The sequence below is a fragment of the Microtus pennsylvanicus genome, chromosome 1, assembly GCF_037038515.1.
Source record: "Microtus pennsylvanicus isolate mMicPen1 chromosome 1, mMicPen1.hap1, whole genome shotgun sequence".
Lineage (NCBI taxonomy): Eukaryota > Metazoa > Chordata > Mammalia > Rodentia > Cricetidae > Microtus > Microtus pennsylvanicus.
Genome location: NC_134579.1, coordinates 149,889,259 through 149,942,134, shown reverse-complemented (window position 1 = coordinate 149,942,134; position 52,876 = coordinate 149,889,259). Strand labels below are relative to the sequence as shown.

Genomic DNA, 52,876 nt, shown 5'->3' with positions numbered 1-52,876 from the left:
ACATGCATGAAGGTGTATGTGTGACACAGCAGTGTGGAAAGTGAGAGGACAACTCTCATGAGTTGGTTCTCTATGGCCACGTTTGAGATCTGGGGATCTACCTCAAGCTTGGTAGGCCTCTGTACAAACACCTTCATCTGTTGAGCCATCTCACCAGCCCAGATTGTCTAGGGTATGGGCAGGGTTACTTGGGACGTGGGAAGCTTTCAGATTTCCTGTGTTTAATGACAGATTTTACCATTGCGGTAGGGAAGAGATAGCCTGACCAAAGGTCACTGGGACATTTCCATCTCTAGAAAAACAGATTTGGGCTTTCACACTAAGGGAAGCCTAAGGGACTGAAGACTTAAATGTCAAAGTACAAGGTAAATTGACAGTACTGCAACCGTGGCTTGAGATGAACTTTAAACCTTACAGGTAACCCTGGAGATGACATTATGTATTTGGAATTGATGCAATCACACACACACACACACACACACACACACACACACACACACACACACTAGACAAAGATGAATCCGAAGAAAGCATGTAACAAAGGTTGTGGTTCTTGATATTCAAAGTAATATATCAGGACTGGGGACAAGGTACAAAGGCAAGAGCACTTGTCCAGGATGGGCAAGACAATGAGTTTAGCCTAGCAGCAACATTGAGAACTAAAGTGGGAAAAGACAGTATGAAATATAACTGATTAGTGGAAGATTTCAGGGTCATTTCCTGGAAATGATAATCCATTGGTAGTCAAAGAAATGTACAGTAAAGTGATGATGTATGTCCTCCTAAAAGAATTATATTTGAATTGTAGAGATATGACTTTCTCCAGTATTAGTAACTGCATGGAAAATAAAAATTTCAAAAGTGTTGGTTATATGTACTACTATGTTATAATCCATTTGAATCAAATTCCTTAGAAAGTGTACAAAGGTAGGTAGGATAATTTTCTTTTTCAACTTGATACAATCTTGAATCACCTGGGAAGCCAGTCTCAATGAGGATCTGTCTTACACAGTCTAACACAGTGTATGTCTGTGGGGATTGATTGCATTAATTGATGTGCACATATCTAGCTTGGGCCCTAGCCTGCTTAAGTTTGGAGAAAGTGAGCTGGATAGTAGGGATGCTTGCCACCATTCCTATCTGCTCTTGGCTGTGAATGTGATGTGTCAAGCTGTTTTACATTCTTGTCACCTTAAGATTCCTGCTGTTAATCTGTGGTTCCTGGTGGTGTGGCCTGGAGAATCTGTGGCCTAGAGTTAATATCCTGAGTAATATTTTATTAAGCAGTCCTAGCAATGTTAGTACTTTGAGAATGCTTCGATTGTTAAAAGCTTGTAGGAGAAAGACATACACCTCTATTCTTTTGCAGAACACAGTGCTACCAAGGTCAGCTGTGTGGCTGTATAGGGTACAAGAGGACTATAAACTCATCTGACCATCATGATCAGAGCGCCCATTATTATGCAGAAGGTGTATGACAAGCCATGCAAATTCAAAATTTGGTTGCAGAAGAAATGAGAAGGAGTAGATTCTGAACCCAGTTGAGTAGCTCTGTTTGACTTTTCTGTCTTTCTAGTTCCCCATTCTGGAAATGAGAAAATAGTGACACTCAACCATTTGATGGAAGAGTTAGTCAGGAGAAGAAAGTGCTTCACAGGATGGTGAAATGGCACAGCAGGTAAAGATACTTGCTGCCAGTCTCAATGACTTGAGTTCAACCCCTGGAGCCCACATAGTAGAAGAGAACTGATTCTCTCAAGCTGTCCTCTGACCTCCACAATAGAAGTTAAAATAATTTAAAAGTGTTAGTGCGGCATTACAAGTGGGTTCTCCTCTCTGGGGCATTGTAGGACACAGGCTCCTCATCTCTTTGCTGTTGGATCACTCCGCAAGGACATTCCTGGCGACCAAATCCTTGTTCTTTCAGGCACGGATTCATTCATTCTTCAGTTTTCAGTGTGTGGGTGGATTTTATTCCAGTGACTTGTCCTTAAAGAGCCTGCACAACTTAGAACCCACATAGTTCAAGACAGATTCTGACAATCTGTTCTTCATCAAAGACGGTACTAAAGATAAAGGCTCTTTACAAAATAGGGTGGGATATATGTTAAAATATAGCTACCTGAAGCATTTTTAAATTGCCAACCTTTATCATTGAAAAATACCACTCAAAGCTCATGTTTTCAAATATTCATAGTAACATATAGTCATGCTATACCTCTATAAATTCACCATTGCATCTCTGTCTCTTTTTTTGTATGTGTGTGTTATGTGTATGCTCATTTGACTGTGCATGTAAGTGTAAGGGTGCACGTATGTGGAAAACCAAAGTTGATGTCAGATGTCTCCCTCAAACACTCTCCACCCTTGTATATCAAGGCAGCACCTCTTGTTGAACCCAGAGTTTATCATTTTGCATAGTCTGGCTACCCTGCTTGCTTTGGGGGAATCCCTGTCTCCGTTTCCCATACTACTGGGAATTCAGGCAGGCTTCCAAGCTCACTTGGCACTCACATGGGTGTTGGGAATCTGAATAACAGTACTCACACTAACATGTCAAGTTCTTTACTTATGGAGCCACTCCCAGAAACCATACCTTTCTTGTGACCCCACTCCACAGTTTAAGAACCAAAAACTCACTAAGAACTCATGAGGGCACTTTCCACCTCCATTTCACTTAAGATAATCAACAGCCTCAACCCAGGTCAGGTCTTTACCTCTGTTTCCTTTTCTGCATGCTTCTAAGGATTATTTTGGAAAGTCTTACGGTGGGTATAGTAAGGCCTTACTGTCCTAAGAACTAAAGGTGGCTATTTAAAGTGACTGCAGTTTTTGTCTTAATTAGCTTTCGTCCTATGCTCTCCATAGTCCCCAGTGAGCTGTGTTTTCAGGCAACAGCAAGGGTTTTTCCTATATAGGAACTTAAGGTTTCTAAACGGGAGGTTAAGCCTCTCTGTTATACTGTATAAAATCAACACCAAAGTCAGGTCATGCAGTTGAGGATAGGGGCAATTTCTGGGGCCATGAGTCAGCACCGCGGACAGCGCAGGCGGCAACCGGGCCAGCTTCTTGCTCACAGCTCTATGGTTCAGAACCATGGACAGCGCACAAACCGCCTCAAGCAAACAGGTTCAGAACCACGGACAGCGCGCAAACCACCTTAAGCAGCCAGGTTCAGGACCACGGACAGCGCATAAAATCACCAGCAAGCAGCCATTCGGTCTTGTGCTATAAGGGGCATGTGCTTCAGGACCATGGACAGCGCCATTTATAAACGCGGCTGCTTGGTTTCAGAACCGCGGACAGCGTCCCCCCTCCCCTCCGCAAGGTTTTTCCTTTTGACAAACATCTTATGACTGTTGAGCCCTGCAGGACAGCATTTACCTCAGTGGTTGAATGGGAGGCTGGCTCTTCCCTCCCACCTCCCAAGTGGGTTAGAACCAGGTGCAGTTCACCAAATAGTTTAGCAGAGCAGACAACGAATATTCCACTGGATTGGCACTGCGGGCTGATCCAAAGGGACTTTCAGCATCCGAGGTCATTTTGCAGCATTTTTTTTTTTTGAGTACCATCCCGAGCCCACTCTCCTAACCACCCATCTGGTTAGGGATATTTGCATCCTCCAAGAATATCCTGGACCATACACACAGAAGCACAGGTAGCCAACATTTATGGCACAAAGAAAATTCTGGGTTTCCCTGCAAACAAAACAGAAACCCTGATGTCACTCAAAGCACTACCTACACTCAGTTTCTCAGGCTCACAGCCCGATCTTCCTAGATTAATTCCTTGTTTTTATGCCTCAAAACCTATCTGCCTTCTCAACTTCACTGGGAGTCTGTATCCTAAATATATCCACACCTGTCATCTCCACTACTACTGTCTGTCAGGCAACCATCTCCTGCCACCTTGGTTACTACAGGAGCCTCTCACACAGTCTTTCCATCATGGTCCTTCTGTTTCAGTCCCCACGCAAGAGACTCTGGGAACACTTTTATAATGTAAATTAGAGTGACTCTCAACGCTCCTCAGTACTCTGCCAATGCTTCCCAAGGAACCCACGATCAAACTGAGTGTCCTTCCTGTGCTTTTGAGACCCTGAATGCCTTTCTGAATTTATGTCTCACTTTTTTTTTTTGGAGCAAGGTCAGATTTATTTAGAGCCTCCGCAGATGGGGTCAGCGAGTGAGGACACAACGGGGGTGGGCCCGAGGCGGTGGATCAGGGCTTCCAGAATCTGCTCACACATGGCCAGACAGCGCGGCACATGGAAGCAGCCTTTAAAAGGACCTCCCTTGATGTTGAGGGCCACCTTTCCCTCTCGGTTCAGATAGCCAAACCATTCTCCAAACTCAGGATCATGAAAATGGCTGAAGGTGTACTCAGTGACCTGGTTGAAGATTTGAAGCAAGGCAGGGTCCCCAGTGTCACTGAAAGCCATGAGGAAGGCAATCATGGCTTCACTGTGTGGCCACCAAAGCTTCATGTCCCATTCTAGCTGGGTGGGGCAGAGCCCATCAACATCCTGGAAGTAGAAGAGTCCTCCGTGCTCAGGGTCTCATTTAGAGTGGAAAGGCAACAAGAGAAACTTGTCAATGATGTGCATTTGAAGTTTGGCATCACCTTTTCTGTGGGCATACTGGAGCAGGAACCAGCCAGCTTCTATTGCATGGCCTGGGTTCTGATGTCTTCCAAGGCAACCAGGGAGTTCTTTACCATCCTCTGATATATTCTCTAACACAGCTTTTCCATCCCTCTGGACGTGCTGCAGAATCCTGTGGGCACACCAGTGCCCTAGTTCTGCGTACTTGCTGGTCAGTGCCTCATCTTCCTCACCAAGCTGCTCCACCAGGCTGAGCAGCATCATAGGCACTGCCATGGGCTCTGTGGCTGGGGTCCCCGAGAGCTGAGGTCGGCCTAGCCCAGTGGGGTCCACCCGCACCTAGTGGTCAATCTGGTCCATCATCTCCACAGCTTCATTCTGATAACGTGTTTCCCCTGTTACTTTCCAAAGCTCATTCATGGCCATCGCTGAAAATGGTCTGCTGCACCTTCACTGGACTGCCATCCCGAGTCAACACAAAGACACATTTCTTGCCAGGCGGTGCCACCCGGGCATAATGCAGCAAAAACTCACCACCTGCTTTTGCTGCATCCAGAAGCTCAGCAAGGTGGAAACGCTCAAAAAGGCGGTACAAGCGACAATACATCCATACCGGCCTCCCCTGTAGCCAGACATATTTGAGGTGATCATAGACCTGTCCATTGTGGCCAAGACATGTGAAGAAGCCCCCGTGTTCCTCGTCATGGGAGTGCTGTAGCCAGAAAGTGACCACAGTGTCGAGCTCCTGTCCCACTCATTCCTTCCAGACCTGCAGTGCCTCCCGTTCCTTCTCCATGTCCTCTGACTCGTAACGCTCTGTCTGTATATTCACTTTCCTCCAGGAAACGGGAGTTGGTTGCAATCCCGTGACAATCACTCAGCTGACTGAGCAGGGCCCCTATGTCTCACTTCTGTCCCTTGTCTAGCTGCCACAGTGGCCTCTTTATTGCTCTCTTTGTGTCTTTATGATTCATTCCACCATGGATTCTTGTTTAACTGGCTTCTTCCTATCTTTTAGGTTTCAGTTCAAAGTGTCACTTCTTTAAAATGTCTTTTCTGGGCTGTGGTAGCTCAGTGGAAGAACAGTTGCTTAACATGCCTGAGGTCCCAGGTTCCATCTCCAGTAACCCTCATCCCCCACTACTAAGAGAAAGATGACAGATAGATAGATACATACATACATACACACATACATACATATGCACATACATACATACATACATGCATGAATGATCAATACAGATACTTCCTGGAGTCAGTATTACACTGACCCTTTTCATGGACTTTAGTATGAATTACATTTTACTACTTTATGTGTCTGTTGTGTACCTCCGTCATTAGAATGCACCCTCCTATCCCAGCAAGATGACTCAGTGGGTAGAGGTTATTGATGATAAGCCTGATGACCCGAGTTCAAACCTTGGGATTCATTTGGTGGAAGGAGAGAACCAACTCCAGCAAGTTGCCCTCTGACTTTCACAAGCTCACCATTTCATGCACTTGTGTGCACACACACAACTCAATAAAAATAAATGTAATATATATTATAAAGAACATACACTTCGAGGCTAGAGAAATGGCTCAGAGGTTAAGAGCACTGGCTGCTCTTCCTGAGGTCCTGAGTTCAATTCTAGCAACCACATGACAGCTCACAAACATCTGTAATGAGATCTGGTGCCCTCTTCTGGCATGAAGGTATACAGGCAGGAGGAACATTGTATATATAATGAATAAATCTTTAAAAAATTATAAAAGAACATGCACTTCATTGGGCCACAGACAATTATTTTTCTGATCACCAAGAACAAGATCTAGTATGTGCCAATTGTGTAAAAAATATTTTCTGAATGAATGGTTTAGGTGAGTAATTGAATAAAATCCTAGCCTTATACTGATCAGCCTTTTGTCAATTATGGAGCCCCGACAAGGTATCTAGAGGACTCACAACTTGGTTAAATCATGGCCCAAAGTTTGATGATTGTGTTGTGGGTCCCAAAATAAACCCATCCTCCTGACTTGCTAATCCCCTGGGAAGACTTAAGGAGTCATCATGTAGTCACCGTACTCACAGTGATGATTTGTTACCGTGGAAAAATACAACACGACCAGCAAGAGAAAGAGGCTCTTGGAGGCAAAATGTTTTCACTCTACCTCTTGACTTTCTGTGAAGCTATTCATGGTATGGTGTGTAACAGCAGGACAATGAAGAGCAGAGACCAGTGCTAGGCATGGTGGTGCACACTTTTAATCCCAGCAGTTGAGAGACAGAGGTAGACAGATCTGTGTTTGAGGCCAGCCTGGTCTACATGGTGAGTTCCAGGCTAGCTGGGGTAACGTGGTGAGACACTGTCTCAGATGGGGGGTGGAGGAAAAGGGAGAGAAGGGAAGAAGGGGGAGAGAAAGATTCTAGTGATGGAATCTGTCATATCAAGCAGTGGCATACAGCTATGGTTAATTCATTGTCTTTATATTTCCATTCAGGCCATGGCACATGAAACTGCCCTTCTACACTTCAGAATGCTGTGCAATTTTCTTTTAAAGGCAGTTCTGGATGGGCCTGGTGGGGAATGCTGGTAATGGAAGCTATTTGGGGAGCTGAGTCAGGAAAATCACAGGTTCAATAAATGCTGTTTGGACAGCAGAGTTAGTATAAAGCCAATCTGGGCAATTTAGCGGTACCATGTCTCAGAAGTTAAAAAGGGGGTTGAGGACACTCAGTAGTAGAATGCTTGCCTATGTTATTATACATGAGACTCTAGGTTCAGTTTCCAGAACCGCAAACAAACAACAAACTTACTTCTTATCTTGTTTTTATTGTTGCGAAGAGACACCATGACCACAGCAACTCTTATAAAGTAAGCATTTAATTGGAGCTGGCTTACAGGTTCGGAGGTTTCGTCCATTATAGTCATGGCAGGAGGCATGGTGATGCACAGGCAGACTTGGTGCTGGAGAAGGAGCCAAGAGTTTTACATCTGGATCAGCAGGCAGCAGGAAAGTTTGGGGGGGGGGGAGACAGAGAGAAGGGGGAGGGGCTGGGCCTGGCTTGAGCATTTGAAACCTCAAAGCCCATCTGCAATGGCACACTTCCTCCAACAAAGCCACACCTCCCAATGCCACTCCCTAAACATTCAAATATACAAGCCTATAGGAGCCAATCTTATTCAAGCCACTACACTTCTGAAAAGGCTTTAGGAAAATGAATTAATTTAAAATAAAAATGCTAAGTACATTAGAAATGATGGCCCATTGATGGGCTCTCAAGACTCCAGCTCTTGAGAGATGAAAGCAGGAAGATAGCTCAAGGTCACCTTTAGTTTAGAGCAAATTTGAGGCCAACTTGGGCTAAATGAGGCCTTGCCTTAAGAACAACCAAAATAAAAATAAGTGGAATAAATAGTATTATGATGTTCATGGAAGTGTAAGCAGCCAGGAAGGTGCTATCTATCACTAATGGAGGAACATGACCAAAGGTGAGGGAGGAAGTGTGAAAGACTGAAGTTTGAGTGAAATCAAAACAGTGCAGATTCTAGACAAGCTCTTCACTCTTCTTTTCCTCCCTTCCTTCCTTCTTTCCTCTCTTCTTTCCTCTCTCTCTCTCTCTCTCTCTCTCTCTCTCTCTCTCTCTCGACAGGGTTTCTCTGTGTAGTCCAGGCTGTAGCTATCCTGGAACTCACTCTGTAGACCAGGTAGGGCTGGAACTCAGAGATCCTTCTGCCTCTGCCTCCAGAGTCCTGGAATTAAAGGTGTGCACCACCACTGTCCAGGATATTTTACTTATTTTTTTTTGTTTTGTTGCCTGCATTCTTGTCTGTGTGAGGGTGTCAGATTCCCTGGAACTGGAGCTATATACAGTTGTGAGCCACCATGTGGGTGCTGGGAATTCAAGCCAGGTCCTCTGGAAGAGCAGCTAGTGCTTTTAACCACTAAGCCATCTCTCCAACCCTCTTATCTTTCCAAAAGAGATAATCTCCCCCCAAATTAGTTCAGTGACATTATTCCATACACACCCTTTTTCTACGAGCTCTCAAGATCAAAACTGAAGTTCTTCCTGTGCTAAGAACCCATGTTCAGTAGTTCTAATAGGGGCTGGGGAGATGACTCGGTGGGCAGAATGCTTGCTGTGCAAGCATGAGGACCCAAGTTCAGATCCCTGGCACCCATATAAAAGCCACGTATGTTAGCATATGCCTGTAATCCCCAGTGCTGGCAGTGACAGGTGAGGGAGACAGATGGATTCCAGGATTTACTCTGCACAAGCACATGTATGGATGAGGCACCTCCCTGCATACCTACACACGTATACATACACCACATACACAAGGAAAACATTAAAATAGTGATCATTTGATGGGAATTTGTTTGCTTGTTAATTAATTAATTGTGAGAGAAAGAAAGAGGAATATGTGTGTATGTGTGCTCACATGCTTGCATGTGTACTTGTGCCATATTGCATGTATGTGGGATCAGAGGGTCTTTTCTTTCATCATGTATGCCCTGGGGATTGAACTTGGGTCTTAGCAGCAAGCAGGCCTTTTCCCATTGGGCCATCTCACTGGTCCCTGGTGGGGTGCTTTGCTAAGTGATCACTGTACATGAGAAATGAGTGCTAACTCCTTTAACCCTCAGAGTAACCATCCGAGGCAGGAGCTATTCTCATCCCCGTTCGTGTTCAGGCACAGGAACTGGGTCCAGTTAATCAACTTCCTTATGTTTTACACTCGTCCATGCTTGGGAAACCCAGTTTGTAAGCTCCTCATGACATCTCCCCTCGTCGGCCCTTTCTCTAACGTCTTGATACTAAAGGAGATGCTGAGAACCGAACGGAGGGTTTTGTTTTGTAGTTCATTTCTCAGATCATATTCTGAGTTGCCAGTGGAATGGCTCGGGAGCTCATCTCCTAGTTTTCAAAATGCAGAGTGTCTCCCCACAATGATAGAACAATGCAATAGAAATAATACTGGTAAATTGTCATGTAGTTTAATAAATGCTAATTTTAATTTTTTACTATTTTGTCCATATATAATATGTTCTATTACTCTCTCCCCTTGCTCTCTCGTTTCTCCCTCCTGTGTCTATCAGGCTCTATCTACCCAACCGTTCCCAGGTTCCTGCCTTCTTTTAACAAGGGCAGTACCGCTGGAGCCCGGGAGGAGATCGTCAGGGAGCACACATCAGAAGATAATGACTTCCCTGGTTTTTGAATCAAAGAGGGTTGCGACCCACAGGTTGAAAAACCGCTTATCTAGCGCATCTTGATTTGAAGGCGTGTCTGTGGGGATTATCTTGATTGTTAACTGACTCAGGGGGCGCGATTCACTGCGGGGTAGCGTCATTCCTTGGGCAGGTGATCCTGGGCTGTACAGATAGGAAAGCTAGCATACTGGAGTGTGACAACTTTATTGCTCCTTAACTGGGCACCCCACTTTGACTAGACCCTCAGTGCCTATATATATTTATATACATCCGTTCTTCTGCAATCACACCACAGGCCAGCGGTCTCTGTCACCCCTCCGATCTGTCTTCAGTTCTTTCCCAACGCAGGCTCCCGGAGGAGGAGGAAGAGAGAGGCCGCCTCCTTCTCTCCCCCTCTCCACCTCCCACCTCCCACCCACAGCCTCCGCGTCTGCGCAGCTGCTGTCCTTGCAGCTCCAGCTCTGCAGTGCCTGGCAGGGTCTGGTTGGGAAGGGTGAGTCCTTAGAGGGACCCTCGTGGACGGGAAGGGGGCGGGAGATTGGGTTGGGGGCGTGGGCAGTAATCTGGGGAGGTGCATTCATGTGTGACTGTGCATGCGTGTCCATGCGTGGGTCTGGGGTGGGCGGGTTCGCAGTACAGCTGCTCTAGGTCTGGGGTCTGGGAAGGGAGGGTCCCCAAAGCCACGTGGGAAGGGACGGCTGGAAAGGAGGGGGCGTCTAACCAGGTTGGGTCCCTTTTTTTCCCTGCTAAACCTGATCTGTTTACCCGGTGCCTGTACATCGCGAACGAATTTTAACAACCAGGGAGAAGGGACTCTGCAGGAATCTTGCACTCAGGCGTCTGTGTTCCCTTGTGGGTGTGTGCACGTGCACACCATCTCCCCGGGGGATAGGTCCCCAGTCTCTGTTGGGCTTGCTGCACCTGGGAATCTGGCTGCGTGTGTACCTGCGCATGTCTTCATTGTGTTGTCCCGAGTTCGGTGTGGTGTGTCCTGCAACAGGCCAGGAGTATGGGCTGTGAGGTCCCACAGGTGCGGGGGTTTAAGGGGCAGCCCCAACTCTCCTGAGCTCTGAGGCTGTGATGGAAACCCTTGCCCATTTGTGCAATAGAGACTTAACAGTAACTGCTTAGCAGGACCTGAAAATCAGAACGTTCACTCCGGGAAACAGTGCCTCTATTACCGTTATTATTATTATTATTGTTGTTGTTATTTATTATTATTATTATTATTATTATTATTATTATTATATTGTGACGATTTTCTTTGCTCTCACTGCCTCTCATCCTTTTCCCTCAGCGGATGGTACCTTTCTAATTCACCAAGAACCCCAGGGACTGTGAGCTGTAAATCTCCTGGGTCCTGTTTCTTGCCCTCTCCCCTTCCATTCCCTGTATCTGCAGTGTCTTCTAATCCCCGCCCCTCTGCTCCCAGGTTTCCCCTGTGTCATTGACTCCTGCCTACCTTTCCATTCCTCCCTCCCTCCCTCCCTCCCTCCCTCCCTCCCTCCCTCCCTCTTTCTTTTCTTCCTTCCTTCCTTCCTTTTTAAAATTACATTTATTTGTGTGGGACACAGCATTCAGAGGACAAATTGTGGGAGCTTGTTCTCCTAGGAACTGAACTCATGTTCTCAGGCGCGGTAGCAAGTGCCTTTTATCCACTGAGCCATATTATCATCCTCTCCACCTTGTACCTTTTCTTCTCTAGATCCCTGCTTCTCGGCCTAAACCTGTGATTAATCATGCTTCATATTGAAAGTAAAGCAATAAACAAAACCTAAATCTTAGGATAGTCTAACACTGTTTCCTATCAGTGTTCGTGCATATTCACACACACACACACACACACACACACACACACACACACACACACACACGGCACGTTTTTCTATCTCAGGCTGGTCTCACAATTCTCTGTTCACCCTGACCTGATCCCTCTCCTCTCCCTCCTAATTGCTAAGGAGCATCCTGGTGGCTGGTTTATGCTGTGCTAGGGACTGAATGGTAGGCAAGCACTCTGACGCCCAGCCACATCCTTAGTCCTGTTACACTACGTGTCCATGTGGAGGTCTTGCCTTTTCACAGCTCCCCTACAACATGCACCCCAACCCTTATAGATGCTGCAAACTGGCAGCCCTATGGTCTACCCTAGGTCTGACATTGCTATTTGGTTCATGGAGTGTCTCCTTCTTAAACATTTGAAATCATGGGCTTTTAAAATGGCAGACCCTGTCTCAAAAATAAATAAATAAAAACCAGAAGAAAGAGAGCAAGAGAGGGCTAATGTTAGGTGATGAGGAAGGGGGGATGGGTGGAAGGACATGGGGGAGAAAGACATTACACAACTGCTTTGATTTTCCCTTGCTAGTTTTAACTTTTTTTTTCTTAGATTTGTTTTGTTTTTAATTCATGGTGGATAAGTAAATTCAACTTTTTAGGCATTGAGGTAGTAAAACTGTAACATAAGTAACAATCCAACTAATTCACAGTTAGTAATAAGTGAAAAAACCTTTTCTTAAATGAAGCGAGGTGCTTCTGGGTAGTCACTTTCTGTACAAATGAACTTCACTGAGATGTACAGAGTTGGGGGCTGGGCACGTGTTTGAATGGATTTCTTAAACCTGCTGTATGATGTTTTTATTTGTGAGTTAATTAGAATAAACCGATTTTATTTAAATATTTAAAAAGTGCAAAGATGTCATCTGAAAAATAATTTTCCAGTCTTCTAAGAAATTGAAAGTGACAACCATGTGTCCCGTGGGTTTGCCAGGCTGAAGGGGCGAGGCAACTCCTCTCGAAAGGACACTTGATGGAGCTTTTGCCACAGTCCTTGGTTCTCCCTATTGTTTATCCTGTATTGTGCAGGGGCTGTTTCTTTTTTCTCAAGCAGTCCTCTGCGTTTGCAATTTGATTTTCAGTTGCAGAAGTGAGAACAAGAGAGAGACTCTTGCTTGGCTTAGTTTATTCTTGTTCGCTTTCTGCAACGCTCTGGGGGGGGGGGTGTTTGCGGCCCCTGATCCCAGGTGCGGGCATTTCCACCTTTGGAGGCGTTTGCGTCCTGATCCCGGGTGCGGGCATTTCCACCATCATGCTGTCATATTTGCTGCCTGGTTTGATGCTGCCTGCTTGCTCGCCTCAAGGACATCAGTAGCTATCAAGGGGGCATCCAGCCCCAAAGTTCTGTTGAGAACTATTTGGGAAGTTTCATATCCAGTCAAACACCCGTGGGTGGCAAGTATTTATGGAGAGGTGACATTTAAATTAAGGTTAGCCTTGAAGGAAGGGTGGCGACAAGTGCTGGGATTAAAGGCATGTGCCACCACTGCCCGGCTGGGCTGGCCGCTTTTAAAAATGTGGGTGCTTGCGATCCTAACTTGGGCCTTCACATATTTAATTATAAATATGTATGATATATATATTTGTGTGTATACATACACATATACATGTGTAGGTACATGCGGTTTATAGGCATGTAAATACATCTTTCAAGTTAACCGACACCTGTCTCCACTGTATAAGTGAATGGTAGTTTATTTACTCATCTTCAGTTGTCAGATATCTAAATGTAATGCTTCGCTTGCCCTTTGTGGGCCCCGTGTTTTCTCAGCTGGCCTCAAGCCTGAGACCCTGTGCTGACCTGCAGAGTGCTGACGTCACAGATTTGTTTCTGAGTCAGGGTGTCATGCGGCCCAGGCTGTTGCACTGAACTCACCGAGTAGTCGAACTTCTCGTCCTCCTCCAGCCACTTCCTCTGTTCTGAACTTAGAGGTCCGTGTCACCACAGTTTGTGCAGTACTGGGCACTGATCTGAGGGCTCTGTGTGTGCTCGGCCAGTGTTCTACCAACTGAGCTACACGCCCAGCCCCAGCAGGAATGCTTTTTTTTTAAAAAAAAAAAAATCTGCATTGTGTAGCATGAATTCTAATTGGTCTTAATAATTAAAAATTGAAATCAGCTATCAGGGGGTGAGAGCCAGAAGGATCAGAGAAGCAGAGCCGCCAGCCGCTAGAGTTCTTACCTCTTCCAAAGGGACGACCCTGTCCTGACTGACTGCTTCAGACTGACTGCTTCTGAGCTCCTGGCTCCTCCCACCGTATCTTCCTCGCTCCTATATCACTGCTGTCTCCACCTCCCTAGCACAGGGATTAAAAACATGTGATCCCAAGTGCTGAGACCACCTATGTGTGAGCTCTGTTTCTGTTCTATTTTCTGTTTTAGCCAGATTCAATCTCATGTAGCCCAGGGTGGCCTTGAACTCACAGAGGTCCGTCTGCCTCTGCCTCTCGGGTGCTGGGTTAAAAGCTATGTGACACGACTGCCTGGCCTCTCTGGCTAACTAATGGCTTAGCTCTGCACTGTGATCTCCAGGCAAGCTTTAGTTGCTATAGCACAAACAAAATATCACCACAGCATTGTTTAAAAATGTATTTGTGTGTGTGTGTGTGTGTGTGTGTGTGCGCGTGCACATGCGTGCGTGCATGCAAGTGTTCTCGGAGGCCAGAAGAGGATGTTAGATCCCCTGGAACTGGAGTCATAGAATGTTGTGAGCTGGGAGCTGGACCTGGGCCCTCTGCAAGAGCAGCCAGTGCTTGTGACTGCTGAGCTCGCCCTCCAGTTCCAGTTCCCCATAAAAATGCACACAGTAGCTTCAACTATGAGTATGAGCAGCTTTGTGTTGTTTTTCTGTTTCTCTGTGTGGTGTATGCAAGTGTGCGCATGCAGCAGCCCATGTTGGCATACACAAACGCCAAAGGATGTTTTCCTCGGACATTCTTTACCTTATTTATTTCGAGTCAGGGTCTCTTTGGCCAGCCTGGTGGATGCTCATTGTTTTGGCTACACTAGCTGGCCAGCAGGCCCCTGGAATTTTGCCCCTGTCCCTCCTCCAGTGAAGGGGTTACAGATGTGTGCTGCCTGGCATTTTTTCATCCTTTTCTTTTTTTTAATGTGTGTACTTGGGATTTGAACTCAAGTCCTCATGTTTGTGCAGCACGATCCACCCACTGAGCCATGTAGTAGGCCCCTGGATATCTTTGTATTGTAAATATAGACAGAGCAGTGGTAGCTTCCACAAGCACGTGGGCATGGGATCGTTTCCCTGTCTGTGGGTGCCGAGGACTGGAGCATCACTTGTGGGTATGCAGATATTTAGCCTTAGCAGATGGTGCAGTGGGGTTTTGCTCAGTGATTGTTGGGCTAACAAACACTCCCACCAGCACTTGTTGAGCCAGCTTACTTGTAAAATCTACCTCTAAGAATAAGAATTGGTTTATATCATGGTGGGAAAGGGAGTGCCAGCGTCTCTTTACATTTTTTAGTTTTTACAGTTTATTGAGTATTGTGAGTCAGAGTCAAGACTGGGCTGCGCAGTAAGTTTAGACTAGCCTGGGCTATCTAACAAGACCTTGTCATAAACAGAGGGAAAGGCAGACAGGCAGATAGTGTCTTACATTCCCTTATGCCATCCCAGCAATCAATAAAGTAAGCAACAAGTATTTAGTATCATTAAATTCCCAGCCCACATAAATTTTCTACAATAAATATTTTTTGCTTCAAAGCACTCTGCTTGGAATCTGCCTCTATGATAGTTAACCTTGTCGTCTAAATTACCATCTTTGATGGCAATTTAGAATCACCATGGAAACCCTGTGGGCCAGTCTATAAGGGTGTTTCCAGACAGGCTGAACTGATTAGGAGAAACCTACCCTGAATGTAGGCACCTGCAGTCCATGGGGTGGGTACTGGACTGAATAAAAAGGAGAAAGGGGGCTGGCTGTGGTGGCACATGCCTTCAATCCTAGCCCTCGGGAGGCAGAAGTAGGCGGATCTCTTTGAGTTTGAGGCTACCCTGGTCTACAGAGTGAGCTCCAGGACATCCAGGGCTACACAGAGAAACCCTGCTACACAGAGAAACCCTGCTTCAACACACAAAGAAAACAAAACAACACAAAAGGAGAAAGGGAGTTGAACAGATTCCTGCCGGTGCCTCCTCCCATAGTAGGTCATGAATCAATATAAACCCTTCGTTTTTAACCTCTGGACCATCTCTCCAGCACCCCACTGTTTTCCTAGCAATCAGAACCATGGCTAGCACCGTTCACTAGATGATCATGTGTCTGTCGGTCTTTAGGCTTTGGATCCTGTGCCTGGGGAACTGCACAGGACACTGAAACAGAGAAGTGTAAGCCTGCCTTGGAAGCCCCACCTCCTCCTGAGGAGATGCAGAGCCTCAGGACTGAGCAGACACAGGGACTGCTGCCCCGGGACAGCCGGGCCTGGGAGAAGCCCTGCCACCCAACCTTCCCCAAGGACTGGGAGGCTGTGGAGGTTGGGGCCTCCAGTTGCGACAGCGAAGAGAAAGGTGAGAGGGTCCTGTGGGGGATGGGCAAGGGAGATGCTCTGGAGAGAATGCAGGGGGAGGCTGAGTATCCATTCTGTTGCTCGCTGAGTCAACGGACACAACTCGGGGAATGCTGCATTGGTCAGCTTGTGCTGTGCAGAGACTCACCCCAACATTTAGCCACTTAATGCAGCAAGCGTGTGGGGGTTCGTATTTCTGTAGATCAGGGGACATTTCTCCTGTTTGCTGTTTTTGCACTCGCCTGTGAGCCTTGTGTCTCCAGGAGGTTTATTTTCTTGGGTCCTTGGAGGGTAGTGAGGAGCAGGGAATGCTGGGATGCCTAAGCACTGAAAGTTTTTAAAAATGAGCGTGTGTGTGTGTGTGTGTGTGTGTGTGTGTGTGAGAGAGAGAGAGAGAGAGAGAGAGAGAGAGAGAGAGAGAGAGAGAGAGGAGAGAGAGAGGAGAGAGAGCAATCGTGTGCAGGTACCCACAGAGGCCAGAAGAAGGCATAGGCTACTGTAGAGTTGCAGGTAATTGTGAGATGTCTGTCTGATGTAGTTTCTGGGAGCTGAACACACATCCTCAAGAGCAAGCACAGCATGTCCTTTTAAACACTGAGCATCTCTCCAGCCCTCCTTGGCACTTTCAAAGCCTGTGCTAGCAACTTGATGATCCTAAGTGATTGGTCAAGGCCAGGATCAGTGAGGGAGGGGTTTTTGGGTGAAACTTTTCATGGGGAGACATCACGCACGCACACACACACACACACACACACACACACACACACCTCAGAGAGGGAAGCCAAGAATCTGCATGGGCAGGGGTCAGAATGTGTTGTTAAACCTGCAATGAACAATTCAGACCCTACTCTCTAATAATTACACAGCTCAAATGTCAAGGGTGCTGAAGGTTTTTTATTTTCATTTTCTTTTTTTTAAAGCTGTTTTCCAGAATAAATGGTAGGTTTGAGAATTCAAGAGTGAAAGACCAGAGGTCAGTTAGTAGAGACCCCTGGGCCAGCAGGATGGGACAATGCGGGAGAACTGACCCCTAAATTGTCCTCTGACCCCCACATGTGTGCTACAGCGTGTGCCTCCACTCACTCCTAAAAATAGTAAGAGGAAAAAAGGGTGTACTTTAAGCTGGGCACGGTAGCTGACTCTTATAACCTAGCACTTGGGAGGCTGAGGCGGGAGAATTGCTTATTAGTCTGAGACTAACCTGGGTTAGAGGGAGATTTCCAGACCAGTCTGAGATACGTAAAACAAAACAGTCTCTGCCAGATTCATTCCATTTAGGACTGAGAAGGATGCATAGGTTGCAACCATATGGGAAATTTTTCTGGAAGCCTCTCTCATGGAAGGGAGAGAGACTCCTGGAGCAATTCTTTCTCTGGGCTCCTCAGATCTTGGCTGGAAGCCTGTCAGGGAACTTCTACCTTCTGGACAGGTGAATGGAGGAGCCCATCATACGGCCCAGTTTAAGTCATGTAGCCAGCTGCAGGATCTGAATTCAGGCCTGACATGAACCGTGTGTGTATCCATGTATAGCTGTGTGTATATGCACATGTATCTGTGTTTATGCATGCTTGCGTGTATTTGTTTATGTGTGTTTATGCATATATAAGTGTATATGTGTATGCATGTTTATTTGTATATGTGTGTTTGTGTTTTATATGTGTATTTATACATATACATATATGTGTATGTGTTTTTATGTATTATGTGTATATGTGTTTGTATATGTGTGTTTGTATGTATTTGTATATGTGTGTAAATCTCTGTGTGTGTGTGTGTTTATGTGTCAGGTCATTAGTAGACAAGGGATAGGAATAAATAGATGGGGCCATGGGGAGAGCGAGGGAGCCTTGCTGAGGTGTCCTGGTTGCTCACCAGCAGCTCTTCCCTCCTCTGTTTCATTGTCTTCACAGATGTGTCTTCCCAAGAGACAGGGCTGTCTCAGGAATGGAGCTCGGTAGAAGAAGATGATGACTCTGATGACTCCCAGGTATGTGGAGGAATTATTTCTTTCAGCACAAACATTGCCCTGAAGATCTCAGTGAGCTGCCACCTTTCCTTCCTCAGCCTGGAATGACTTCAGTACATAGACATTCCAAGTGCTCTCTCATAAGAGATATGACACATTTCTGTGGTGGCCAGACACAGTGGAGGGTCCCCTGTGACATGTATGTGTCTCTATGCACACAAACTGTCCACAGTGCTGCACTTGTAATCAGTCTGTCTGCCCCCAACCATCCACCCACCCGTCTACCCATCCATCCGCCCGCCCATCCGTCCGCCCGCCCATCCATCCATCCATCCATCCATCCATCCATCCATCCATCCACCCACCCGTCTACCCATCCATCCATTTATCCATCCACCCACCTGCCCATCCATCCATTTATCCATCCATCCACCTGCTCATCCATCCATCCATCCATCCATCCATCCATCCATCCATCCATCCATCCACCCGTCTACCCATCCATCCATTTATCCATCCACCCACCTGCCCATCCATCCATCCATCCATCCATCCATCCATCCATCCATCCATTCATCCATCCATCCATCCATCCATCCATCCACCTACCCATGTGACCATCCCCTTCATCTAGTCATCCTCCCTCTCCCACAGAAAACCTGGGCTTGATCTTCAGCCCAGCATTTATCTGTAATCCCAGTGTTTAGGAAATAGAGACAGGAAATAGGAAGTTCAAAGGTCATTCTTGACTATGTAGTGAATTGAAGCCAGTCTGGGCTGCATGAAACTCCACCTCAAAAAAAAAAAAAGGTTACTGAAATAGGGTAATACAGAAAAATGCACAGATATACATATTGGTTAATACATATTGGTCTTTATTCTTTTTCAAGTTTACTTGTACTTTAGAAGGAACAATGTATTAGTTAGCTTTCATCCTACAACACCTGACAAGATATGAGAGGCAAGATTTACTTTTGCTCATGGTTTTAGACAGTTCTAGTCCATAAGCCCAGTTATTGGGGTGGGAGTGTGTGGTGGAGGCTGTTCACGTAGGAAAAATGAAGAAGCAAAAAACATCATGAATCAGGACTTCATAGTGATTCACTTCCCTCAGCCTGTCCCTGCCTCCTGAGTATGAGTATTAAGACAAATAGCAAGTATCTGAAGCTGGAGAGATGGCTCAGTGGTTAAGAGTGCTTTCTGCTCTTTCAGAGGACCCGAGTTCTGTTCCCAGCACCCATGTCAAACAGCTGTAACTCCAGCTCCAGGGGATCCAGTGCTCTTTTCTGGCCTCTCTGGGTACTGCATTTGTGTGCACATAACCACAGACACACATTTATGCAAATTCATATAAATCTTGGACTGGAGAGATGGTCCAACAGTCAAGGATGATGCCACGTTTTAGAGCTGGAGGGTCTGAAGGAGTGATGTCGAGGGAATTATATCACACTTTCTCAGTGAGGGGCAGTTACTAGGATGTGTGCGGAATGTCATGTATAGCCTAAGATGCCAGGTCGTGAGTGGTGGCTTAGTGTGGAAAGCACTGGGAAAGCGTGAAGAATGAAGTTTGGATTCCCAGAACACATGCAAATTCTGGGTAGATTTGGCAACCTGCATTTAACTCTAGTACTCTGAATGTGGAGGTGGAGACTGGGGGCTCCTGCTGCAAGAGGCTGACCACTGTAGTCTACGTCACTGGGGGCTCCTGCTGCAAGCTGCTGACAACTGTAGACTCCAGGTCACTAGGGGCTCCTGCTGCAAGCATGCTGACTACTGTAGTCCAGGTCACAAGCTCAGGTTCAATTGAGAGACCCTGCCTCAATGTATAAGGTGGAAATCAACCAAAGGAGATTGCTTATGTTAACTTCAGACCCCTACATGCCTGTGAATGCACACGGGTGCACACACGTGCATACATACACATGTGTGCCCCTATACATGTCAACATGCATTCTGACAAAACACAAACATGCAAAATAGTTCAAGGTAGCTGTTATATTTATAAATGAATCTGTTCACACAATGAGATAGACAGTTGGAAATTTACAAGACAGGTCAGGCCGAGAACTAGATACCAGTAACACAAAGCTAAGGCTTTCTAAACAAGTGATATTTTGAACATTTTATCTCCTTATTCTGAAATTTCCTTTTTAAAAAACACAGACATGTTGCTTGTTTCCATATGTTTATCTAATATCTGGCTATTCTGTCATGCAGTTTTAAACTTAAACGACTTCTCTGCTGATAGAATCCGAATCCTAGGATCTTACTTTCCTGCAGTTAATGATGCTAGCCTCCTTCCTGTCCAGTGCTAATATTTTCTTTCTTTCTTTCCTTTCCCCCCTTTTAGGGCTTTATGGAGTGGTCCAAAGCTCCACAGCAGACAACCATCGTGTTGGTAGTATGTGTGCTGTTCTTGTTCTTGGTTTTAACTGGGATGCCCATGATGCTCCACATTTAAATGCCGCGGTAGCCACTGTATGGAAACACAAGCTCTGTGTCACATTAAGGAACTGTCCTGGCTAGAAACCAGGCATGGGTACCTAACATTATGAAACGCCTTTCAAACATCCATCGAGATGAGTTTATTATTTTTTAATTTATTTATTTTAAAGATGTATTTTTTAATTATGTGTCTCTCTCTCTGTCTATACGTGCTATTGTGAGTGCAGTACCAGCAGAGGCCAGAAGAGGGAGTCTGAGCCCCTGCAGCTGGAGTTGTAGGCAGTTGTGAGCTGCCTGATATGGGTGCTGGAAGCAGAACTCTTGTTCTCTGCAGGAACAGTAAGCATCCTTTACTATGGAGCTATCTCTCCAGCTTCATGAGTTTTTCTTTTTAAATTTTTTAAAATAGACCTTCTCAGTATGAGTTTTTTTTTATTACTGGAATTTTTTTTAAAGTGAACTCATCACTGTAAAAACACATTATTTTGTGTACTACTGAGAAATTTTGTTTTGTTTACTACTGAGAAAGAAAAATGTGAGTTAATTATAAGACACTGTGAATTGGAAGGCGTCTCTTCAGAGAAGGTAAAAAATGTGCAACTTAGGGTCAATGTTGAGCCATTGTCTGTCTTTTAAAGATATTATATTACAATTTAATGTTTTGCTTGTGTGTGCGTCTATGTATCAAGTATGTGCTTGGTGCCTGTGGAGGCCAGAAAAATGTGTTGGGTCCCTTAGAAGTGGAGTTACAGATGGTTCTGAGCCACCATGTGGGTGCTGGGAATTGAACCTGGTTCTTTTGGAAGAGCAGCCGTGATCTTCATATTTCCAGTCTCAGCATCATAGCATCTTCAGGATCTACTCTCTTTCCACATATGACCTTATTTTTCTTGATATTTTATGTAAGGATTCTTGCCTCTATCTTGATGTCTTTGGTTGGTGCTATTTTGTGAAGTTTTGGTCTTATGACTTAAGCTTACATCGTTGAAAGATCTGAGTAAGTTTTTACACTTTTTAATGCTTTCAAATAATTTCTGTAGCTCGAGAAACATCAGGTTCTTGATAGCTTAAAAAAATTTACCCTGACTGGAGAGATGGTTCAGTGGTGGAGAACGCTCATCGCTCTCGCAGTTCTTTTTCTGTCACACATGGAACACACAGTGCTCACAGCTGCCTGTAACTCCAGCTCCGGGGTCAGGCTCCCTGTCACACATGGAACACACAGTGCTCACAGCTGCCTGTAACTCCAGCTCCGGGGGTCAGGCTCCCTGTCACACATGGAACACACAGTGCTCACAGCTGCCTGTAACTCCAGCTCCGGGGGTCAGGCTCCCTGTCACACATGGAACACACAGTGCTCACAGCTGCCTGTAACTCCAGCTCCGGGGGTCAGGCTCCCTGTCACACATGGAACACACAGTGCTCACAGCTGCCTGTAACTCCAGCTCCAGGGGTCAGGCTCCCTCTTCTGGCCTCTGGGGACATGACACTCGTGTACATAACCCACTCATATCCCCCCACATGCACATATAATTAAAAAAATAAATCTTCTAAATTGTTTATTTTTTAAAAGAATTCAGCAGTAATCAGTTCTGAGATCTGTGAGGGGGAATCTCAGGCAATGTTTGAACAGTTTGAGCTGTCGGAACTCATTTATCAGCCGTTACTATGATAATTCTATATTGTTAGCTTGTGAATTTTTTTTAAATTCTCCTTGGATTCATTTTGATGATTTATAATAGTCTTTTATCCTCTAGAGAGTTCCTCATTCCATAGACCTTTTGAGATTATGAACTTAATTATGAACGCTATTTTTATAATTGAACAGATTCTTTGCTTTTGTTTCTGTCACTGTTCTCCTTTCAACTTGTCTGTGGTTTGCTTGATATTTAGTTTTACCAAACACTTATCTGGTTCTTATTACTGTCTTCCCAAAGATCTAGTGTTTGGCTTTGTTTATATCCATTATTTCTTTTATTTGTTATTTATTTTTTAATATATTAAATTATAAAATATATATTGTGCTTAGGTTTGACCACTTTTATTTCCTGTGTCACATTTTATGCTGAATACTTAATTTAAATTCTCTCTGTACTTGCAATAATAACATATTTAATAATGGAAATGTTCTTCTGGGTATAACCTTGGCCACGTCTTGACATTATATAATCGACATCTTTGCTTGTTGTGACTGTTTTGTAGCTCTCCTACTAAGTGCTTGGAAGTTCAGTGATTTAGTTTGCTTTTTGTTCAGAAATGCTTTTGCCAGGCTGGGCGTGGCTGGGGAAATGGCTCAGAGGGTATGAGAGCTTGCTCTGCAAACACGGGGACCTGAGTCTGAATCCCCAGGATCCTCACAATGCAAGGCTGCCTGTGCTATGATCTCAGAACTGGGAGGTGGTGTTGGGTGGAGACAGTGGCCAGAGCTCACTGGCTCACTAGCTTAGCTGAAGCGCAAGCTTCTAGTTGGGTGAGGACTCTGCTCAAGGCAATAAGGTGGAAAACAAAGGAGGAAGACAACCCATGTCCTGCCCTGGATCCCACAAGCACATGAGTGGCTGAGCACCTACACACTCAGATGCGTGCTCTCAACCTCCCACACCTACCCACCCCCTACCCCCATCCCCCACCCACCAAAGGAAAAGGAGTTGTCTTATCTTTATGCTTTGCTAATGTAACCTATAATATATTTGCTTCCAAAACATTTTTTCAAAGCTTCAGCTACGGCCAAGGATGTGTCCTGTCATTATAACTGTTACATGGATAGTTAAGATGAACCTCTGCTCTTTGTAGACTAGAGTCATGTTCACCTGCTATGTGACTTTGAACTGCTGCCTCTGTTAATCTGACTGACCAGTATATTTTTATAATATTCACTTTATGTACTCATTAGTTGTATAATTCAATAAAACAAATCCAGCGCTATTATAACTTGCTGGTTAAATGACATATGTAAAACACAAGGCACATAAGGCGTGTAATAACCACTCAATAAATGCCAGTTAAAACCTGATTCTGACTCTTTTGTTGCATAGAGAATGATTGCCTTTAGCCAATTTGGTGACCTGAAAGTTTCTTTGTCAAATATAAATTGCTATGAGTGTCCTTTTCTTTTTAAAATCCTCTGTGGGGATGTGCACAGGATATATCCACTGCACTATTTTGTTTGAAAAGGATTTTCTTTTCTATTCTTTAGATGTATTTGTTTTATTTTGTGTGTATGAGTGTTCTGCCTGGTGCCCACAGAGGCCAGAGAGGGTGTCGGATCCTCTGGAACTGGAGTTATGGATGGTTGTGACCAAATCCACATCCTTTGTTAGAGCAACCAGTGCTGTAACTGCTGAGCCTTCTCTTCAGCATCCAGAGTTTTTTTTCCTTTTTTAAAAATTGATTTTATTTATTGCATGCATGTTGTGTGTGTGTTGTGTGTGCATATGCACAGGTGTATTCTTGCTTGTCTGTATGTGCACTACATGGTATGCAGTACCCACAGAGGCCAGAAGAGGGTGCTGGATTACGGGATCTGAAGTAACAGAAGTCAGTGAGCCCTACAATGCAGGTTCTGGAAACTGAACCTGGGTCCTCTTACAAGACCAGCAAACAATCTTAACCACTGAGTCATCTCTCCTGCACCATGTAAAAACATTTTCAATGGCCTCTCTGGGGTTTGTTATAGGAATAATCAGGGGTAAATACAAGGTGATCTCTACCTTTTATCCTCTCTCAGGGTAACTGTATCCTATAAGCCCTTAAAAGATGTCTGCTGTTTTGTAGTTGGGATTTTATTAGCTGTAAACAAGAGACACTCAATTCAAATGTGTGTCTTTTTGTTATATGCTATATATTAATATATTTACAATGAGCATATATTTATTTACATATAATATACAATATCAATTATATTACATAATTAACATACAATGCAATCTATAAAATATGTAACATATAATTAATAATATAATTAATACATTTATAATTAATATGTTAATATGTTAAATTTATTAGCATACTAATAAATACATTAAGAGAACGTATTTGTTAGGGACTCATGTTGCACTAAAACTTGAGATTGAATTGGCTTTAGATTTGGCTAGACCCCAAAGTGTCAATAGGGTTTTTCCTCTTCATGACCTCACACATATGCCCGCTCTGAGACTGACAGCCCTCCCCCTGCTGCTGTCTTAGGAGATGGTCACCTCTTCTGGTGGTCACATCCTCCAGGCGGCAGCTCTCCTCAGAATGTGAAGGATCTTGTGTGTGTCTCAAGCTGTGTGGCCCTTCTCTGGGGCTGTTGTGGCTCAGTGGAATGACTGGATAGTGCTCAAGATGGAGGAAGTCATTAGCATATGGGAACCTGAGAGGTCACAGACAGGCTCAGAGGCAGGAAGAAGCAAATTCTCTCTGTTATGGAAATTGCTTTAACTATGTAAATATGTTCCATTTGCGTATGTTATGGAATATTACTTTAACTATGTAAAGATGTGTTGCTTTTTGTTTATGCTGCATTTTAAAAATTATCTAAGGATGTGTTGCATTTGTTTACCTTGCCTGCCTAAGGCACCTGATTGGGCTCATAAAAAGCTGAACAGCCAATAGCTATGCAGTACAGGGTTAGGCGGGGCTGGTGGGCAGAGAGAATAGACGGGAGGAGGAATCTAGGAGGAGAAAATAGAAGAGAAGAGCAAAACGAGGAAGGAAGAGGGGAGATAACCCTGGCCAGGCAGCTGCCAGCCAGACAGACATGGAGGAAACAGGAAAGTAAGACATACAGAAAGAAATGCCGGGCGATGGTGGCGAACGCCTTTAATCCCAGCACTCGGGAGGCAGAGGCAGGCGGATCTCTGTGAGTTCGAGACCAGCCTGGTCTACAGAGCTAGTTCCAGGCAGGAACCAAAAACTACAGAGAAACCCTGTCTTGAAAAATTCAAAAAAAAGAAAAAAAAAAGAAAAAATAACCTACTTAGTGGTGGCACGTGACTTTAGTTCCAGCACCCGGGAGGCAGAGGCAGTCTTATCTCCAAGTTCAAGGCCAGCCTGGTCTACGGAGCGCATTCCAGGACAGTTAGGGAAACACAGAAAACCCTGTCTAGAAAAAAAAAAAAAACCTCCTCTCCTGACCCTCCCTCACACTAGATACTATTGGCCCTGTCCATGTTTGCGGTGTATGTGTGAGGTTATTCACTGAGGCGTGGGAAACTTACCAATGACCACCCCTCCCAAAGAAAAATGCCCCCCCCCCCCACCAGTAGCCGCCCACGACTTTTAGTACCTCAGCTGGGGTGGGACTTCAAAAGCCCCTCCCCTTGATTTTTTCTTAGTTCGTTTGTTTTGAGACAGGGTCTCACTATGCAACCCTAACTGGCCTGGATTTTCCTTTGTAAACCAGGCTGACCTCAACCCCACAGAAACCCTCCTGCCTCTGGCTCCTGAGTGCTGGCATTAAAGGCACAGCACCAAACCTACCCAGGCCATGCTGGAATTTTTAGCTGGTTTGATCCTGGGCAGGTTGTGCACCGGAACCAAAGATGATGTGAGTTCAAGGTTGAGAGCGGCGCAAATCTGTCTGCTATGAGCGCTGGGAGGAATAAGTGAGGAAAACCCTAGTCAATTTTGTCTTATTCAAGAATCTTGAATAACGTATTTTATTTTATTCAAGAATCTTGAAATTTATAGTCTATTCTGGTATGTGAGTGGCAAGGGTCCCTTCCGCCACTAGAGGGCAATGTTTAATAAGGGACAAGGAAACAGGACCCTATTTAAAATTAAATTTAATGTGGAAAACTAAGTACGACATAAACGATATCTGGAGATGCTTTCAATTTTTTTTCTTTAGATGAAATGCTTGAGTACAGTGGTTAAAATTTATTTTTGAAGTATAATAAAAATACCAAGCAGTTAATATTTATTATTCTAATAATTTTAAATGTTTTAGAATAATTCGGAAGGGACCCTACTGTTTTCCACATTGGATTTGATACGTCATTCCCACCAACAGCGGTTTATCCAAATCCTGATAGCATGCTATTCTATCTTTGATTTGTGTGGGGGTGTGGGGTGGGGTGGGGGGTGTGCGGAGATTAGAGAATTTGTGGGCGTCAGTTTTTTTTCCTTCAGACTGTTAGGCTTGGCAGCAAACCCCTTTCCCCATCGGAGCCATGTCGCCTGCTCTTGTCTTTGGGTTACAGGTGAGTACGGGAATGTGACAGGACTTTATTCTATTGAACAGGAAAAGGTCATTTCTCTCCTTGTTTTTTCTCGTTAAGGTACGCTATGAAACGCTGCCCGTGCGCGTTTCTCAAGCCCCGGAATCACAGCATCACTTCTTCCTGAACACCGACTTTCTTGTTGCTTTGGTTTTAAAGGGTCCAGGTCCCTGGGGGAGGGGCGGGAGCAGGAGGGTGGGTGCAGCGGTCTCTGTAGGGAGAATGGAGGAGCTGGTCTGGTTACCCAGCAACGCAGGCTCGGTATCCAGGAGATGAATCACCAAGAATGAGCCTCGGAGGTGGGGGAGGGGTGTTCGCCTCAGCCCCTGGCAGCTGCAGTCAACAGCTTTTCACTTGTGTTTCCACTCGGTCTATGTTTGCAGTTTCAGGCCTGTTGTTAGCATAAGTTAAACCAGTAATTCACCAAGGTTTAGCTCATGGGTCCCTGCGAGAAATCAAGACCGGTTCAGAAACCAACACATCCTAACCCCTTTTCTCCTTCTAAGAGCACTTAAAATTTTGGGAGGGGGGGGTGGGTGGGTGGAGTGGGGGTCATTTCCTATCCAGTTTCCTACATGATGTAATAATGCATGCATTTGATTTAGGAAGTAGATAGGAGACAGGATGATGAAATGGCTGGGGGGTGGGGGATGGGTGATTACAACCAACCTGCTGACCTGAGTTTGAGTCCTGTGACCCACAAGGTGGAGGGAGAGAACTGACTTCTGCAAGTTGTCCTCTGACCTCCATGGGCCAGCAATGACATGTGCGTCACCCGCCCCCCCCCCGAATAAATAAATATAAAAAAGTAGATGTGAGCGTTCAACTGTCAACTAAGGAAGGCATGGGTGTGGTTTGCAAGATGAATAAATGCCACATCTATTAATAAGTATTGTCTTTTGAAGTTAATGTCTGTTCAAAGTGTATCGTGCTGCTACGTAATAGCCTTGCAATTTTGAAGCATGAAAGTTTCTCCATTTCAGTTGATGATATGGAACACAGACATAGATGGACATCAAGTAAGGAACTGCTGAGCAGTCCCAGCAGTTTTGAGACACACCAATGTGTTTGAGGATTACTGCCTTAGGTGCAACTGGTAGACGTGGTTTTCCTGTGTGGGAGTATCGCGATGTTAAAAAACTATAGCATTTATTTACACACACAGAGAGAGAGACAGACAGACAGACAGAGAGAGACAGACAGAGAGAGACATAGAGAGAGAGAGACAGAGAGAGAGAGAGAGAGAAGGACAGAGGGAAGGAGGGAGGGAGAGGGGGAGAGAGAGAGAGAGAGAGAGAGAGAGAGAGAGAGAGAGAGAGAGAAGGACGGAGGGAAGGAGGGAGGGAGAGGGGGAGAGAGAGAGAAGGACGGAGGGAAGGAGGGAGGGAGAGGGAGAGAGAGAGAGAGAGAGAAGGACGGAGGGAAGGAGGGAGAGAGAGGGGGAGAGAGAGAGAGAGAGAGAAAGAGAGAGAGAAGGACAGAGGGAAGGAGGGAGGGAGAGGGGGGGAGAGAGAGAGAGAAGGACAGAGGGAAGGAGGGAGGGAGGGGGGAGAGAGAGAGAGAGAGAGAGAGAGAGAGAGAGAGAGAGAGAAGGACGGAGGGAAGGAGGGAGGGAGAGGGGGAGAGAGAGAGAGGGAGAAGGACGGAGGGAAGGAGGGAGGGAGAGGGGGAGAGAGAGAGAGAGGGAGAAGGACGGAGGGAAGGAGGGAGGGAGAGGGAGAGAGAGAGAGAGAGAGAAAGGAACCATTGCACTGTGTGTGAAGGTTAATGGCCTAAAAGCCTCAGGCCGGCTGAGAAGCTCTGGGTAGGAAAGTTGACTTCACTGACGAGACCTTTCCTTTTCTTTTCTTTCCTTTCCTTTCCTTTCCTTTCCTTTCCTTTCCTTTCCTTTCCTTTCCTTTCCTTTCCTTTCCTTTCCTTTCCTTTCCTTTCCTCTCTAACAATAAACAGAAAATGCATCTTTAACTTGATGCTGATTTCAATGAGGATCTGAAAAGACCGGAAGCCATGTTCTTCGTGATTATCCTCAACCAACACGTCCACAGTGTACAAATAATTCTTTCCTTGACCTTGTCAGAGCCGTGAGCCAGATCTCTTTATTTCCAACTCCCCTGGTTCTAACAGTTAATTTTTCCCACCATCAGATCATGAAGTCTTTGGAATTTGTCTGCTTATTTGAGATAATACTGTCTTAGTCAATAGTCTATTGCTGTGAAGGGGCACCATGACCAAGGTAACTCATAAAGAGAGCATTAATGGGGGGCTTGCTCATAGTTTCAGAGGGTGAGCCCCCATGTGACAGGAAGCATATTGCTGGGGTGCTGGACAGTGGATGAGAACTTTACATCTAGATCTATAGGCAGCAGGCAGAGAGGGGGAGACAGACAGACAGACAGATATAAATAAATAGAGATTGGGCTTGGCATTGGCTTTTGAAATGTCGAAGCCCACCTCCAATGACACACTTCTTCCAATAAGGCCACACATCCTAATCCTTGCCAAACTCCACGGTGACTGAGCACATACAAATGTATGCGTCCGTGGCAGCTGTTCTCATCCAAACTACTACCGTGCCTCATGTAGCCCAGGTTAGCCATCATTTCACCGTGTAGCCAAGGATGGCCTTGAGCTCCTCATCTTCCTGCTTCCACTTCCCACCCTCCAGGGCTGAGATTGCTGCGTGGCTCTCTGAGACATTTTGCTGTGTCACGATTACTAATCTCCCTATCAGTTTTTTCACTGTTTGTGGCAGTGGGGTTGGAGCCAGGGCCCAGCATGCTCAGGGAGCCTTCTGCCACAGAGCTTCATCTCTAGCCCTCACACTCCACTCCAAAGCAGGTAGATGCTCCCCTGGATAATCCTTCAGTTTACGAGTCAGGACAGCCACTGTATGAAGACTGTCTGCTGACAAAGAAGTACTTGAAGGAAGCACGGAGGCTGTGCCTTTATCGACAGGCAAGGGGGGCTGCTGGTCCTCACTGATTTGCAAAGGGGACTGACTTCAAGATACATCTATGGGGCTGGCAAGATGGCTCAGCGGGTACAAATACTTGTGGCCAAGCCTGGGAATCCGAGATGGATTCCTGGAACTCACATGGTTTAAAGAGAGAAAGATTTCCCCAAGTTGTCCTCTGACTTTCACAAGCTCACCTCGACACACTTATGCAGCATGCACACATGCACATGGCTCAGTAGTCACTTGTTGGTGGCTGTGGCGGAGACAGAAGGGAAAGGACCAAAATGTGCATAGGAATTCCATATTTAAAAAAAGTGTATGTAGAGCCAGTGACCTTTGCAAACACTCTAGAGTTATCATCACGCTAGATCGCTGTTTATCCAAATGTAGAGGTGTGTCTGCAAAAACATTGGTTGTTTGCTTAAAAAAAGTAAAATAAAGTTGTGATATGTTCTGTGGAGAGCCTTCTTGTGATCCCAAAAAAGACACTGAAGGATGGAAGAGAAGAGATGAAGAGAGATCTAATTTTTTTTTCTATTTTTTTTTATTTTTTGGATTTTTTTTATTTTATTTATTTATTTATTTATTAAAGATTTCTGTCTCTTCCCCGCCGCCGCCTCCCATTTCCCTCCCCCTCCCCCAATTAAGTCTCCCCCCAGCCCGAAAAGCAATCAGGGTTCCCTGTCCTGTGGGAAGTCCAAGGAACCCCCACCTCCATCCAGGTCTAGTAAGTTGAGCATCCAACCTGCCTAGGCTCCCACAAAGCCAGTGCATGCAGTAGGATCAGAAACCCATTGCCATTGTTCTTGAGTTCTCAGTAGTCCTCATTGTCCGCTATGTTCAGAGAGTCCGGTTTTATCCCAGGCTTTTCCAGACCCAGGCCAGCTGGCCTTGGTGAGTTCCCAATAGAACATCCCCATTGTTTCAGTGTGTGGGTGCACCCCTCGCGGTCCTGAGTTCCATGCTCGTGCTCTCTCTCCTTCTGCTCCTGATTTGGACCTTGAGATTTCAGTCCTGTGCTCCAATTTGGGTCTCTGTCTCTGTCTCCTTTCATCGCTTGCTGAAGGTTAATATTCAGGAGGATGCTATCCTAGAGAGATCTAATTTTTTAAAAAATATGTATGGGTGTTAGCCTGTATATGTATTGTGCAATACATGCATGCAGTGCCCAAAGAAACCAGCAGAGGGCATCAGGTTTCCCCTGGAACTGGAGTTAGATTGTACTGTCATGCAGGTGCTAGGAACCTACACAGGTCCTCTGCAAGAACAGAGCTCTTAACTACTGAGCTGTCTCTCCATTCTCAAGATATAAGTTAAACTGAGGTGCCAGAGCTAGTAGTTAACATGGAGTCAGGTATGAGCATGGCTGTGCTTGCCTCTGCTTTTAAATCTCCAAGTCTAGAGACAGCAAAATGGTTCAGTGGTCAAACAAGCTTGCCATCAAGACTGAAGGCCTGAGTTCAGTGCCCAGGGCCAACATGGGGGAAGGAGAGACGTGACTCCCACAGTTGTCCTCTGACCTCTACGCATAGGCCATGGCATACACCTGTACACACACACACACACACACACACACACACACACACACGGGCACACAACACACTCACACACAAATAAATAAATAATGATAAGATATATTTTTAAAAAATTTAGCGTTCAGGCTGTGAACATTTGGATAGGAATGTGCTATACATTTTCTGTGGCTGTGGGGACGGAGCACTGGAAGGCACAGTACTCACTGCAGGGAAGAGAAAGGAATTGGTCTGGTTGCCTAGCAACACTTAAAAACCCGGAGAAGGAGGTGAGTCACCAGGAATGAGACTGAGTGGAGGTGGTGGAGGAGGGGCAGTGTCCTCCTATCCCAGCATGGCTGCCTGGACTAGGAGGGAAGCCCGCAGGTTCCTCTTCAATTTTCTAATGGTCAGCATTTATCATTTCACAGCCGCCATTTGTATAAGTGAGGTCATTAGTTCCCAAAGCATACTCCAGTGATCCTTGGCCTTCTGGGGGTGGGATGTGTTAGGAATATTTCCTAAGCGAGCTCTCTGACGATGCAAAAATTCCCAATCAAGCCAAATCCAATGCTGGTGGGAATGTGTGCAACCACTTTGGAAAGCAGTGTGGCGGTTTCTCAGGAAATTTGGGATCAACCTACCCCTGGACCCAGCAATACCTCTCTTGGGAATATACCCAAGAGATGCCCTATCATACAACAAAAGTATATACTCTACTATGTTCATAGCAGCACTGTTTGTAATAGCCAGAACCTGGAAACAACCTAGATGCCCTTCAATGGAAGAATGGATGAAGAAAGTATGGAATATATACATATTAGAGTACTACTCAGCAGTAAAAAACAAGGACTTCTTGAATTTTGCATACAAATGGATGGAAATAGAAAACACTATCCTGAGTGAGGTAAGCCAGAACCAAAAAGAGGAACATGGGATGTACTCACTCATATTTGGTTTCTAGCCATAAACAAAAGACATTGAGCCTATAAATAGTGATCCTAGAGAAGCTAAATAAGGAGAACCCAAAGAAAAACATATAGGCATCCTCCTGAATATTAACCTTCATCAGGTGATGAAAGGAGACAGAGGGCCGGGCGATGGTGGCGCACGCCTTTAATCCCAGCACTCGGGAGGCAGAGGCAGGCGGATCTCTGTGAGTTCGAGACCAGCCTGGTCTACAGAGCTAGTTCCAGGACAGGCTCCAAAGCCACAGAGAAACCCTGTCTCGAAAAACCAAAAAAAAAAAAAAAAAAAAAAAAAAGAAAGGAGACAGAGACAGAGACCCAATTTGGAGCACCGGACTGAAATCTCAAGGTCCAAATCAGGAGCAGAAGGAGAGAGAGTACGAGCAAGGAACTCAGGACCGAGAGGGGCGCACCCACACACTGAGACAATGGGGATGTTCTATCGGGAACTCAACAAGGCCAGCTGGCCTGGGTCTGAAAAAGCCTGGGATAAAACCAGACTCGCTGAACATAGCGGACAATGAGGACTACTGAGAACTCAAGAACAATGGCAATGGTTTTTTGTTTTTTTTGTTTTTGTTTTTGTTTTTTTTTTTTTTTTTGGTTTTTTAGACAGGATTTCTCCGTAGCTTTTGGTTCCTGCCCTGGAACTATCTCTTGTAGACCAGGTTTTTGATCCTACTGCACGTACTGGCTTTGTGGGAGCCTAGGCAGTTTGGATGCTCACCTTACTAAACCTGGATGGAGGTGGGTGGTTCTTGGACTTCCCACAGGGCAGGGAACCCTGACTGCTCTTTGGGCTGATGAGGGAGGGGGACTTGATTGGGGGAGGGGGAGGGAAATGGGAGGCGGTGGTGGGGAAGATACAGAAATCTTTAATAAATAAATAAATTAAAAATTAAAAAATAAAATAAAAAAAAGAACGTGGTTGTCAGCAGGCGTGGCTGCCGGTAGGCATGGCTGCTGGTAGGCATGGCTGCTGGTATTCGTGGCTGCTGGTATTCGCGGCTGCTGGTGTGCTGTGTCCCAGAGGATGGCTCCACACCCACTCACATGTGGGCAGCACTAATTGGACTCTGTTATGTAGAGAAAGAGAGAAAGACATAAAATGGGGAGCAGGTGAGGTGGGGGATGGCCTGGGAGCAGTCAGCTTGGGGAAAAGAGGATAAATACAAAGTACATTGTATACAAGTGTGGAATTCTCCAAGAATAAATAAAAATATAGTTTGAAAGAATTTCTTACATTAAATTTCGAAATGTCTTTTAACCTCTCAGTTCATTTGCATACCTGTAAGGTTTTTGTTTTCTTTGTTTTTTGAGACAAGGTCTCTCTGTAACAGCCCTGTCTGTCCTGAAAATCACTCTGTAGACCAGGTTGGCCTCGAACTCACAGAGATCTTCCCACCTCTGCCTCCTGAGTGCTGGGATTAAAGGTGCGTGCCATCACTGCCCAGTGCCTGTAAGGTTTCTAGTATTTGATTCCATGTTGCTACCATCATTTGTGATTATCTTCCTGAGTCTAAAGTTGCATGGGAAATGCAACGAATTTCTAACTGGCTAGGTGGAAATGCAGATATCTGAAGAGACGTCTGTCTTTGAGTCACTTTTGCTCCTGTAAATAACCCACCTCATCCCCAGTCACCCAATAAAACTCACTGATTCACCAACTTGAACTTCAATGATGTCCTTACTTTGATCTGTTCTTAGTTCTCTGTCTGGTACCCGTAGATGTTTGTTCTTGTCTCCTCAGGAAGAGTGTCGCTCAGATGGGTAGCTTTGTCAACTCGAAGTCAAATAAAGTCAGCTGGGGACCGAGTTTCAATGAAGCTCTGTCTACATTGGGTTGGCCTGTGGGTGTGCCTATAGGGGACTGTCTTAACTTAAGTTAGAGTTATGTAGGAAGACACAGCCCACTGTGGGGGGTGCTATTCCCTAGACAGGGAGTCCTGAACCGCACAAGAGTGGAGAAACTGAACTTAAGCAAACAAGCAAGCAAGGGAGCAAGTCTTTCTGTCTTGATGTTGGATGTCATGTGACCAGTCATTTGACGTTCCTGCCTTGACTTCCCCACAATGATGTACTATAACCTGGAATTGTAGGCTGAGATAACCCCTCTGCCCCCAAGTAGCTCTTTGCTGGGTTGTTTTATTGCAACAACAGAAACAAAACTAGGACTCTAAGTAAGCACTCTACTGGACTGTATCCCCAGCCCTGTAGTGGGATCTTAAGTGCTCAGCTCGGGGCATCAACCACATTCACATTGTTTTTTGTTTTTTTTTATTGAGAAAAGGAAAAAAATTTTCCGCCTCCTCCCAGCCTCCCATTTCCCTCCCCCTCCTCCCACCCTTCTCCCCCTCCCCCCACTCCTCTCCCCCTCCCGCTCCAGTCCAAAGAGCAGTCAGGGTTCCCTGCCCTGTGGAAAGTCCAAGGTTCCATACTAACTTTGACCCCCAAGACTGTGCATGTTACAAAACTGAGACTCTGTATCCAGTGAAGTCTCACATTCTCTCCCTATTCCCAGCCTCTGGCAACCCACACCCCAGCTTCTCTCTGGGAATGATAGTCAGACGCACAGCTTGTGGAAGTGGAATCACAGTAATCAGAAACTGCCGGGAGAGCTATTCTCACTTGACCCGACATCCTCGGTGCCCACCCAGGCACAGCATAGGTCAGAAATCTCCTTCTTTGTGTGGCCGAGATTCAGCTGTAAGTGAGCACCACACTTCATTCATGATTTAATCATCTTTTGATGGACACGGGCTGCGCCACCTTTGAATGGAATACCACTGTTGGGAACGTGAGCTCTGCACATAGCCGCAAAGATCAATTTTGAACTCTTTGGTTGCTCTCGTTTCATTTCTGTTGCCGTGATAAGATATCCCAACCAAAGAGGCAATATAAGGAAGGAAAGGGTTAGTTTGGCTCACGATCCTATGTTACAGCCCGTTTTTATGGGGAATTCAAGGTAGGCATTTACAACAGCACATCGACAGTCAAGATCAGAAAGAATAAACACAGACCCTTGCTTAAATGCTTGCTCTCAGCTGGATTTCCCTTCTCATACAGTTCACGACCCCTGTGCCTAAGGAATGGTGCCACTCACAATGGGCTGTCTCTTCCTACATCAATTGAAAATTAAGACAGTCTCCCACAGACATGCCCACGGGCCAACATATCTAGGCAAGTCCTCATTAATACTCCTGTCCAAATCAGGAAGGCAGGTGACAGTGGCGCACAGGTTACAGCAGGTGGCCTCAAATCACATTCATGCAATGGACTGAGACCAAGCTTCCTGTTCATGAATGAAGAGGGAAGCTGCTCACCGCCCTACAGAAAGGCTCCTTCTGTGTAACCCTACCACCTACCATCACTTACGTGTCAGGTACGGGGGCACTGAGCAGAGACAAAGGTGAGACCCCACTGTTTAAAATGGGCTACAGTCCCTTGGGTTTTCTGAAGGGACAAAGCTGAACACAAAAAGGTTTGGCTTTTTTATTTAAAAATATAATTATTTATTAACATATTTAAAAAAATCCTTCTCATTTTAATTGGGTAGGAATGTGCTATACATTTTTTCCCTGCTCCCCCTCCTTCCTAAGGTCTGGATTCTTGATTTTCCCAGGGTCTAGAACAGGACTCGTGTTTCAAATGTGTTGGTTTCTGCATAAGTGGGCATTAGGAAGCCATACATTCATAAGGTAAGATGGATAAGAAATAAGAGAGATGGAACTGGGGTTGGAGAGATGATGGAACAATTTAAAGAGGAAGTCGCTTTTGCAGAGAATCAGAGTTGGGTTCTCAGCACCCATGCAACTCAATGTCCCTTGACTCCAGCTCTGGGCATCTGGCACACTCTGGCTTTGGAAGGCGCTGCAGTCACGTGACATACTCCCCACCCCTGCAACATAATACATAAACTAAAGTGTGAAAGGCGGAGCTGTGAGAAGAGAGAGTGTTGTATTCAGGCAGAACAGAACTCTAGCAGAGAGAGCAGGGCGGCGGCGGAGGAGCACGCCTTTAACCCCAGCACTCGGGAGGCAGAGGCAGGTCAGCCTGGGCTATGGAGCAAGTTTCAGGACTGTCAGGGTTATACAAAGAAACCTTGCCTTGAAAAACAGACAGACAAGCAAACAAAGATTCTAGAAGACAAAGAAAAACAAAAAGTTGAACATACAGAATAAAAGAAATTCAGAGAAATGCAAAGACAGTGCAAGTCAGAGGCAAAGAGACAGGGATGAAGGGACAGGAATATGGTGGCAGGGAGACCCACAGACATTTGAAAGGAAGAATTAGAGCAGAAATATCCTAGGTGAGAGAAGCCAGAGACCCGGAGATATGCGAGGCAAGGAGTTAGAGTATCGTGGAGAGGAATATGGGTTGAGAGATGCTTACAGATCTGATAAAACACAAGAGAAATGAAGCAGAAACACCACGGCACCTCCAATGACCAGGGTTTGAGTTCCAGGACCCAAATGGTGGATGGAAAGAATTGACTCTTACAAGCTGTCCTCCGACCTCTACCCCCTCAACAGATAAGTAAACAAAGAGATAGATAATGTAAAAGCAAAAGAGAGGAAGCAAAAGAGCAGAGAAAATGCTAGAACAGAGAGATTTTCCTGGCTTTCCTCTCAGGGTGACTTCCATTCTCACCTCTAGAAAGGGTAGCTAAGGGCCCATGGGGATCTGGGGCCAAGATCAATGCCCTGAAGCCTCATTACTGATGGCCAATAATGGGTCCTCGTGGGAGCCAAGTGCAGTCCCGATGTCCTGACCCAGAGAGTCCTGTAATTGCTCCTTCAGTTCCTCTGTGTCAGAGCTCTCTACGGATCTGGGTAGAGGGCTTAAACTCATCCTACACTGAACACAGTCTGGATAATTTGCTATCCCCCCCCCCCCCCCCCCCCCCGCTGCTGAGCCCAGGAGCCTCAGGCACACTGTGCACCCTTGCTGGTGGGAAGAATCTATCTACTCCATGATGGGGACGTGTAGCCATGGAGTCACTATGCAGTAGAGGAGGAGGTGCGGGGTTTCTGTGGGGTGAGTCTGTTGAGGTTTCAGATTCTTGAGGGAGACCCACAGGGGGCCTGTGAGATGTTCTGTGATTTAGAGAACCTGCCGTACAAAGTGATTTGTGTGCATATAGGGCGGGAAGGTTTCTGGGGGAATCCCATCTCTTCTCATCACAGTCTTGACCTGGTATTCACAGGCCAGGACTGTAGGATCTCTCATGATTGACTTCCTTCTATGTACCTGTGGCGTCAGTGGGTCTACAACTGCTAAAAGACTCGGATATCTGTGAATCTCACATTCAGTCATGGTCTCTCTTCTAAGTCTTGGGCTCTTTCAAGTGCCTGGTAGATGATACTAGTTTAGGGATCCCACAAGGACCTAAGAAATGTAATACTTAAGATGAGTATGATATTGCATACCTCTATTGCTTGCACTTGGCAAGCAGTAGGAAAAGTTTGGGTCTAGCCTGGGATACATAGCAAGTTCCAGGCTAGCCTTAACTACATAGCAAGATTGTTGAAAAGGTGGGAAAAGAGTGATCTCCAAAGGTCAAAGAGGAGAGAATGGAGTAAGTGCTGCTTCTTCTTCTTCTTCTTCTTCTTCTTCTTCTTCTTCTTCTTCTTCTTCTTCTTCTTCTTCTTCTTCTTTTTCTTTTTTTCATCTTCTTCAGGTTTTATGAGACAGGGTTTCTCTGTGGTATGGTCTGGCTGTTCTGGACTTGATTTATAGACCAGGCTGGCCTCAAACTCACTGAGATCCGCCTGCCTCTGCCTCCCAAGTGCTGGATTAAAGGCGTGCTCCATCATCGCCCGGCTAGTTCTCCCTTCTTTAAAGTGAGCGTGAGTTTGCAGTCAAAGGCAAGGGAAAATTCGAGAGTTGCTTTTACACTTGTGCATATGACACTTCTCTAGAACCAAGGCCCATATTCTCACCGAATCATGGAGTCTTCTCAGACATCCCCGCCAATCAGAATGTGTTGCCTTGTGATTGTCACATTCCCGTCCCCCTTGTCAGGGCCTTGGCTAGAAACATATGCTCATTCTCCTTCCACTCATCACCTTCTAGCCAATGGCTGCCTTGTCCCAGCCAAGCTCACTCTGTCATGTGACCTGCACTCACTTCTGGGTGTCTATGGGCTCCTGCCTCCAACACCATCTCCCTAGCCTTGACAGACATTGTCTAATGGCTCCTTGTGTATTAATATGCTCTTCAAACAAGTTTGTAAGTGATGTGCAGAGATTGAGGAAATAGACAGAAGGGCTTTTTTTGGACATAGGCAGGATCAGCACAGAGCTGCCTATCTTGGTCACTCTTTTCCTGTCCTTTCAACAAATGGCCTTTGGATACTTCATCACAAGACTTTGAGGTCAGCCTGGGATGTATCTGTGAAGGTAAGAGACAGTTGTGGTCTCCCTAAGGTTGTCTCTCTGGAGAGGAACAGGCCAGATTTTCCCATGAATACTTCGTTTTCCTAGTGTCTGTTTAAACTGCACTCTGCAGCAGAGAGAGGCAGAACTTCTCCAGGGGTTTCATGCACGGCTGTGTCTTAACATGGACTGACCCGGACCACTGCACTGAAGAGAGAGAATGAGGGTTAGGAAAAGGAGAGAGGGAATGGAGGATGGTGAGGGATGAAGGGGCGATGAGAGCAGGAGGAAGAGGCGAAGGAGGGGAGAAGCAGAAGGGGGAGGCCGAAGAGGCCATTAGAGGCAGAGACACTGGTGGGGACTGAGACACAGAACTGTAAGAAAGCATAGGAGTGGAGGAAGGGAAAGGTGGGACAAGAGGGGAGAGGAAAAAGGCACAAAAAGCTGGCTGGGCAGAGAGAGAAGGAAACGGTAGAGAGACAGGGAAAGGTAAAAATAAGGGAGGAACGGGTGTGACAGAAGGAAGAGGGGGAGCAGGAGGAAAGGAAGGAAAGGGGAAAGGGAAGATAGGAATGGGTTGGGCAGGGACTGTGACGCAGGAGTGGAAAGAAAATTGAGGGAGGGGATTAAAGTGACAGAAAGACAATCTGAAGGTGTTGTGAGAAGCCAGGAGGAAATGTGGTGGGGGAGGGAAAGGCAAGGAGAGGGAAGAGGAGAGGAGAGAAGGGAGAGATAAGGTGAGGTGAGGGGACGAGGTGTGCTTCTGACTTGCTCATGTCATGGAACCGTTGTATAGTATAGTCTCTTTCCAGCAAAATAGAGACGGCCTCTTGAGATGTGATCGTGAGTCCCAAGCACAACCCTGGGCCTTAAGAATGATTGGCACAGAGGGGAAGGAGAGATGGTGACTTCAGAAGCCTGGAAGAGGAGCAAGAAAAAAAGGCAGCAGAGGGCAGTTCAGAAGGCTTGGTGTGTGGACCACCCTGGGTTTATGTTTGGGTGTGGGGGTCACTGGTCCCCAGAGCTGGCTCGGTCTTACAACCCCTAACATACCTCCCCTGAGCTGCCAGGCGGCCCCTCCCACTGTGTGAGCTATTTTGGGCTGAAGGACTGAATGACAAACAGCGAGGAGTTGGAGTTCGCTGGTTAGGGCTAGAATTAAACGGTAGAGTTGGGGGTCCCGGGCTCCTATGAGAACTTAGACAAAACCAGCTGGAACGAAACTGGGTGTGAATTGTTGAGCCAGAAGGTCATGTAGAACTATGGAGACAAGGTGAGAACATAGAAGGGAAGTAGAAAGGGAGACGGTGGGGAGAGGGGAGGAAGACGGAGGATAAAGAAGAGGAAGAGAGGAAAGAAGAGAAAGGAGAAGTGGAGGAGAGAGATTGGAAGGAATGAGAGAGGAGAGATGGAGGGTGGAGTGAGATAGGAGGGAGAGACAGGCAGAGAAGAGGGAAGGGGCATGAGAGGAGGGAGAAGAGAGAAGGAGGAGGAAAGGGTACAGGGGAGAAGGCTGGGGATGAAGAAGGGAGGAAATGAGGGAGAGAGTGCGGGGGAAGAGAGAGGAGGGAGAGGAAGAGAGAGACAGAGGATGGAGGAGAGATGGGGCAGAGAGATATATGTGTTTCGATTAATTAGTTTGTCACTGTGATCTTCAGTGTGTGTGTGTATTTCAAGGGTTAAGCTCAGGTCATTAGGCTTTTGTCAAAAACCTTTAAGAGGGAAAATTCAGATTCAAACACTTCCTTCAATATAGCGGCAGAGGTAGCACCAATAAACAAACTATTGCAAAAAGGAAAGCAGGGTGGGGGCAAATGAGACGTGACCTAGAGTTGGGGAGGACAAAGGAAGAGTGAGGAAGGGGAACAAGGAGCTGGTCCCCCCCATCCCTAATACTCCTAACCCAGAGGTGCTGCAGTGATCCTGCCATTGTCTCTGTCTCCAGGATGGGTCCAGGAACCCTCAATGATTCAGGAACCCCAGAATTCCTGCTGCTGGGACTGTGGGCTCCACCTTCTCTGCGTCCCTTGCTGTGGGTCTCGCTTCTCCTGGCCTACCTCGCCACGGTGTTGGGCAATGGTGCCCTAGTGTTCCTGATAGCTCTGGACAGACGGCTGCACCGGCCGATGTACCGCCTGCTGACCCACCTGGCCCTGCTGGACACGGCCTATGTGAGCACCACGCTGCCACAGGCGCTGGCACACACGGCCATGCACCATGCTCGCCTCTCCCTGGCGCGCTGTGGGGCGCAGCTCTATGTGGGCATCTCCCTGGGCAGTTGCGAGGCCATCCTTTTGGCTGCGATGGCCCTGGACCGCTGCCTGGCTGTGTGCAAACCCCTGCATTATGCGACCCTGGTGACTGCGCCCCGCTGTGCAGCACTGGCTGGAGCATCCTGGACCCTGGGCTTTGTACTGTCTGTACCCAATGCGGTGGCTGCGCTGCGCCTGCCCTTCTGTCCTGGGAGGCCTGCAGTGGACCACTTCTTCTGTGAGCTGCCTGCGGTGCTGAGGACAGCCTGTGCAGACACCACGGCCAACTACAGACTGGTATACGGCCTGGGCGTGCCTATCCTCCTGGTACCCTTCGCCCTCATCCTAGCCTCTTACACCTGGATTCTGACTGCAGTGTGCAAGTTGCCTTCTGCTGGGAGTCGCCGAAAGGCCCTGTCTACCTGCAGCTCACACTTGGCGGTGGTAGGGCTCTTCTACGGCACAGTGAGCGCCATGTACCTGCGGCCCCGAGCCTCTACTGCTCTTCCTGCCAGACATCATAAGCTGGTGGCCGTTTTCTACCTGGTTGTCACACCTGTCCTCAATCCGCTCATCTACAGCCTTCGAAACCGTGATGTCCACCTGGCAGCCCAGTATGTCCTGGCTCGGCTTCGGGGAGTGTGTACTGGCTTGCACTAAACCACCTGGGTGAGGAACAAAGGTTTCATTCAGTTCGGATCCCTTCAAATTCTGTGGGGACAGCTTTCTTTTTATTTTACATTTTTGAGAGAAGGTCTCAGTAGGTAGCCCTAGCTAGCCTGGAACTCATTAGGTAGACCAGGCTGGCCTCAAACTCACAGAGATCCACTTGCCTTTGTCTTCTGAGTGCTGGGATTAAACGGGTGTGCCACTACACAGAGATTTTTATTTAAACCATTGTATGATATTTTATTGACCTTTTTGATAACTTCTCAGATTATGTTTTGATCATATCCATCATCTATTCCTCTCCCTAGCTCCTCCCAGATGCACCCCCACCTACTCCTAACTTAAGAAACAACACGCCCCAGCCCCTACCCACCAGTACAGTTTTCATTCATCAGTGTGGGGCTGTTTAATAGAGCATGGCCTACCTACTAGGGCTTTGTTTGCTTGTTTGTTTGTTTGTTTTTTGAGACAGGATTTCTCTGTAGCCTTGGGGCCTGGCCTGGAACTAGCTTTCATAGACCAGGCTGGCCTCGAACTCACAGAGATCTGCTTCTTGCTAGGGCTTTGTGCATCCCGGGATCCCAAGCAAACATTCCCAGTCCTGCTAGCACTTTTAAATAAAGAAGTAGATAATAAATATTTTCAGAGTTGCTGTGGCTACTTCATTTCTGTTACTGTGAAGAGAGAAACTACAGATAAAGCCAGAAAGGAGCTTGGTGCTGTTGCATGCAGAACTACTAGTGGACCCTGCTCTGGATACTCCAAACTTGGTGCTGCATGCAGAACTATTAGTGGACCCTGCTCTGGATACTCCAAACTTGGTGCTGCATGCAGAACAACTCGTGGACCCTGCTCTGGATACTCCAAACTTGGTGCTGCATGCAGAAACTATTAGTGGACCCTGCTCTGGATACTCCAAACTTGGTGCCGCATGCAGAACTATTAGTGGACCCTGCTCTGGATACTCCAAACTTGGTGCCGCATGCAGAACTACCAGTGGACCCTGCTCTGGATACTCCAAACTTGGTGCCGCATGCAGAACTACCAGTGGACCCTGCTCTGGATACTCCAAACTTGGTGCCGCATGCAGAACTACCAGTGGACCCTGCTCTGGATACTCCAAACTTGGTGCCGCATGCAGAACTATTAGTGGACCCTGCTCTGGATACTCCAAACTTGGTGCCGCATGCAGAACTACCAGTGGACCCTGCTCTGGATACTCCAAACTTGGTGCTGCATGCAGAACAACTCGTGGACCCTGCTCTGGATACTCCAAACTTGGTGCCGCATGCAGAACTACCAGTGGACCCTGCTCTGGATACTCCAAACTTGGTGCTGCATGCAGAACAACTCGTGGACCCTGCTCTGGATACTCCAAACTTGGTGCTGCATGCAGAACTACTAGTGGACCCTGCTCTGGATACTCCAAACTTGGTGCTGCATGCAGAACAACTCGTGGACCCTGCTCTGGATACTCCAAACTTGGTGCTGCATGCAGAACTACTAGTGGACCCTGCTCTGGATACTCCAAACTGCCTGTGCATTCCAAAGTCTGCAAGGAGGGGACTGGGAGGGTCTAAAGGGAGGAAAAGGAATAGGGAAAGCAATGTAATTCTCATTTTAAGTAAAATGCATAAAAAATTGGAAAGTTAAATAAAAGTATTTATTTTATGCACGTGTGTGTGCCTGGGTGTTAGTATGTGCACTGTGTACAGCCAAAAGTTTCAGATGATTGTGAGTACCACGTGGATGTGGGGATTCAAACTTGGGTCCTCTGTAAGAGCAAACAGTGCTCTTAACTACTGAGTCATATCTCCAACCCTTATTTATTTATTTACAAGCCAGGGTTTCTTTTTTTCTTTTTTTCCGTTTATTTATTTATTAAAGATTTCTGTCTCTTCCCCGCCACCTCCTCCCATCTCCCTCCCCCAATCAAGTTCCCCTCCCTTGTCAGCCCATAGAGCTATCAGGGTTCCCTGCCCAGTGGGAAGTCCAAGGACCACCCACCTCCATCCAGGTCTAGTAAGGTGAGCATCCAAACTGCCTAGGCTCCCACAAAGCCAGTACGTGCAGTAGGATCAAAAACCCACTGCCATTGTTCTTGAGTTCTCAGTAGTCCTCATTGTCCACTATGTTCAGCAAGTCCGGTTTTACCCCAGGCTTTTTTAGACCCAGGCCAGCTGGCCTTGGTGAGTTCCCGATAGAACACCCCCATTGTCTCAGTGTGTGGGTGCACCCCTCGCGGTCCTGAGTTCCTTGCTCGTGCTTCGTCTCCTTCTGCTCCTGATTTGGACCTTGAGATTTCAGTCTGGTGCTCCAATGTGGGTCTCTGTCTCTGTCTCCTTTCATCACCTGATGAAGGTTAATATTCAGGAGGATGCCTATATGTTTTTCTTTGGGTTCTCCTTATTTAGCTTCGCTAGGATCACTAATTATAGGCTCGATGTCTTTTATTTATGGCTAGAAACCAAATATGAGTGAGTACATCCCATGTTCCTCTTTTTGGGTCTGGCTTACCTCACTCAGGATAGTGTTTTCTATTTCCATCCATTTGTATGCAAAATTCAAGAAGTCCTCGTTTTTTACTGCTGAGTAGTACTCTAATATGTATACATTCCATACTTTCTTCATCCATTCTTCCATTGAAGGACATCTAGGTTGTTTCCAGGTTCTAAGCCAGGGTTTCTCTATGTAACCCTGGCTGTCCTGGAACTCACTCTGTAGACCAGGCTGGTCTCAAATTCACAGAGATCCACCTGCCTCTGCTTCCCTAGTGCTGGGATTAAAGGCATGCCCCACTACTGCTGGCTTCTTTTACTTTTTTAATTACTGGAAAATGAAAAAATAGTCTGAATATAGCCATTTTTTTGAAAATGGCAGAAATTCTTTATTATGTAAATTTAGGCAAATTTACCTATATAAGCCCTATAACCCAGAAGTATAGGTACCACAAGAGAACTGATAAGTGACAATTATTATTACTTTATAAATAATACCAATCAAAATTTCCACTTCCTCTACTCCTCCTACTTCCCTCCTGCTCCTCCACACATCCTCCTCCCTCCCCTCTAGTCCTGAGACAGGGCAAGGTACCCAGCCTTGTGGGAAGTCCAAGGCCCTCCCCCACTACATCCAGGCTTAGGAATGTGTGCATTCAAATAGAATAAAATCACAAAAAGCCAGTACATGCAGTAGAGACAAATCCCAGTGCCATTATTATTGGCTCCTCAGTCTGCCCCAATTGTCAGCCAAATTCAGAGGGTCCATTTTGATCCCATGCTCATTCAGTCCCAGTCCAGCTGGCTTTGGTGAGCTTCCATTAGCTCAGGCACATTGTCTCAGTGGGTGGACCAACCCCCCATGGTCCTGACTTCCTTACTCATATTCTCCCTCCTTCTGCTCTTCAACTGGACCTTGGGAGCTCAGTTCAGTGCTCTGATGTGGGTCTCAGTCTCTATCTCCATCTGTTGCCAGATGAAGGTTCTATGGTAATATTCAAGATAGTCATCAGCCTGACTACAGAACAAAGCCAATTAAGGCACCCTATCCTCCACTGCCCAGGGTCCTAGCTGGGGCCATCCCCGTGGACTCCTGGGAAACCTTCCAGAGCCAAGTCTCTAAAATGGCTCCCTTAATTAAGATATCTCCTTCCCTGCTCCCATATCTGTCCTTCCTCCATCTCAACCATCCCACTCCCCAAAGCTCTCCCCAACCCTCCCCTTCTCCCCCCTCCCCCTTTCCTCTTTGCCTAACCCCATCCCCATCCCTAAGCTCCCAACTTTTGCTTGGCAGTCTTGTATACAAAAGATAAAGAAGCTGAGAGGGAAATCAGAGAAACATCACCTTTCATGATAGCCACAAATAGCATAAAGTATCTTGCAGTAACACTAACCAAGGAAGTGAAAGATCTATATGACAAGAACTTTAAGTCTTTGAAGAAAGATATTGAAGAGGATACCAAAAAATGGAAGGATCTCCCATGCTCTTGGATTAGTAGGATCAACATAGAAAAAATGGCAATTCTACCAAAGGCAATCTATAGATTCAATGCAATCCCCATCAAAATCCCAACAAAATTCTTCACAGATCTTGAGAGAACAATAATCAACTTTATATGGAAAAACAAAAAACCCAGGATAGCGAAAACAATCCTATACAATAAAGGAAATTCCAGAGGCATTACCATTACTGACATCAAACTCTATTACAGAGCTACAGTAATGAAAACAGCTTGGTATTGGCATAAAAACAGAGATGTTGACTAATGGAATTGAATCGAAGACCCAGAATCCACAAACCTATGAACACCTGATTTTTGACAAAAACACAAAATTATAAAATGGAAGAAAGAAAGCATCTTTAACAAATGGTGCTGGCATAACTGGATGTCAACTTGTAGAAGAATGAAAATAGATCCATATCTATCACCATGCACAAAAACCAAGTCCAAATGGATTAAAGACCTCAATATAAATCCGACCACACTGAACCTTATAGAAGAGAAGGTGGGAGATAGCCTGTAACACATGGGCACAGGAGACCACTTCTTACGTATAACCCCAGTAGTACAAACAATAAGAGCAACAATGAATAAATGGGACCTCCTGAAACTGAGAAGCTTCTGTAAAACAAAGGACACAGTCATTAAGACAAAAAGGCAACCTGCTGAATTTGAGAAGATCTTTACCAACCCCACATCAGACAAAGGTCTCATCTTCATAACATATAAAGAACTCAAGAAACTAGACATTAAAATTCTCAATAACCCAGCTAAAAAATGGGATACTGAACTGAACAGAGAATTCTCAACAGAAGAATTTCAAATGGCCAAAAGATACTTAAGGACATGTTCAACTTTCTTAGCGATCAGGGAAATGCAAATCAAAACAACTTTGAGATACCATCTCACACCTGTCAGAATGGCTAAAATAAAATCACCAATGATAGCTTATGCTGGAGAGGATGTACAGTAAGAGGAACACTCACCATTGCTGGAGGGAATGCAAACTTTGCAACCACTTTGAAAATCAGTGTGGCAGTTTCTCAGAAAATTGGAAGTCAACCTACCTCAGAATACAGCAATACCACTCTTGGGAATATACCCAAGAGATGCCCAATCATACCACAAAAACATTTGTTCAACTATGTTCATGGCGGCACTATTTGTAATAGCCAGGACCTGGAAACAACCTAGATGCCCCTCAATGGAAGAATGGATAAAGAAAGTGTGGCACATCTGCACATTAGAGTTCTACTCAGTGGTAAAAAACAATGACATCTTGAATTTTGCATGCAAATGGATGGAAATAGTAAACACCATTCCTAAGTGAGATAACCCAGACCCAAAAATATGAATATGGTATGTACTCACTTATTAGTGGTTTCTAGCCATAAATAAACAAAAGACATTGAGCCTATAGTTTGAGATCCTAGAGAACCTAAGTAATAAGGTGAACCCAACGAAAAACATATATAGATCCTCCTGGAAATTGGAAGCTATTTTTTTTAACCAGCCCTGACATCAGGCAAAATATAAACTCAACAATCTCATTCTTAGAAACCCAAATGTGATGGAGCAGGCTGTTATCCTGGCACTAGTAAAACAAAGAAAGACACTGAAAACTCATTGCTTACCACAATGGCTTTAATACAGATGTTCTCACTCAACCGTACCATATACTTTGATCATGGCCACCACTAAAACCTTTTCTTTCTGCCTCCTCCCCCCCCCAGTCTTTTGGCCCTCTGTGATATGTTTCTGTACCCTGATAAAAGGTTTCTCTATTGACGCAGCAAGCCAGATCAAACCGAATTAAAAAGTAAAAGACTATGTTTATTTTATTTAATTCTTTTTTTTAAATTTTTTATTGAGAAAAAGAAAAAAAAAGTTTCCGCCTCCCCCCAGCCTCCTATTTCCCTTCCCCTCCTCTTACCCTTTCCCCCCTCTCCCCATTCCTCTCCCCCTCCCTCTCCAGTCCAAAGAGCAGTCAGGGTTCCCTGCCCTGTGGAAAGTCCAAGGTCCTCCCCCCTCTGTCCATGTCTAGGAAGGTGAACATCCAAACTGGCTAGGCTCCCACAAAGCCTGAACATGAAGTAGGATCAAAACCCCGTGCCATTGTCCTTGGCTTCTCATCAGCCCTCATTGTCCGCCATGTTCAGAGAGTCTGGTTTTATCCCATGCTTTTTCAGTCCCAGTCCAGCTGGCCTTGGTGAGCTCCCAATAGATCAGCCCCACTGTCTCAGTGGGTGGGTGCACCCCTCGAAAAGATGAACATGGGATGTACTGACTCATAATTGGTTTCTAGCCATAAATAAAGGTCACGGAGTCTATAATTGGTGATCCTAAAGAAGCTAAATAAGAAGGTGAACCTAAAGAAAAACATATAGTTATCCTCCTGGCTATGGGAAGTAGACAAAATTGCCGGGGAAAAAATTGGGATCTTGGGGGTGGGGTGGGATGGGGGTAAGGAGAGATGGGGAGAGAAAAGTGAGAAGGGGAAGATGGGGGGAACTTGGGGAAACAGAATGATTGGGATAAAGGAAGGTTGGATAGGGGAGCAGGGAAGCACAAATCTTAGTTAAGGGAGCCACCTTAGGGTTGGCAAGAGACTTGAACCTAGAGTGGCTCCCAGGAGCCCAAGGCGATGTCCCCAGTTAGTTCCTTGGGCAGCTGAGGATAGGGAACCTGAAATGACCCTAGCCTATTGCAATACTGACGAATATCTTGCATATCACCATAGAACCTTCATTTGGTGATGGATGGAGATAGAGACAGAGACCCACACTGGAGCACTGGACTGAGTTCCCAAGGTTCCAATGAGTAGCAGAAGGAGGGAGAACATGAGCAAAAGACTATGTTTATTTGGTGAATGCCTTCTGGGTGACCCTCCAGGCCCCAGAGATCAGGACAGGGAAAGGGGGCAGGAGAAAAATCACATGGCCGGTCTAAACGAGGGGCTTACATACCCTTTAAGAGTGGGAGAGGGGTGATGGCATGTTCTCCACAAGTTGGATTTATGCCTAAGTATGGCATACTTTTAGATGGGGCCTGGAGCAGCTGGCAGCTTTGTATGTCCGGGAGTCACAGACCACGGAACTGAACTTTTTTGGTGGGTTTTCTGAGAGGGTGGTGTTTGCAGAGAGGAATGGCTGGATCAAGCAGGGGTGAGCTGGAGATTCCAGCCGAACACTCTGTATTTCTCTGACCTTAAAACAAGACTAGAAATGCTTTGATTTTTTCCCCTCCATTTAAATAAAATGTTTGGCTATAGGTATGTTATAAATCTTTTACTGTCTTGACACATCTTTCTATTCTCAGTTTCCCAGGACTTCTATCATAAAGGAGTGGTGGTTTTAAAAAACGTTTAATTTTTAGTTATGTGTATATGTGTGTCTGGTGTGGATATGTGCATGTGGGTGCTGGTGTTCACAGAATACAGAGACGAACAGATCTCCTGGCTCTGCGGTTACAGGCTGTTGTGAGCTTCCAGATACCGATGCTGAGAGCTGAACTCAGGTCCTCTGCAAGCACAGTCCAGGGTCTTAACCACTGAGCCATCTCTCCAGACTCTAATCTTATTTTGTAGAAAGCCATATGTACTTCTTGTGCCTGTCACAGCCTTAGTTTTTTTTTAAATTTATTTATTTATTAAAGATTTCTGTCTCTTCCCCGCCACTGCCTCCCATTTCCCTCCCCCTCCCCCGATCAAGTCCCCCTCCCTCGTCTGCCCAAAGAGCAATCAGGGTTCCCTGACCTGTGGGAAGCCCAAGGACCGCCCACCTCTATCCAGGTCTAGTAAGGTGAGCATCCAAACTGCCTAGGCTCTCACAAAGCCAGGACGTGCAGTAGGATCAGAAACCCACTGGCATTGTTCTTGAGTTCTCAGTAGTCCTCATTGTCCGCTATGTTCAGCTAGTCCGGTTTTACCCCAGGCTTTTTCAGACCCAGGCCAGCTGGCCTTGGTGAGTTCCCGATAGAACATCCCCATTGTCTCAGTGTGTGGGTGCACCCCTTGCGGTCCTGAGTTCCTTGCTCGTGCTCTCTCTCCTTCTGCTCCTGATTTGGACTTTGAGATTTCTATCCGGTGCTCCAAATTGGGTCTCTGTCTCTGTCTCCTTTCATCGCCTGATGAAGATTAGTATTCAGGAGGATGCCTATATGTTTTTCTTTGGGTTCTCCTTCTTATTTAGCTTCTCTAGGACCTCTAATTATAGGCTCGAACTCTTTATTTTTATTTTTTTAAAATTTATTTATTTATTAAGGATTTCTGCCTCCACCCCGCAACCGCCTCCCATTTCCCTCCCCCTCCCCCGATCAAGTCCCCCTCCCTCATCTGCTCAAAGAGCAATCAGGGTTCCCTGACCTGTGGGAAGCCCAAGGACCGCCCACCTCTATCCAGGTCTAGTAAGGTGAGCATCCAAACTGCCTAGGCTCCCACAAAGCCAGGACGTGCAGTAGGATCAAAAACCCACTGCCATTGTTCTTGAGTTCTCAGTATTCCTCATTGTCCGCTATGTTCAGCTAGTCCGGATTTATCCCATGCTTTTTCAGACCCGGGCCAGCTGGCCTTGGTGAGTTCCCGATAGAACATCCCCATTGTCTCAGTGTGTGGGTGCACCCCTTGCGGTCCTGAGTTACTTGCTCGTGCTTCGTCTCCTTCTGCTCCTGATTTGGATCTTGAGATTTCAGTCCGGTGCTCCAATGTGGGTCTCTGTCTCTGTCTCCTTTCATCGCCTGATGAAGGCTAATATTCATGAGGATGCCTATGTGTTTGTCTTTGGATTCACCTTCTTATTTAGCTTCTCTAGGATCGCGAATTATAAGCTCAATGTCCTTTATTTATGGCTATAAACCAAATATGAGTGAGTACATCCCATGTTCCTCTTTTTGGGTCTGGCTTACCTCACTCAGGATAGTGTTTTCTATTTCCAACCATTTGTATGCAAAATTCAAGAAGTCCTTGTTTTTTACTGCTGAGTAGTACTCTAATATGTATATATTCTATACTTTCTTCATCCATTCTTCCATTGAAGGGCATCTAGGTTGTTTCCAGGTTCTGGCTATTACAAACAATGCTGCTATGAACATAGTAGATCTTATACTTTTGTTGTATGATAAGACCTCTCTTGGGTATATTCCCAAGAGTGTTATTGCTGGGTCCAGGGGTAGGCTGACCCCGAATTTCGTGAGAAACTGCCACACTGCTTTCCAGAGTGGTTGCACAAGTTTGCATTCCCACCAGCAATGGATGAGTGTACCCCTTTCTCCACAACCTCTCCAGCAAAGACTATCATTGGAGTTTTTTATTTTAGCCATTCTGACAGGTGTAAGATGGTGTCTTAAAGTTGTCTTGATTTGCATTTCCCTGATCGCTAAGGAAGTTGAGCATGACCTTAAGTGTCTGTTGTCCATTTGAAGTTCTTCTGTTGAGAATTCTCTGTTCAGCTCAGTGCCCCATTTTATAATTGGGCTGATTAGCCTTTTACTGTCTAGTTTCTTGAGTTCTTTATATATTTTGGAGATCAGACCTTTGTCAGTTACGGGGTTGGTGAAGATCTTCCTCCAGTCAGTGGGTTGCCTTTTTGTCTTATTGACAGTGTCCTTTGCTTTACATAAGCTTCTCAGTCTCAGGAGGTCCCATTTATTCAATGATGCCCTTAATGTCTGTGCTGTTGGGGTTATACGTAGGAAGTGGTCTCCTGTGCCCATGTGTTGTAGAGTACTTCCCACTTTCTCTTCTATCAGGTTCAGTGTGTTCAGACTGATATTGAGGTCTTTAATCCATTTGGACTTGAGTTTTGTGCATGGTGATAGATATGGGTCTATTTTCATTCTTCTAGAGATTGACATCCAGTTTTGCCAGCACAATTTGTTGAAGATGCTCTCTTTTTTTCCATTGTATACTTTTAGCTCCTTTATCAAAAATCAGGTGTTCATAGGTTTGTGGCTTATAGTCAGGGTCTTCTATTCGATTCTATTGGTCGACTTCTCTGTTTTTATGCCAATACCAAGCTGTTTTCAATACTGTAGCTCTGTAATAGAGTTTGAAGTCAGGGATGGTAATGCCTCCAGACGATCCTTTATTGTATAAGATATTTTTGGCTATCCTGTGTTTATTTTTTTCCATATAAAGTTGATTATTGTCTTCTCCAGGTCTGTGAAGAATTTTGATGGCATTTTGATGGGGATTGCATTTAATCTATTGATTGCTTTTGGTAGAATTGCCATTTTTTTCTATGTTGATCCTTCCAATCCAAGAGCAAGGGAGATCTTTCCATTTTCTGGTGTCCTCTTCAATTTCTTTCTTCAAAGACTTAAAGTTCTTGTCAAATAGATCTTTCACTTCCTTGGTAAGAATTACACCAAGATATTTTATGCTATTTGTGGCTATCATGAAAGGTGATGTTTCTCTGATTTCCCTCTCTGTTTCCTTATCCTTAGTGTATAGGAAGGCAACTGATTTTTTGGAGTTGATCTTGTATCCTGCCACATTACTAAACGTGTTTATCAGCTGTAGGAGTTCTTTGGTAGAGTTTTTGGGGTCGCTTATGTATACTATCATATCATCTGCAAATAACGAAAGTTTAACTTCTTCCTTTCCAATACGAATCCCCTTGATCCCCTTATGTTGTCTTATTGCTATTGCTAGAACTTAAGCACTATATTGAAGAGGTATGGAGAGAGTGGACATCCTTGTTGTGTTTTTGATTTTAGCGGGATGGCTTTGAGTTTTTCTCCGTTTAATTTAATGTTAGCTCTCGGCTCGCTGTAAATATCTTTTATTATATTTAGGTATGACCCTTGTATCCCTAATCTCTCCAAGACCTTTATCATAAAGGGGTGCTGAATTTTGTCGAGTGCTTTTTCAGCATCTAATGAAATGATCATATGGTTTTTTTCTTTCAGTTTATTTATATGGTGGATTACATTGATAGATTTGCATATGTTCAACCAGCCCTGCATCTCTGGGATAAAGCCTACTTGATCATAATGGATAATTTTTCTAATGTGTTCTTGGATTCGGTTTGCCAGTATTTTATTGAGAATTTTTGCATTGATATTAATGAGTGAGATAGGCCTGTAATTCTCTTTCTTGGTTGAGTCTTTGTGTGGTTTTGGTATCAGGGTAACTGTAGCTTCATAAAAGGAATTTGGCAATGACTCTTCTGTTTCTATATTGTGAAATACAGTAAGGAGTATAGGTATTAGGTCTTCTTGGAAGTTTTGGTAGAATTCTGCAATGAAACCATCTGTTCCTGGGCTTTTTTTGGAAGGGAGATTTTTGATAACAGTTTCTAGTTCTTCGCGACTAACAGGTCTATTTAGATCGTTCACCTGGTCTTGGTTTAGCTTTGGTGTACGGTACTTATCTA

At 45.6% G+C, this 52,876-nt stretch overlaps 2 protein-coding genes and 1 pseudogene across 2 annotated transcripts; 2 read left to right on the top strand and 1 right to left on the bottom strand.

The window, feature by feature from the left end:
• Positions 1 to 4,127: 4,127 nt before the first annotated feature.
• LOC142860874 (N-acylglucosamine 2-epimerase pseudogene) lies at positions 4,128 to 5,435 on the bottom strand (annotated as a pseudogene).
• A 4,733-nt stretch (positions 5,436 to 10,168) lies between these two features.
• Smim17 (small integral membrane protein 17) lies at positions 10,169 to 23,580 on the top strand. Its single transcript, XM_075941294.1, has 4 exons — positions 10,169 to 10,292; positions 15,927 to 16,157; positions 18,067 to 18,143; positions 20,473 to 23,580. The coding sequence occupies exons 2-4, from the start codon at positions 16,016 to 16,018 to the stop codon at positions 20,581 to 20,583; spliced, it is 330 nt and encodes a 109-aa protein (XP_075797409.1). The 5' UTR covers positions 10,169 to 10,292; positions 15,927 to 16,015; the 3' UTR covers positions 20,584 to 23,580.
• Positions 23,581 to 40,528: 16,948 nt separating this feature from the next.
• On the top strand, positions 40,529 to 41,494 carry LOC142857672 (olfactory receptor 2G3-like). Its single transcript, XM_075986396.1, has one exon. It carries the CDS (start codon positions 40,529 to 40,531, stop codon positions 41,492 to 41,494), a length of 966 nt encoding a protein of 321 aa, XP_075842511.1.
• The last annotated feature ends 11,382 nt before the right edge of the window (positions 41,495 to 52,876 follow it).

Bases quoted from the DNA above. Each gene is read 5' to 3' on its own strand.
- Smim17 (XM_075941294.1), top strand. From the start codon at position 16,016: ATGCAGAGCCTCAGGACTGAGCAGACACAGGGACTGCTGCCCCGGGAC. The intron at 16,158-18,066 runs GTGAGAGGGTCC...TTGTCTTCACAG, and splicing joins TTGCGACAGCGAAGAGAAAG to ATGTGTCTTCCCAAGAGACA. The intron at 18,144-20,472 runs GTATGTGGAGGA...CCCCCCTTTTAG, and splicing joins ATGACTCTGATGACTCCCAG to GGCTTTATGGAGTGGTCCAA.
- LOC142857672 (XM_075986396.1), top strand. From the start codon at position 40,529: ATGGGTCCAGGAACCCTCAATGATTCAGGAACCCCAGAATTCCTGCTG.